Source organism: Salvia miltiorrhiza, chromosome 3 (genome assembly GCF_028751815.1).
Source record: "Salvia miltiorrhiza cultivar Shanhuang (shh) chromosome 3, IMPLAD_Smil_shh, whole genome shotgun sequence".
Classification (NCBI taxonomy): domain Eukaryota; kingdom Viridiplantae; phylum Streptophyta; class Magnoliopsida; order Lamiales; family Lamiaceae; genus Salvia; species Salvia miltiorrhiza.
This window is the reverse complement of record NC_080389.1, coordinates 3,126,705-3,194,263: the sequence shown is the minus strand read 5'-3', so window position 1 is coordinate 3,194,263 and position 67,559 is coordinate 3,126,705. Positions and strand designations below refer to the sequence as shown.

At 36.2% G+C, this 67,559-nt stretch overlaps 5 protein-coding genes, 2 long non-coding RNA genes and 1 pseudogene across 7 annotated transcripts; 4 read left to right on the top strand and 4 right to left on the bottom strand.

Moving 5' to 3' along the window:
* Positions 1 to 7,465: 7,465 nt before the first annotated feature.
* LOC131017122 (uncharacterized) lies at positions 7,466 to 8,720 on the bottom strand. Its single transcript, XR_009099439.1, has 2 exons — positions 8,022 to 8,720; positions 7,466 to 7,662 (listed from the first exon to the last, which is right to left on the bottom strand). It is a non-coding gene; the product is annotated as an uncharacterized LOC131017122 (long non-coding RNA).
* An 11,850-nt stretch (positions 8,721 to 20,570) lies between these two features.
* LOC131015809 (putative late blight resistance protein homolog R1C-3) lies at positions 20,571 to 22,895 on the top strand. Its single transcript, XM_057944231.1, has one exon. The coding sequence runs from the start codon at positions 20,571 to 20,573 to the stop codon at positions 22,893 to 22,895; it is 2,325 nt and encodes a 774-aa protein (XP_057800214.1).
* An 8,337-nt stretch (positions 22,896 to 31,232) lies between these two features.
* LOC131015808 (putative late blight resistance protein homolog R1C-3) lies at positions 31,233 to 33,821 on the top strand. The gene has a single exon (XM_057944230.1). It carries the CDS (start codon positions 31,233 to 31,235, stop codon positions 33,819 to 33,821), a length of 2,589 nt encoding a protein of 862 aa, XP_057800213.1.
* A 2,755-nt stretch (positions 33,822 to 36,576) lies between these two features.
* On the top strand, positions 36,577 to 38,601 carry LOC131015807 (putative late blight resistance protein homolog R1C-3). Its single transcript, XM_057944229.1, has one exon. The coding sequence runs from the start codon at positions 36,577 to 36,579 to the stop codon at positions 38,599 to 38,601; it is 2,025 nt and encodes a 674-aa protein (XP_057800212.1).
* A 16,081-nt stretch (positions 38,602 to 54,682) lies between these two features.
* LOC131015806 (uncharacterized) lies at positions 54,683 to 58,328 on the bottom strand (the record flags this gene model as incomplete). Its single annotated transcript, XM_057944228.1, is given in 9 exon segments — positions 54,683 to 55,150; positions 55,830 to 55,898; positions 55,994 to 56,053; positions 56,122 to 56,220; positions 56,337 to 56,432; positions 56,674 to 56,781; positions 56,853 to 56,903; positions 57,920 to 58,067; positions 58,069 to 58,328. Coding segments are annotated over 8 exon segments (888 nt in total), but the record flags the coding sequence as incomplete, so codon positions are not given.
* A 2,446-nt stretch (positions 58,329 to 60,774) lies between these two features.
* LOC131016826 (putative late blight resistance protein homolog R1B-16) lies at positions 60,775 to 63,815 on the top strand. Its single transcript, XM_057945585.1, has 2 exons — positions 60,775 to 61,204; positions 61,296 to 63,815. Exons 1-2 carry the CDS (start codon positions 60,923 to 60,925, stop codon positions 63,627 to 63,629), a joined length of 2,616 nt encoding a protein of 871 aa, XP_057801568.1. The 5' UTR covers positions 60,775 to 60,922; the 3' UTR covers positions 63,630 to 63,815.
* A 1,668-nt stretch (positions 63,816 to 65,483) lies between these two features.
* On the bottom strand, positions 65,484 to 66,613 carry LOC131017104 (uncharacterized). The gene is made up of 3 exons (XR_009099421.1): positions 66,587 to 66,613; positions 66,423 to 66,491; positions 65,484 to 65,717 (listed from the first exon to the last, which is right to left on the bottom strand). It is a non-coding gene; the product is annotated as an uncharacterized LOC131017104 (long non-coding RNA).
* The window catches only part of LOC131015805 (uncharacterized), a 7,866-nt pseudogene continuing 6,919 nt past the window's right edge, over positions 66,613 to 67,559 (bottom strand).

The window sequence follows — 67,559 nt, the reverse complement described above, 5'->3', positions numbered from 1 at the left end:
TGATGATGTATGCATGTATGAATTTGGAAATCTTGGTTTTGAGCAGAGAATGAAGAAACAATTTAGATGCTGAAATAAAATTTCATAGTATCTGCACAAAAGAAATCAAAATTACCACTTGAGCGAAAATGAACAGACGAGAAGTTGGTGTAAGAAAACAAATGAGGAAAACGAATTGGGGATGATGAATTGAGGATGATGGATTGAGGTATAAATAGGAGAAGTTACGTCGGCAGCAATGAGAAGTAAATACTTGTTCGATGCTGTAGAATTCAAAGTTTTGAATGTGAAAGAAATCAAATTTCCTGCTGTAGAATTCAAAGTTTGATGCTGTGGAGGAATCAAAAATCAAAATTTGCTGCAGATGATAACAGATGGTGGCTGAGGAAATTTACACTTGCTTTCTAAGTTTCAGAATAAAATATAGCTGAAGATAAAATCAAAGTTTGCTGATCAAAGTTTGCTGCTGGAAATCAAAGTTTGCTGCTCAAAGTTTGCTGGAGTTTTGATCAAATCTGACGGAAAGGTACTACAGTGATATATGGCTGAAGCTGAGTAAATGTGGATATGTAGCTGAAGTCATTTTCATAAAAATTTATTTACACATTAATAATATATATATGGGCTTGTAATATATGATAGATAAATGGGCTTGTGTTGTTTCACAAAATAAATAAATGAGAATGAAAGAAAAACGTAGTAATTTGCTGTGATGAATTAAAACATGAAATCTCACAGAAACAATAAAATTACCAGCTGAAGTTTTGTGAAGGGAATATCAGAAATGAGAAGTCTGTTAACTTGAATGAAATTTGTGCTCTGGAAAATTTTGATGAAATGAAACCTAGCAAGTTATTTGGGTGAATTTTAAATGTGATAGCAGTGAGTGATACGTGGCTGAATAAAATTAGGTGACTGAAGGTGATTAAATCCGAATATGTGGCTAAGGAAAAACTGAACCACGTAACATCTCATTTAAATTAAAGAAAGACATATGGACTTATAATAATAATTGGGCTTTAAAGGTGATAAATGGGCTTTCAAATAATAAAATTTTAACCTAATTATCATAGAAAAAGAATAAAAACTATGGCCCAACATATTTATTAAAAATATTTGATAACATAAATTTGTATCTTTTTATAAATATAATCTATAGTTCAAAGTCATTTATCTAATTAGGGTGGTTAGATATCTGATAAGAATAAAAATAGGAATGGCTGGCTTGGAGACTTCTTTAAACAAATGTAAATAAATAGAGTAGAAATTGTTAATTTGCAGATACGAAAATAAGGTATCCAAATCCTTGAAATCATTAATAAACTATAAATGTTGAAACTTGAATAATTGTTTTAGGATCATTGCAAAGAATTTGGCACATTAATAACAATAAGCCCAACACTAACAAAATTTATGAAAATATTTTATTCTTAATCCAAAATTAATATAATGTCCATGATAAATATATTTAAGTAAATAAATTTATTTAGGCCCAAATTTATATAAAAATATTTTTGGAATATAAAACTTTATTTCTATAGGTATAACCTAGAATTTAGAGTCATACATCTAGCTAGGGGCGCGATTAGATAATTCTCCACAAACTCGACTCATAGATTTATATTTTTAATATCTCGAAAATATAAAAATTTTCAAATAAAATTTGCAAAGGTAGTAAACGGTTTTGGGCTGTGACAAACCTACCCACTTAAAAGAATTTCGTCCTCGAAATTTGACAATTCATAGTTGCAATAATCTTCAACATAATAACTTGAATACTGAACTTGAACATTTTCTCATAATAACTTCAATCATTGCAGCAAATTCACTATACTTTCAACGTAAATAATTTATACTCATCTTCTTGAAAAATATTTGAAATATCTTTTCTCATAGCTGCAATAATCTTCAACATAATAACTTGAATACTGAACTTGAATTTTCTCATAACAACTTCAATTATTGCAGCAAATTTCATAATACTTTCAACGTAAACAATTTATACTCATCCCCATAAAAATATTTTGAAATACTTTTAAAATACATTTACCTTGAAGTCGGAGCACGTAGAGGTCGAATGGATTTCTCACACATGACTTTTAAAAATTTTAAGTAATTTTTTTTTATACGTAAAATATTTTGCAGAGTCTACAGGAAAGTAGACCTGCTCTGATACCATGCTGTAACACCCTAATCTAATTAAGGAGTTAAATATAAAATTTAAATAAATATTTAATGCGGAAGTCTTTTAAAATAATTTAAAACTCACTTTTAAAATAAATATTTTCGAAAATAATTTTAAGAAAAAGAAATCTTTAAATAAAATTGGTTTTTAAAGCACTTTTAAAAGATTTATAAGATATCAAAATTTTCAATAATGTATTCAAATCTTGATTTTGAAATCAAAATTTTAACAACTTTATTTTCAAAGCACGACATGAAGATGTCAGAAAAATAATTAAATTAATAAAACTTGTACTAAGGAAAAACTCTAAATATAAAATAATATCTTTTTAGCAGCGGAAAATATAACAAAATAAAATCTTTATATAATTAAAAAATTATGTATGTATCCACGTATATATTTTTGTAAAGATATAAATTCTTAAATAAATATTTGAAATGAATTTAAATATAAATTAAACAAGTCATGACATTAAAATAACATAACAACATTTATTTAAACAAATCCCAAATAGTATAGAATTTCAGAGTTTACATAACCAAAAGATATCACATGAAATAACATAATATGTTTTAAGAAACATTTATTTTTAAATAGATTCGACGCGCCCATTCGACTTGTGACACCCAAATTCATTTTAATTTTAAATGAAAACACACGTGGAAAATAATGACTATAAATAAATATTTAATGTGAAAATAGGGAAATAAATATCTTATGTTAAAATACTTTACTAAACATAACGTTTTTTAAGTATAACTAAATTCAAAACATTTTACTCGCCATTCGACCTTCCACGCGCTTCCGGCCTTTAAAACCTGAAAATGTTAAATATGGGATGAGCATACAGGGTACACTCAGTGTGGAAACATGCAATAATTGTCCATGTTAATAAAATGGTAACACATATTGTCATAACGTAACATAAATTTCCATACGCACTGTGGCAACTCCAAGGACTTTAATGTCCCGGACCCTATATGTGGGCCCCTGGCGACAATATAATGGTTGCAACCCTGTAACATGAAATCGCATTGTGGCATACCAAGGACGGTGAAGTCCTGGACCAATTATGCTGGCCCCTAGCGATAAATATTTTTACAACACATACGGTAAACACATAATATTAAAATGGACAAATATTAACCACGTGCATGTACTGAAATAAATCCCACACCTGAAACTTGAACTTTTGAGTTTTGAAAATTAACTGCAAGAATTTAAAGTTCACGTCCTAGTCGCGCCGCACCTAGTCAGATAAATTCAAATAATTAACATAAGGGCCTAATTAAACTTTAGAAAATAATTTAGATTATTGGATCATATAAAAATAATTGATCTAATAAATTTAAGTAGTATAATATATTTTCTTATAAAAATATTTGGGTTGATATTTATTTTAAAAACAAATATAACCTATTTAAAATAAAATCCTGCAGCCCATTAAGAAATTAAAGGTTGAGTCCAAACATTTTTAATAAAACTTAAACCCATTAATAATTAAACTAACTAAAGCCCAAACCCATCTAACAAATCCCTAACTTAAATTCACACACCACAACACCCTCACAAACACACACCACTCACGCCACCCTCTCCTCTCTCTCTCTCGCTCACTCTTCCCCTTCCCGATTCTCCCTCTCCTGCGGCCTCCTGTCGCCGCGCCACCGGACGGCACGCCGCCGCCGGGAGCCGCCGGCTCTGCCTCCCCTTCCCATCTCCTCAACCTCTCTTCCTCTCCTCTTCTCTCCTTCGGTCTCCCCCTTCCGCCGCCAGCCGCTGCCTCATCTTCCCCTTCTCCGGCGACCCTTCGTCGCCTGCCAGCACCACCACCCCGTCCTTACCTCCTTCTCGCCGACCGCAGCAACAGCCACCATCGCCGCCCTCGCGTCGACAGCAGCGCAGCCCAGTCATCTCCTCCCTCTGTCGCGACCGGAAAATCACGGCAGCAGCCAACACGATACCGCTGCCGCCGCCCCTGCACACGCAGCGGCGTCGTTGCTCCGGCGAGAAAATCCCTCACCTCATTTCATTTTAATTCCCCCCATTTTCTCTATTTATTTCCTTTTTCCATGTAATATATAAGATCTATTCTATTTGATTTCTTATTAAATATAAATGATAGATTTGATGATGTATGCATGTATGAATTTGGAAATCTTGGTTTTGAGCAGAGAATGAAGAAACAATTTAGATGCTGAAATAAAATTTCATAGTATCTGCACAAAAGAAATCAAAATTACCACTTGAGCGAAAATGAACAGACGAGAAGTTGGTGTAAGAAAACAAATGAGGAAAACGAATTGGGGATGATGAATTGAGGATGATGGATTGAGGTATAAATAGGAGAAGTTACGTCGGCAGCAATGAGAAGTAAATACTTGTTCGATGCTGTAGAATTCAAAGTTTTGAATGTGAAAGAAATCAAATTTCCTGCTGTAGAATTCAAAGTTTGATGCTGTGGAGGAATCAAAAATCAAAATTTGCTGCAGATGATAACAGATGGTGGCTGAGGAAATTTACACTTGCTTTCTAAGTTTCAGAATAAAATATAGCTGAAGATAAAATCAAAGTTTGCTGATCAAAGTTTGCTGCTGGAAATCAAAGTTTGCTGCTCAAAGTTTGCTGGAGTTTTGATCAAATCTGACGGAAAGGTACTACAGTGATATATGGCTGAAGCTGAGTAAATGTGGATATGTAGCTGAAGTCATTTTCATAAAAATTTATTTACACATTAATAATATATATATGGGCTTGTAATATATGATAGATAAATGGGCTTGTGTTGTTTCACAAAATAAATAAATGAGAATGAAAGAAAAACGTAGTAATTTGCTGTGATGAATTAAAACATGAAATCTCACAGAAACAATAAAATTACCAGCTGAAGTTTTGTGAAGGAAATATCAGAAATGAGAAGTCTGTTAACTTGAATGAAATTTGTGCTCTGGAAAATTTTGATGAAATGAAACCTAGCAAGTTATTTGGGTGAATTTTAAATGTGATAGCAGTGAGTGATACGTGGCTGAATAAAATTAGGTGACTGAAGGTGATTAAATCCGAATATGTGGCTAAGGAAAAACTGAACCACGTAACATCTCATTTAAATTAAAGAAAGACATATGGACTTATAATAATAATTGGGCTTTAAAGGTGATAAATGGGCTTTCAAATAATAAAATTTTAACCTAATTATCATAGAAAAAGAATAAAAACTATGGCCCAACATATTTATTAAAAATATTTGATAACATAAATTTGTATCTTTTTATAAATATAATCTATAGTTCAAAGTCATTTATCTAATTAGGGTGGTTAGATATCTGATAAGAATAAAAATAGGAATGGCTGGCTTGGAGACTTCTTTAAACAAATGTAAATAAATAGAGTAGAAATTGTTAATTTGCAGATACGAAAATAAGGTATCCAAATCCTTGAAATCATTAATAAACTATAAATGTTGAAACTTGAATAATTGTTTTAGGATCATTGCAAAAGAATTTGGCACATTAATAACAATAAGCCCAACACTAACAAAATTTATGAAAATATTTTATTCTTAATCCAAAATTAATATAATGTCCATGATAAATATATTTAAGTAAATAAATTTATTTAGGCCCAAATTTATATAAAAATATTTTTGGAATATAAAACTTTATTTCTATAGGTATAACCTAGAATTTAGAGTCATACATCTAGCTAGGGGCGCGATTAGATAATTCTCCACAAACTCGACTCATAGATTTATATTTTTAATATCTCGAAAATATAAAAATTTTCAAATAAAATTTGCAAAGGTAGTAAACGGTTTTGGGCTGTGACAAACCTACCCACTTAAAAGAATTTCGTCCTCGAAATTTGACAATTCATAGTTGCAATAATCTTCAACATAATAACTTGAATACTGAACTTGAACATTTTCTCATAATAACTTCAATCATTGCAGCAAATTCACTATACTTTCAACGTAAATAATTTATACTCATCTTCTTGAAAAATATTTGAAATATCTTTTCTCATAGCTGCAATAATCTTCAACATAATAACTTGAATACTGAACTTGAATTTTCTCATAACAACTTCAATTATTGCAGCAAATTTCATAATACTTTCAACGTAAACAATTTATACTCATCCCCATAAAAATATTTTGAAATACTTTTAAAATACATTTACCTTGAAGTCGGAGCACGTAGAGGTCGAATGGATTTCTCACACATGACTTTTAAAAATTTTAAGTAATTTTTTTTTATACGTAAAATATTTTGCAGAGTCTACAGGAAAGTAGACCTGCTCTGATACCATGCTGTAACACCCTAATCTAATTAAGGAGTTAAATATAAAATTTAAATAAATATTTAATGCGGAAGTCTTTTAAAATAATTTAAAACTCACTTTTAAAATAAATATTTTCGAAAATAATTTTAAGAAAAAGAAATCTTTAAATAAAATTGGTTTTTAAAGCACTTTTAAAAGATTTATAAGATATCAAAATTTTCAATAATGTATTCAAATCTTGATTTTGAAATCAAAATTTTAACAACTTTATTTTCAAAGCACGACATGAAGATGTCAGAAAAATAATTAACTACTCCCTCCGTCCACGAATTAAAGCCCTACTTGCACTTAAATTTTTGTCCACCAATTAAAGCCCTATTGTGCTTTATGTACCTTTTTACTCTTCTTCTTTTCCTATATTTACTACCATTTGCCACTAATGGACTCACCTTACAACAACTTTATTATTTTTATATTCTATATTTATTACACTTTATCACTAGTGGACCCACCACACAACACCTTTAACACTTTAGTCAACTACTTTATCACTTTAGTCAACTACCCTTATATTTCATTCACAAAACATTTTTCAGCTTTCTTAATCTCCGTGCCTACCCTCAAATAGGGCTTTAATTCGTGGACGGAGGGAGTAATTAATAAAACTTGTACTAAGGAAAAACTCTAAATATAAAATAATATCTTTTTAGCAGCGGAAAATATAACAAAATAAAATCTTTATATAATTAAAAAATTATGTATGTATCCACGTATATATTTTTGTAAAGATATAAATTCTTAAATAAATATTTGAAATGAATTTAAATATAAATTAAACAAGTCATGACATTAAAATAACATAACAACATTTATTTAAACAAATCCCAAATAGTATAGAATTTCAGAGTTTACATAACCAAAAGATATCACATGAAATAACATAATATGTTTTAAGAAACATTTATTTTTAAATAGATTCGACGCGCCCATTCGACTTGTGACACCCAAATTCATTTTAATTTTAAATGAAAACACACGTGGAAAATAATGACTATAAATAAATATTTAATGTGAAAATAGGGAAATAAATATCTTATGTTAAAATACTTTACTAAACATAACGTTTTTTAAGTATAACTAAATTCAAAACATTTTACTCGCCATTCGACCTTCCACGCGCTTCCGGCCTTTAAAACCTGAAAATGTTAAATATGGGATGAGCATACAGGGTACACTCAGTGTGGAAACATGCAATAATTGTCCATGTTAATAAAATGGTAACACATATTGTCATAACGTAACATAAATTTCCATACGCACTGTGGCAACTCCAAGGACTTTAATGTCCCGGACCCTATATGTGGGCCCCTGGCGACAATATAATGGTTGCAACCCTGTAACATGAAATCGCATTGTGGCATACCAAGGACGGTGAAGTCCTGGACCAATTATGCTGGCCCCTAGCGATAAATATTTTTACAACACATACGGTAAACACATAATATTAAAATGGACAAATATTAACCACGTGCATGTACTGAAATAAATCCCACACCTGAAACTTGAACTTTTGAGTTTTGAAAATTAACTGCAAGAATTTAAAGTTCACGTCCTAGTCGCGCCGCACCTAGTCAGATAAATTCAAATAATTAACATAAGGGCCTAATTAAACTTTAGAAAATAATTTAGATTATTGGATCATATAAAAATAATTGATCTAATAAATTTAAGTAGTATAATATATTTTCTTATAAAAATATTTGGGTTGATATTTATTTTAAAAACAAATATAACCTATTTAAAATAAAATCCTGCAGCCCATTAAGAAATTAAAGGTTGAGTCCAAACATTTTTAATAAAACTTAAACCCATTAATAATTAAACTAACTAAAGCCCAAACCCATCTAACAAATCCCTAACTTAAATTCACACACCACAACACCCTCACAAACACACACCACTCACGCCACCCTCTCCTCTCTCTCTCTCGCTCACTCTTCCCCTTCCCGATTCTCCCTCTCCTGCGGCCTCCTGTCGCCGCGCCACCGGACGGCACGCCGCCGCCGGGAGCCGCCGGCTCTGCCTCCCCTTCCCATCTCCTCAACCTCTCTTCCTCTCCTCTTCTCTCCTTCGGTCTCCCCCTTCCGCCGCCAGCCGCTGCCTCATCTTCCCCTTCTCCGGCGACCCTTCGTCGCCTGCCAGCACCACCACCCCGTCCTTACCTCCTTCTCGCCGACCGCAGCAACAGCCACCATCGCCGCCCTCGCGTCGACAGCAGCAGCGCAGCCCAGTCATCTCCTCCCTCTGTCGCGACCGGAAAATCACGGCAGCAGCCAACACGATACCGCTGCCGCCGCCCCTGCACACGCAGCGGCGTCGTTGCTCCGGCGAGAAAATCCCTCACCTCATTTCATTTTAATTCCCCCCATTTTCTCTATTTATTTCCTTTTTCCATGTAATATATAAGATCTATTCTATTTGATTTCTTATTAAATATAAATGATAGATTTGATGATGTATGCATGTATGAATTTGGAAATCTTGGTTTTGAGCAGAGAATGAAGAAACAATTTAGATGCTGAAATAAAATTTCATAGTATCTGCACAAAAGAAATCAAAATTACCACTTGAGCGAAAATGAACAGACGAGAAGTTGGTGTAAGAAAACAAATGAGGAAAACGAATTGGGGATGATGAATTGAGGATGATGGATTGAGGTATAAATAGGAGAAGTTACGTCGGCAGCAATGAGAAGTAAATACTTGTTCGATGCTGTAGAATTCAAAGTTTTGAATGTGAAAGAAATCAAATTTCCTGCTGTAGAATTCAAAGTTTGATGCTGTGGAGGAATCAAAAATCAAAATTTGCTGCAGATGATAACAGATGGTGGCTGAGGAAATTTACACTTGCTTTCTAAGTTTCAGAATAAAATATAGCTGAAGATAAAATCAAAGTTTGCTGATCAAAGTTTGCTGCTGGAAATCAAAGTTTGCTGCTCAAAGTTTGCTGGAGTTTTGATCAAATCTGACGGAAAGGTACTACAGTGATATATGGCTGAAGCTGAGTAAATGTGGATATGTAGCTGAAGTCATTTTCATAAAAATTTATTTACACATTAATAATATATATATGGGCTTGTAATATATGATAGATAAATGGGCTTGTGTTGTTTCACAAAATAAATAAATGAGAATGAAAGAAAAACGTAGTAATTTGCTGTGATGAATTAAAACATGAAATCTCACAGAAACAATAAAATTACCAGCTGAAGTTTTGTGAAGGAAATATCAGAAATGAGAAGTCTGTTAACTTGAATGAAATTTGTGCTCTGGAAAATTTTGATGAAATGAAACCTAGCAAGTTATTTGGGTGAATTTTAAATGTGATAGCAGTGAGTGATACGTGGCTGAATAAAATTAGGTGACTGAAGGTGATTAAATCCGAATATGTGGCTAAGGAAAAACTGAACCACGTAACATCTCATTTAAATTAAAGAAAGACATATGGACTTATAATAATAATTGGGCTTTAAAGGTGATAAATGGGCTTTCAAATAATAAAATTTTAACCTAATTATCATAGAAAAAGAATAAAAACTATGGCCCAACATATTTATTAAAAATATTTGATAACATAAATTTGTATCTTTTTATAAATATAATCTATAGTTCAAAGTCATTTATCTAATTAGGGTGGTTAGATATCTGATAAGAATAAAAATAGGAATGGCTGGCTTGGAGACTTCTTTAAACAAATGTAAATAAATAGAGTAGAAATTGTTAATTTGCAGATACGAAAATAAGGTATCCAAATCCTTGAAATCATTAATAAACTATAAATGTTGAAACTTGAATAATTGTTTTAGGATCATTGCAAAAGAATTTGGCACATTAATAACAATAAGCCCAACACTAACAAAATTTATGAAAATATTTTATTCTTAATCCAAAATTAATATAATGTCCATGATAAATATATTTAAGTAAATAAATTTATTTAGGCCCAAATTTATATAAAAATATTTTTGGAATATAAAACTTTATTTCTATAGGTATAACCTAGAATTTAGAGTCATACATCTAGCTAGGGGCGCGATTAGATAATTCTCCACAAACTCGACTCATAGATTTATATTTTTAATATCTCGAAAATATAAAAATTTTCAAATAAAATTTGCAAAGGTAGTAAACGGTTTTGGGCTGTGACACATTAACCCATTAAAAAAAATCTATCTTCGACTTTATATTAATCATGAAAAGAATAGTTTTTCAAAAAAAATTATACTCCCTCCGTCCATGAAAGAAAAGTTAGTTGCTTATTAGGTGAGTAAGGAAAAAAGGTGAGTATCTGTCACGCGATATGCTACCAAAAAGATTTCTGGGCATCTTAAAATATGAAACTAATAAATAAGTCTACTTCTACAAAAAGAAAAAATTATATACTTTTGATTAATATTTAAATTTTCGAGCATTTCTTTCTCCAAAATATAATTTGGAAATAAATAATAAATTGATGAGAACCAGAAAAAAAAGTGTTTGTTTGTTAGCTAAATCTACAGTTTATCGGTTAGAGCATCCGCATTGGGGTTACATGATAGCCTACATGATTTTTTTAGTTTTGATTTTTATGTTTTTCACTTAAATTTAGGTCATAGTAATTTGGGTTGTGTGGATCCATGAAGGGTGTAGAGAGAGGAAGAAAGGAAGAAGTGAGGAAGATGAAGGAAAAAAATGAGGAAGAAGAAGAAGAAAAAGAGAACAAAAAGAAGAGAAGAAAAGAAAAAAGTAAAAAAAAAAAAAAAAAAAAACGGTCAAAAATCCCGCAAATCGAGGCCATGATATTCAAAATTCAAAAATTTTTTTAAAGGCGCGTGTAAAACACGCGCCTATCATCAACGGTCGATCGGGCTACACGATAGAACGTGTAGCCCTCGTGTAAGTGAGGGCTGCATCGGCTTACACGATAGCAGCCTTACACGAGTAAGCCGCAATCGTGTAACCGATGCGGATGCTCTTAGCCATTAGATTAATGCTCCCTAACTTACTTTTCAGCTACTAGCAGTAAGAACGTGCGATGCACGTTAAACACGTGTGTTTTTGTACTATGTAAATATAATTGATAGATATTATTATATAATTTTGAATATTTGTATTTTTTTTATTAATTTTATTTTTACTATGTAAATAAAATTCATAGATATTTTTATATAGTTTTGAATATTTGTATGAATTCATTTGACTATAATTGTAATTTAAAAAAGGAATCAATGCAACTATTAATGAATAAATTTAAATGCAATAAAGTAGTATTCATAATATACCTCTAAATAAAAACGGAAAAAATTCTACGATAAACATCCTAACTTATCTAAATACGGAGCAAGACGAATTTTAGATCTTCTCTTGTTTGATTTTGATGATTGGGGATGTCTTCTTCTTATTTTTGATTTGCAACCGAATGTTGTTCAACAGCAAATCGTCGTCGCTTGTAATCTCAATGTAGTCATCAAACTTTTTGTTGGCTACTCTTCTTTTTTTCTTTGGCGATTATGTGGGCTGCAACTCCATTATAGTTTTTTTCTTTCTAGACGGGTTTATCTTTTTTGATTTCTCGGGTGAATGTTTCTTTTCTTCCTCTTGAGTGGGCTCTTCTTCAATATCTCTAACATTGATGCTTTACATCGGTTGCGTCTTTTGCATTGTATTTGCTACAATATTGAGATTTTCCCGTTGATCGAATTTTATAGACTTGAGCATCACCATGAAGCGTATTTCTGTGTACACTTGTGTGCTTAATCCTCTATAGTATGTGGAGGTTGTTTTACCCTGTGAAAATGTTTAATTGTTATAATTATGTAATATCAAATTTTGTAATATGAATTATTTAAATTATAGTAAGTGTTTAAGTAAGAAATCTTAATTTACCTCTTTGATTAAAGAAACATCGATATTCATCCACAGAGCATCCTACATATACCTCTGCCGCTTGATCGAACAGTGTAACACGAGCATTGCAGTCGCCTTGTATAACATTTATTGTGATTCTGTATCTAGAAATATATGAAATGATAAAAATTATTATATGTTTGTTATTGTGTCATTAACTAATTTTAATTGGTAGTAGGTTTAAATTTGATAACTACCTGGGCGACGTCTCAAGAACTTCTTCATTGCATTTTTTGCATATTGCACTCTCATCAATTTTGGAGAAAGATGTGTTGCAATTTTTACAAGAATCATACCATATTGTTGCTTTATTTTCAACTTTGTCAATAATTCCCGTAAAGCAATACGAAACACCCAAATATATGTCAAAAAATAATATAGTCGATTATGTACTTTTGAAATGCATCATTAATTTTTTTATATATCGTACCTCCAATAATAAATGTTGATTGTCTCTGAGATCTTTAAGACACTACTTTAACATACAAATGACACTTGAAAATCTTCAAGTGTCATTTGTAGTGTCATTCGGAAATGTTCAAGTGTAATTTCCCGAATGAAGTAGTGTCATTCTGAAAATCATTTTCAGTTGCACGGTGCAACCGATTGCACATGAGTATTTGTGAATTTACATTTTCACAGCAAAAACTCTCAATTTTATCATCCAAATCTCACCATAAATGAACCAAATAGCATCAAACCTAAATTCCCGCGACCAGTTACCCCAATTCCAAATGCTCATTCACAAACATCGACAGGCTTCTCACTTATCGCCGTAAGTACTTCCTTCCACCATCATCTCCCCTTAAGCACCAATTGCTCCAAGAGTTTCATTGCTCTCCGGTTGGCGGCCACGGTGGAATTAAGAAAACCTTAGTTGGCCTCTCTGCCCTTTTTTATTGACCGCACATGCGCCGCCACGTGGAGGCCTTTGCCCGTGCTTGTACCACCTGCCAGCGGATTAAAACCCTTACCTCTGCTCCCGCTGGTCTTCTCCAACCGCTGCCCATCCCTGCGTTGGTTTGGAATGAGCTCACTATGGATTTCATTACCAATTTGTCAGTCTCTCATGGGTTTTCAGTGATATTAGTTGTCGTAGATCGCCTCACGAAAGCTGCCCACTTTGGTCCCCTTCATGCCGGGTTTACAGCTAGTAAAGTGGCTCGCCTTTTCACCGATATGGTGGTTAAGTTTCATGGTTTTCCCTCATCAATTATTTCGGATCGTGACCCCATCTTCATGAGCCGTTTTTGGTCCGAACCCTTTAAACTTAGCGGCACTTCGCTCAAGCATAGCTCGGCATATCATCCACAAACGGACGGCCAATCCGAGGTTGTCAATCGTTGTTTGGAACAATATCTCCGTGCTATGACGTCTGACCACCGCATGCAGCAGCACGCTAACAAGCATCATCGCGATACTTCCTTCAGTGTAGGTGATCTTGTCTGGGTGAAACTCCAGCCTTATCGCTAGGTTTCCGTCTCTCGTCGCCCTATTCCTAAGCTTGCCAAATGTTACTTTGGTCCTTATACAATTCTTGAGAAAATTGTCTGGACTTGCCATCGGGGAGCCGTATCCACCCAGTTTTCCATGTCTCGTTGCTCAAGCCATTTGTTGGTACTGCTTCTACTCCAATTACTCCACTCCCAGTTGCTTCGGATGGTCTGCCGCATTTGGTTCCTACTGTTGTTGTCGCAACCCGCACCATTTTCCTCAACGGTCGTCCTGACCCTCAAGTCTTAGTGCAATGGGACGGATGCTGCCACGTGGGAGCCTCTTGATTCATTTCGCCATACTTTTCCAGATTTTCACCTTGAGGACAAGGTGCTTTTCGAGGGTGGGGGAGTTGATACGAGCCCGTGCATTAAACCTCAACCCGAAGAAGCCTAACCTATTACTGTGCATGAGGAGGAAGAGCCAAGCCTAGCCCAAAGTCGTCCGCGTAGAGAAATCCCAAGGCCCGCACGATATACTACTTAAATGGACTGTTATTTCCTTGTATAGCTAATTTGTTGGGCCATGCTAAAGCCCATAAGATTAGGTTTAATTTCCTTCCTTCCATGATAAGTTTCATCCTGCTCCCTCATATATAGGGACGAGGATTGTTTTTGGGAGACATCAGAAAAATTGTATCTTCTTTTGGCCTGTTCTTGCGTGATCGTAAGAATTTGAAGGAGTTTCACGTTCTTTTGTTTTAATGGTGGTCTTCAAGTGTCCGTAGAAGGGCCCTATGCGCTTCCATCCACCCCGTTTCTAAGGTTTGAAGAAGAAACATACGAGTTGGAGTGATTATGGATTTAATGTTGTGATTTTGTAGGCAGGAGATGCTAGTGAGATTAGAATGATTGCAGAAATACTATCGGAGTGTGAAATACTGCAGCATTAAAACAAAACAAGAAAATAAACATTTCAAAATATCAATTAGATTCAAACAAAACAAATGGAATATTACAACTAGGGCTGTCAAACCTTGCGGGCCGGCCCGGCCCGGCCCAACCCAGCGGGCCTAGGCAATTTTTGGGCCGGGTCGGGCCGGCCCAAAATTTCAGCGGGCCTCGAACAATAAAGCACAGCCCGGCCCTATACTGGCCGCCGGGCGGGTCGGGCCAAAACGAGCCAAAAATTGATAAATTAATATATATATATATATATATATATATATATATAGAGTGGATTTTTAAAATGGCCACTTTCATATTGTAAAGATAAAAAATGTCCACTAAAATAAAAAACTTAAAAAATGTCCACTGTTACCAAAATACCCTTCACATTAAAATTTAAAAAAATGTCCACTTTACATCACCCCTTTAAAAAATCCCGCAATTCACAACCAGTGTGAATTCACAACCAAAAACTTTTGGTTGTGAATTCACATTGGTTGTGAATTGTGAATTCACAACCAATCGAATTCACAACCAGAATTTTTTGTTTGTGAATTCACAATCAGCCAAATTCACAATCAAAATTTAATTCACAACCAAATTTTTTTGGTTGTGAATTCACAACCAGTCGTATTCACAACTAAAATTTAATTCACAATCAGAATTTTTTGGTTGTGAATTCACAACCAGTCAAATTCACAACTAAAATTTAATTCACAACCACAATTTATTTTGGTTGTGAATTCAAGTAGTTGTGAATTTGAGTTTTTAAAGTTTGAATTCACAACTAAAACTATAATTTATTTTTGTTGTGAATTCGAGTTTTAGTTGTGAATTCATAGATCTCGTTGTGAATTCAAGAATATTAAGTTGTGAATTCATCGAGTTGGTTGTGAATTCAAGAAAATTAGGTTGTGAATTCATAAATATGGTTGTGAATTCAAGAACATTAATAAATTATCCAAAATCTCTTCCTCTTTAATCAATCAAATCTCTCCAATAAAAATCACAAATTCAGTGGCGCATAAAAATACATTTCCGCAGAAGTTACAAGCTCATCAATTTCTTCAAAGAATCACAATGGACAATCATATGCACACAACAAACACAAAACCAATTATTCACAATAAAATCGAAAAAACTATGCCAGCTTCACATCACAAAATCCAAATAACAAGTCGACCTGCCGGATTTACTGAAGTCAATGGAGCGCCACCAGCTGTTGGAGGCGCGGAGACGGACGGTGAAGGAGAGGTAATCGACGAAGGAGGAGCTGGCGGCGAGAAAAAGGCCGTAGGAGAAGGTGAAGGCGATGAGGACGCAGGAGCCGCCGCCGCCATTTCAAGCACTCCAGATCTCCAGATCTCCGGCGATCGATAACTCCACCAGAGCGGAAGCGCGGCAGCGGCGGCGTTTTCAGGCGCAGCAGCGTCGGCCTTGGGGCGGCAACATCGCCTGAGTTTTCAGAACTGCGGCGGTGACGGCCGAATTGAATCGGCATGAGAAGAGTTAGGGCTTTCTTTACTCCAGGCACCGGAATATCAAGAACAACAACGGGAGATGCTGACAGGGAAGAAGACGGCCGGAGAAGCTCGGCAGTAACCATTCCAGATTTGGGGAAAAATTAAGGCTTTCTTACCCCATACCTTCATCTGACTTGAGAGGGACAAATTGAGGGAGGAAGATCGACGGACAAAGGAGAGGTGAACACACTCACAGGCGGCGGCCTCTTCGAGAAATCTCGAGAGCAGCAATGGCGATTTCCAGATTAGGCGGAGGAGAGGTTTTCACGGATGAAGATCTCGTAGGCAGTGGCGCGAAGGTCGGCATCGGAGAGTGTGGCGGCGGGGTGAAGCAGCAGGTGGCGGAGGAAGGGAGATTGGCGGGGGGTGAAGCAGGAGATGGCGGAGGCGACGAGGCCGAGGCGGCGGCGCTTCGCCGGCGATCTAAGCTCGAATGGAGGGAGGGAGAGAGAGAGAGAGGGAGAAGGGAGTGTATCGTGAGGAGAAGAGAGAGAAAGAGAATGGAGAGAGAGAGTATATATATTTAAAGAGGGTATTTTTGTCTTTTCAATCAAAAAATGGACAGTTTTTATTATTTTTATCTTAGTGGACAATTTTTATCTTTACAATATGAAAGTGGATAGTTTTATATATTAACTCATATATATATATATATATATATATATATATAGTTCCAAAAATTAATAAATTAAATCAAATTTAAAGAAAAAAATTGAAGACAAATTCGATAAAATAAAAAGGGCCTTAAACAATCTACATATAAATTACGTAATTGACTAAAATTAAATGTAAACAAATATGACTAAAACTAAATGTAAACAATATGAATACAAGTAAAAGACAAAAACTAATTGCAAAAACAACAAAAACTGAAAACGATTTATTCACAAATGAATTAATACAGTAATCAAATCAATTGGAATCAAATAACAACCACAAAAAATAATAAAAAAATAAATAAATCTTTCAAGTAAAAATAATTTAATATTGATTGTTAATTTAAATCCTAAGTTAGACTTCGACTCGTCATTGTCGTCAATTGAAGAAATGGACTTAGATTGGGTTGGGTCCATTGGGATTGGCCGATTGGGATTTGGGAGGAGATATAAATTTTTGAAATTTTCACCTTCTATACTGACGGGCCGATTTGGGCCCGAAAGCCCGGCGGGCTTTTTGGCCCGCGGACCGCGTGACCCAGCGGGCCGCATGGGCCAGGCCAGGGAGGCCCGGATTTTTTTGGGCCTTGGAAATCCTAGCCCAGCCCGGCCAAAACTATGGGCGGGCCAGGCGGGCCCATCGGGCCGGGCCATTCTCGGCCCATTTTGACAGCCCTAATTACAACTCTCCCAACTTGCAATTTTTTTCTTTCTTTCAAAATTTAATATTTTATTCCAACTTGACGACTTGCATGTTGTTTTCTACTTATAATTCTTGTACAAATCTACCCACTGTCTTCAACCTATTCGGAAATTTCTAAGGTGAATATACCAACCAGCTTGAGCATCATTAATCATAGTTTATTCATCGATGCATGAATTAGAACATGGAAATCAACATCACTCACCTACTCATATATTATTTTTTAAAGACTTAAATCAGCGCATAGTTAAATGACTTCAAGAACACATATCATGTGCATATCAAATTAATTTTCCAGTTGAAGTATAGTTATGAGGGGAAAAAAATGCAATATTTAGTTAATTAATTATTAACTAAATTGAAAATTAAAAACAAAAATTAATTTTAAAATCCTAACAAATCATGATTAAAGACGGATCCTTCTGTTTTTAAGGGAGTAAAGATGATTCCTTCTGTTTTTAAGGAAATTGTGGCATAAATTTCGTGAACGGGGGAGTATATATTTATAAGAATATATTAATTCATTAGTTATTACACTAAATCTATGCGATATATATCTATAACTATTTGATAAGGCTTATAAATAAATATATATCTATTCAATAAGTTATATTTATCAGAAGTAATGAACTAATAGATTTTTCTAAAAAAATTGTTATAAGAGATTATATATATAATCTATATATATAAATATAATTTGGTTTTCCATTTTGTTTGGTTTTTACAGAACCAAATCAAACTGAATCGAAAAACCAAATTCTTTTGAAAATAAAATCGAATCAAACCAAAAAAAATCGAACCATATTTTAATATTTCGACTTGGATTGATTTGATTATTCAATTCCGATTATTTTGCTCATCCCTAATTATCATTACACTTTATACAAAGTTAAAAAATACATTTTCAAATTCAAGATTTTATTGAGTAATTGATGTGAATCATTTTATTTTATTTTTAAAATATACTCCCTCCGTCCCAATAATCTTGTCCCACTTTCCTTTTTGGGTTGTCCCAATAATCTTGTCCCATTTCCTTTTTAGGAAAGTTTTAAGAACTAATTAATTTCTAATTAAACACTATCCTAATTAATTCCCCCTCTAAACCCTAATTTATCTCTCTCTCTCTCCCTCCACACTCTCTCGCCTCCCCATCTTCTCTACCCTTCGCCCCCCCCCCACCTTCGCCGCCCTCCCCCCACCTTCCCCCTCTGTCTCCCCCTTCCCCCTCTGTTCCGCCGGCACTGGCGCCGGCGCCGGCGCCGCCTCCCCCTTCCGCCTCCGCCCTCCCGCCTCCGCCCTTCCGCCTCCGCCCTCTTCGCCACACAGAGGCGAGGCGACGCCTCCGCCTCTCGCCTCACCGCCTCCGCCCTCCCGCCTCTTCGCCTCACCGCCTCCGCCTCTTCCCCCTCTGTAAATCCGTCGAGCACAGATCTAAGCCCTAAACTCTCTCTTCTCTTGCCTCGCCATCAGCTTCTCTTCTCCGTCTCCACCTCTCTCTCCACCTCCGAGCCCTAAATCCCCAAATCCAAACGCCACCCCTTCGATTCCGGTCAATGAAGATGATGAACCAGCCGCCATCGACGAAGCAGCAGCGACGGGCTGCCGTCTCCACCTCTCTCTCCGCCTCCGAACCCTAAATCCCCAAATCCAAATTTGTTAGAAGAAATTTAGCTTTTATGTTTAGATATTTGTTGAAGAAATTTGGTTTTTCTGTTCTTGGCTTTTCCAGATTTTGTTCTTTGTCAATGAAGATGATGAAAAATTTGTTCTTGGTTTTGTGTTCTTGGTTCACTGTTAGACGAAAATTTGTTCTTGGTTTTTTGTTATTGTGTTCTTGGTTCACTGTTCTGGATGGAGAGAGGCGGCGATGAGGCTGGGGGCTGTGCCGACGCCGGCCAGGGAAGGAGGCGGCGCAGGTGTGGTGGCTCCGCCTACTGTGCCGTCGCCGGGGAGATGAGGAAGAAACCAGAATAATTTTAAGCTATATTTAATTTCTTCTTAAACATGTGGGACCTTACAATTTACAACACTAACTCAACACTCCTTAATCTCCGTGCCCAAAAGAAAGGGGACAAGATTACCGGGACGGAGGGAGTACTATTTTTAATAATAAATATTTTGATTTTATGTCATATTTATATTTATTTATTTAAATATATTCTTTAATTTCAATTTTCGTTGTGCCTCGCACAAATGAGCCTACTACTTAAGACTAAAGATGAATCCTTCTGTTTTTGAAGGATAGAATTCCAAACAAATAAAAATACTGCGAAGCAATTACCTAATAAACCAATCAAAATAATAATAAAATAAATACAATAATAAAAAGAATAAGTAGGCTCAACCCACATATCTTTTTTTTATTTAGGGGTCAACCCACATATCTTATCTTAGCTGTTTGGCAATAATGTTTCTGATATAACCATTTTACACATTGTTTTTGCTGAAGCTAAACTAAGATTCCATCTAATTCGTTCTCAGAAAAATATACATACACTGCTTTTCCTTGGATCATGGCAGCATATGCAGCCTTGGTTTCTCTTATGCATACCATCGATACAATCGAGCATCACCATTCCCCTCCAATTTCTATCCACAAACAACAAGTTGAATCTCTCACTCAAATTCTTACCTTTTTGCAGGAATTTCTTGAAGGTTATAAGTCCCCTGTTGCTGACGGAGATGAAGCTGATCCGCTGGAGATGAGTATTGTAGATGCAGCTCATGCCGTTGAAGATGTTATCGAATCATATATTGTGAACGTGATTGAACTGGTTAGATCTAGTCCCAATGAAGTCAGTTTCATCAACTTGTATCAAGATCTACAACAAGTGATTGAAGAAATGAATGCTGTGACTCCTTTTCTGACTACACCGATGTAGCAGATCTGTTGGAGATGTCTTTTGCGGCTGAAGAAGTGAATTCTAGAGAGGAAGTCAGTTGCATAGACTTCTATGAAGATCTACAGCAAGTGATTGAAGAAATGAATGTGATCAAGAAGGAAGCCATGGAGACTTCAGTTGAAGCTCAGCCTCAGAGAAAGGTCTCCTTGACTCTTGCTGGCTCCTCGACGTCCTCTTCCAATGTGAAGGAAATCATGATGGTGGGCTTTGATGACGTGCAACTTCAACTCTTGGATAAGCTCACTGGAGGCAACCGTAACCGCCAAATCATCCCAATCACAGGGATGGGCGGGATTGGTAAGACCACTCTTGCCCGACATATATTTGAGCATGCCCTTGTTAAGGAGTATTTTGATATTCGTGCATGGACTACAATTTCTCAAACTTATAATGTTAGAGAAACACTTAGTCAAGTTCTTCACCAAGTGAGTGGAGATTTGAGGAGTGATCTGAGTGAGGAAGATTTAGGAGTGAAATTACGAAAGTATTTACTTTCTAGGAGCAAGTATCTCATAATATTGGATGATATGTGGAGTGTAGAGGTGTGGGACAAGATGAGGTTTTTCTTTCCCGATTACAATGATGGGAGTCGAGTAATTGTAACGACTAGGCTCTCAAATTTGGCTACTGAGTTGACAAACTCTAACAGCATTGGTATGAGATTTTTAGATGATGTTTTCAGCTGGAGTTTGTTCTCCAAAACTGTATTTGGGGATGAGGATTTTCCTCTTCATCTGGAGGAAATCGGAAAGAAAATTGTTGGGAAGTGTAAGGGACTTCCTTTGTCGATTGTTGTGATTGGGGGTCTTTTGGCAAAGTCCGAACTTACATTGGAGTATTGGGAGCACATAGAGGAAAACTTAAGCTCAATAGTGAATTCGGAAAATGATGAATATTGGTTGAGAGTATTGAAACTGAGCTATGACCATTTGCCTGCCTATCTGAAGCCTTGTTTTTTGTACATGGGAGTGTTTGAGGAAGATGAGGAAATTAGGGTTGTAGAACTCATGAGGCTATGGGTTTCTGAAGGCTTTCTCAAACCAATAATCAATAAAAGCTCGAAAACAATTGCCAAGGAGTATTTGAAGGAGCTAGTCGATAGAAACCTCATTCTAGTTCATAAGTTGGGGGCAGTTGGGAATATAAAGTACTGCAAAATGCATGATTTAGTGAGAGATCTATCATTTCAAGAAGCTGAAAAGCAGAGGTTTTATTATGTCTTAGGGCAACATTATCCTCGAGGGGCAAATAGGCAACGCCGCATTGTTATTCCCAGAAGAACTTCACATGAGACAGTCCGGGATGCCATGGAAACTATGTCGACACGTGCTCGTTCTTTCATATGTCATGCTGATACGGTTCCAGAATTGCTAGATTTCAGATTTTTGAGGACACTGAGTACAAATAAGTATTCCGGAGGGTATTCAGAAGAAAATGTGTTTCAATTGGTGAACTTGAGGTACCTTTCGGGTGAATTTCGTGAGGGGTTCCAAATCCCTTCTTCAATTAGTCTGCTGTGGAATCTACATACACTAATTGTTTTTTGTTGGGGTGTTGAACCTACAACTGCACCAGTAGAAATTTGGAAAATGCATCAGCTTAAGCATGTCGAGTTCGGATATCCAGGATATGGAATGTATCTCCCAGATCCTCGGAGCGGGCATAGTGATGTTATGATGGAGAATCTAGAGACGCTCAAAGGAGTGATTGATTTCAACTTGAATGAAGAAATGGTTAAGAGAATTCCCAATATCAAGAAACTGTCTATAAGATACGAGGATAAAGTAATGGAGAGAGTGAAGTGCCTCAGCTATCTTCAATGTCTGAGTAAGCTGGAAAGCTTGACGTGCTCTATTGAAGATGGAAGTGATGGTGAGTATCTGCAGAGTATTAGCTTCCCCCACTCACTCAAGAAGCTGTATCTTCGATGCATAAACTGCCATTGGGAGGAAATTCTGGAAAAGATAGCGTCATTACCACTTCTTGAGAAGCTCCAACTGTTCCGTGGGCGGTTTGCAACACGCAGTTGGGAAATAGTTGAAGGCCAATTCCCCAGCCACAAATACTTGAGTATGTATGGGTGTGGGGATATGGAATGTTGGACGTTAGAGGGCTCCTGCTTGCCACGCCTTGAGCAACTTCATCTCACATTGATGACGGAATTGGAGGAGTTCCCTTCCGAAATAGGAGAAATAGCAACACTCAAATCAATTCAATTGGAGTATTGCAGTGAATCAGCGGTTGTGTCTTTGAAAAAGATAGTAGAGGAACAAGAGGAATTACAAGGGGACCCACCCTTTCATGTTATAGTTAATTGATCCCAACTTTCGTGTAGTTTGATGTGATGAGGAATTCAATTGCATGTGGGAATATACTAATTTCAGTGATTAATTTTCCTTATAACTTTATATTTTGCTTGTTTTTAATTATTTTTAATTTTTAGCAACATAAATCATATGTTTAATTAGTATCTATAATCTATACCTACTATAAAAGTGTCTGCTGGTTTTACCAAATTTAGTTTGCCTATTATGTCCTTATTTTTTAATCTATTTTAAGGCCAATAATGTAATAGTATCATATTATTAAAATTATTCTATTCACAAACATACAATAATCTCATTCCAATCACACTTTTAAATAAGTTTAAACTATTTAAAATTACTCAATGTATAAAAGTTGCACGTCTCTCGATTTCAGCAATCACCTCTGTTTAGTGCTCGCTGACTTGATCTTCATCCATAAGCTTTAGGGATATTTCTAACTTTGTCTCATTTTAACACCCATTTTTTGATTTTTATGGACAACTTTTTTTTTTGTATGAGTGACCTAGTTGATTGAATGACAACCAAGTATCTTGGGAAAAAGAAACTAACTATGAAATACCAACATTCTTCATAAAACAATAGACATATACACGTGATAAAACACACAATGTTATCACTCTTCAAAACATATAAATTGTGGGAAATTTGAAAATTTTAAGTTGTTTGAATGAAATATTAGAGATTGGCAGATTTCTTTTTGTTGGTTTTGAGGATAATGGCAGCCAAAAACTACCGCCATAATGAAATGAAAATTTTCAGTTTATTTTTTTAATTTTTTTTATACGAAGTCTGAACTGCTAGCTCAAATGTGAACTTACCATATATAAGTAGAGCATGAATTTGAAATCCTTGACACCAACAAAAATACTCACAACTAAGCGAAGAATCTACAAACATCTACAAACGCAAACAATTCCAGTTGGGGCTTGAGGGTTGGGCTTCTATTTGGGCCGTTTCCTTTTAAATTTAGCTGGCCCAATTTCCTTTTGTTTTTATTTGATTGGGCTGACGTATACAATAGCATTTGGGCCGTTTTTTATTTTTATTCGGCTGGACCCGATTTTGTTTTCTATTTAATTCATTGGGCTGGGTGTGTTGGGATTGAGCTCCCTTATTTAATTAGTTGGCAGATTTACTTTTAAAAGAAAATGGGCTGCGATTTTAATTGAATTTGGCCCAATTTATTCATTCAAGTTTTGGACTATTGTTACCCCTTTCTAGTCCATATAAAAAATCTAAGCGTTTTTTGTGTAAATGAATTCTGTAAGATCCATTTCATCACCCATAATTTTAAATTCCCATTTCTTTGAATAAATCAGAAATTGTGAGGTTGAGGAGATGAGTGTTGGGAGCAGCTTAGGAGGAGGCTTGAAGAAAGTGCTGGCTGAAGTGGCCACCAGAGGAGTCACTAAGGCTAGAGCTACGATTTTCGCTCATATTTGTGAGTCTTATTTGGCCCAACCCCTTGGAAGCCCAAACCCACACACCAAAGCCCATCCTGGCAGGCCCATATCCTAGCCTACTTAAGCCTCTTTGCCCTAATTGCTAAGCGAGGGAAAAAGAGTGCAGAGAAGAGGCAGCTTGAATTTGAAATTGGGAGAAGCTATTTTTCTCTTAGTGAGATAAAGGAGAGGCGCAGTTGAGTGTGAGAGAGAAGACGACTGTTGTCGCTGTTCTTGTGTGATCGAGTGAACCGTGTTCTCTCTCTCTCCATTCACCTTCCTCGCGTGGATCGAACAAGAAGCTTCGTGTCTTGCTTGTTCTCCCCCTGTTTCGTGTCTTCCCGACGCAGCTACTGTGTGGAGCCGCCGGAGAGGGTCAAGGGTGTCGTGGGTGCGTGGAGCTACCGGAGTTAGTTGTGGTGCACGTTGCTGTGCGCTTAGAGAAGGAAACGGGACTGAGCCGAAGCTTGGCCCCCTGCTGCTCGTGTTTCTACAGCTGGAGCTGGAACGTCGCCGCGGCGCAGCTGTTCCCAGGGAAGTCACTGCTGCTGTCACGCTCTTGCTGTTGCTGCTGCTCTCTCCCTCCAAAGCTTGAAGAGCTCGTTGGCTTTGTGCTAACGAGTACGTGGACGACGACGTGCCGCGATAATACCCAACAGTGGTATCAGAGCCACGGTTGGTACGTCGTCGCGTCCCTGACCTGCTGCATCGGAACGCAGCGATTCAAATCGCTTTTGGTAAGTCGAGGTTCTGATCTTAGGACCTCGCTCAGGTAAAGTGGCGAAACCTCCCCCGTTGTCTTATATTTAGAAAACTGCCGAGTGGTGCAGTTTAGGCTTGGGTTTGCTGCTGTTTCCCAATGTGCGTTTTGATTTGGGAGTAATTTGATTTAAGCTGTGTGCTTTTATCTTATTAATCTGAAAATTGTTGTTTGCCTCGTGAATCTGCTCTGTTTTGTGTTTTTCCGCTGCATTTGTGATTCTGTGAAGGCATCTTAGTGTTTGGTCTCGGTGTTTAGCTTTGTTGTGTCTTGCTGTGATAGCTTGGTATGGCGTCTTTCTTTGGTATGGCTCCTTTTGATGGAAAATCCGATTTTAGTATCTGGAAGCAGAAGATGAAGTGCATTTTAATTCAGCAACATGTGTTTAAGGCTGTTGATCATTCATATGCTGATAATGAGACTGAAGAAAAGAAATCTGATATGAATGAACTTGCATTGTCCTCTATCATACTCAACTTATCTGACTGTGTGCTTAGAAAAGTAGGAGTATGTGATTCTGCTAAAGATTTGTGGTGTAAATTGGAAGAGCTTTACACTGAAAAGTCGCTACCATCCAAATTGTTTTTACTCGAAAGATTTTTTCAGTTTGAACTTGATTTGTCTAAGGATGTAGACGAAAATTTGGATGTGTTTTCAAAACTTGTGCAAGATATTAAACTGACTGGCGATGAACACATTGATGATTATGCCCCTATTGTGCTGTTGAATGCTATTCCTGAGTCTTACAGTGATGTCAAGTCTGCTATTAAGTATGGTAGAGATAACGTGACTTATGATACTGTTGTGAATGCTTTGAAAAGCAAGGAACTTGATTTGAAGCATAATGTTGGGAGGGAATCCGAGATGAAGGTTATGCATGTGAGAGAGAGAAATCAATTTAGGCCTCAAAAGCATGCTAGTAACCAAGATAATGATGACACTAAGAAGAAGAAGAAAAAGTCTTATAAGACAAGGAGTAAGAAGTGTTATAACTGTGGTAAACCAGGTCATTTTGCTAAGGACTGCCCTAGTTCTAGTTCTAGTTGTAGTTCTAGTTCAGATGGTGAGTCAGAGTCTGATGGTGATTTGCAAAATGAGCATGCTAATTTGGCTTCTTGTAGTGATAACATGGGTGATTTATTTTCGGTGGTTGGAGCATGTGATAACAACCTGTTGAAATCTATGCATTCTGATTGTCTGTGTGAAAGTGAATGGCGTGTAGATTCTGGTTGCTCTTTTCATATGTCACCGTTTAAGAATCTGTTTTCAAACTTTCAGACCGTTAGTAATGGCTGTGTGTCTATGGCTAATGGTGCAAAATGTCATGTTGTTGGCATTGGTGATGTGCGTCTTAAGTTTGAGTCTGGATATGTTTTCACTTTGAAGCATGTTAGGTATGTGCCTGATTTATGTTTTAACCTCCTGTTTTGTTCCGCCTTAGAGAGTGACGGGTTAGAAGGTAGGTGGGGAAAGGGTCTAATGGAGATTGTGAGAGGATCCTTGATTGTTTTCACAGCTGAAAAACGTGATAACATGTATGTCTGCCTTGCTGATCCTGTTACTGTTGTGTCTAACTGTGTGGATGACACCCAAGTTGAAAGAGACTTGGATTGGCGTGTGTTTTAGTCTGTCTTATAATACTGCTCACTTTGAGGTGGAGTTGTTCACCCCTCTTAGTTTATGTGACCTGAACATTTGTGTTTCTGTGTGTTTGAGCATTGTGTTGCTCGTTTAGTTTGCTTGTGATGTCTTCGTGACCTTACTGGTTAGATCTTTGTGATTGTTCAACTGTGTGTTGAGTCTATCCTTTGTGATCTGCGTGGTCTTTTAGGATTGTTAGATCTTAGTGATCTATGTGTTCTATGTGTGTTCCACTGGTTGCTATATCTTGTGTGATTTGCAGGTGTTTGGACACGGTTAGTTTATACGGTGATCTGTGTGATCGGAGCTTACTTTGTGTTTGCTCACTTGTTTCCCTTGTATTGTCTGTGTGATTTTACAGGGATCTCGGCAATGATGAATCCCATTGTCCTTCTCGTTTGTGCACCACGATTGGGCCAAAGGTGGAGATTGTGAGTCTTATTTGGCCCAACCCCTTGGAAGCCCAAACCCACACACCAAAGCCCATCCTGGCAGGCCCATATCCTAGCCTACTTAAGCCTCTTTGCCCTAATTGCTAAGCGAGGGAAAAAGAGTGCAGAGAAGAGGCAGCTTGAATTTGAAATTGGGAGAAGCTATTTTTCTCTTAGTGAGATAAAGGAGAGGCGCAGTTGAGTGTGAGAGAGAAGACGACTGTTGTCGCTGTTCTTGTGTGATCGAGTGAACCGTGTTCTCTCTCTCTCCATTCACCTTCCTCGCGTGGATCGAACAAGAAGCTTCGTGTCTTGCTTGTTCTCCCCCTGTTTCGTGTCTTCCCGACGCAGCTACTGTGTGGAGCCGCCGGAGAGGGTCAAGGGTGTCGTGGGTGCGTGGAGCTACCGGAGTTAGTTGTGGTGCACGTTGCTGTGCGCTTAGAGAAGGAAACGGGACTGAGCCGAAGCTTGGCCCCCTGCTGCTCGTGTTTCTACAACTGGAGCTGGAACGTCGCCGCGGCGCAGCTGCTCCCAGGGAAGTCACTGCTGCTGTCACGCTCTTGCTGTTGCTGCTGCTCTCTCCCTCCAAAGCTTGAAGAGCTCGTTGGCTTTGTGCTAACGAGTACGTGGACGACGACGTGCCGCGATAATACCCAACAATATTCTTAACCCAAAGTTGCCGCTTGGTATCCTTATGATATCAAGAGGTATGCTCAGGAACAAGTGTAAGAATATTCCACCCGTTTTCTTAATTTTGATTGCATTGATGATAGAGGAGGTGAGGGTTGAAAATCATAATATATGTTTTTGACTGGCATTTGGATTAAGCCTCTTTATTGGACTGATTGTGGAATGTTGGCCCAATGCTCTTTATTTCCTTTCAGGCCCAGACCCCTTAAGCCCATTAACCCCTAAAATCCAAAGCCCAAATACCTCCCCTCATATATCCCAACCCCTTCAGCCAAACCCTAATTCCTTTCCCTTCTCCGCCGCTCCATCTCTGTTCTCTCCTCAAACCCTAAGCCCTCTCGACCTCTGACCTTCCTCCCCCTCGAACTCCACCATCATTAATGGCTTCTCTCACCTTCCCAAAGTTCCCTTACACCTTCCCTATCCATCCGTGTCTTGGTTATAAAGCAATCTATTGGGGGAAGTTCAAAAAGTACATTCACAGCCTTGAAGGCTCTGCTATTCCTTCAGTTTTCTGGTCTGATCTCCGGTGTTGTGGGCGTAAAGAGAGTGCTTCCTCTAGTTCATAGCATTGTCGCCGGATTCATGACAAAGGTCTCCTGATTGGTGATAACGCTGTGACTTCTGAGTCGCCGGAATCCTGTCCACCGGATTCCTGATTGCTGGTGACTGGGCTTGACTGACTTGAGCTCCGATCTGTCTTCCTTTCCACCTTTGTGCTATGGTCTTTGAGCTGAGTGTGTTGCCACCGTGGGAATAATCTGAGCCACCTGTGTCCCGAGGATACCTTTTTCCCACCTCTGTCTTTCTTTTCTTCTTCCTATTGTTTCCTGTTCTTTTTCCCTTTTACTTGCACTTCCTCTGATTTTGCAGGTTCAGGTGTAAGAAGAAGGAAGAGGAAGAAGCATATATTCAAGAGTTCTGTTGTTGCTTGAGCAACGTGTGAAGGCGGCAGGACGGTCGGGAACCAAGTGGTGTAACCTCGGCTAGGCGAAGATACCCTACACTGATATAAGGAGACTAAACCATATATTTTTTCCAAGGTAATTTAGAAGTAGAGAGGTGTCCAATGGAAAAAATAATTATACTATCAGTTGTGAAATCGAAGTCAGGGGTGTAAATGAGTTGAGTCGAGTCGAGTATTGAAAAGCTCGAGCTCGAACTCGGTTTATATGTGTCGAGCTCGAGCTCGACTCGTTCGAGTTTGAGATTTTTGAGCTCGAGCTCGACTCAATTGCATAATCGGTGAGCTCGAGCTCGACTCGGTTCGGCTCGATTATTGAATCTTAGTCAAGCTCGAGCTCGTTTAAGTTCGGTGAGCTTGAGCTTGTTCAAGCTCGTCTCATACATGCTTCAACAAATTGTATATATTATGAGCTATATTAGTAATTATGCTATAGTGTAGGGATAAAATGATAATTTTTTTGAAAGCTCGATTAGGCTCGTGAGCCTAACGAGTCGAGTATGATGAAACTCGAACTCGGGCTCGATACTTAGTCGAGTAGCTCGAGCTCGAGCTCGACTCGACTTATACCGAGTCGATTTCGAGTAATTTTCGAGTCGATCCCGAGTAGCTCGCGAGCTAGCTCGACTCACTTACACCCCTAATCTAAGTTCAGTAAATGTACAAAGTGATAGGATTTTCACCATTCACACAGTTTTTAATTGTTTAACAAGTTCTCAACCACATATTCAAACTCTATGGGCCTGCTATCATTTAGCACCAATGGCATGCATGATATATGAGAAATACTATATGTTTACTATACCAAACATTAAAAAAGTTGCTATGATAGTGTTCTTGTGGATAGATTACTTGGCAAATAGGAATAGTTGTCTTAAAATATGATAAGGAAACTTAAATAGTCCATCTTGTTTTTGTAGAATGCTCAATCTGTTTGTAGACTCCATCTAAAATAGAATAAGATCTTCATTTGTTTGTATCCAAAATACTGCAATTCTAACTTGCTTGATCGTGGCAGGCGACTGAATAGGCTTGAAATGTTGAAGCGTCGCCTAAAGGGGCCACCAAGAAAGGGCAAGGAAAGCGCGCTAAAAAGAGTGGCCGATGAGGATCATCTCCAAAAACCAATTTATATGAAACTAGTTTATAACCCGTCGAAATTCGACGGGAAATCACTTTACATCATAATTATTATTTTACATTATTTATAATCATAGTATATGAAATGTTATTTATATAAATTGTTCTTTAAATAATTTTGTTTGATCAAAATAAATTGGGGATACAGTTCCAACTATAATAATTTTTTGTTGAGAGTTAAAATAGATTGTCTTTTTGTATAAGTTTTTATTTGATGAAATTTCATGAAAAGTTGATGTGAGATTGGCAACCTATGCCTTTTTGGAGTGCATCATTTTCTTGAGGTGTTTTTCATGTCAAGTAATTTGCATATGTTTAACCCTACAACATATCTTGATTGTGTCATTGAGCTGTCAATAATATTCAATAGCTTTGATAGGGATAATAATAACCTTTATTTCTTCGGTTGGATCCAAAAAGCAAAAATAACCTTTATTTCTCTATATATGTTCATGGGATGGGCTTGGGCCTAGTGGAGAATAAGAAAACAAGCTGGATTTCATTGAAAAAAAAAGTTGAGAATGAAGCTCTATATCATAATTTTATACTAGTATACATTTCCCAAACTATATGAGATAATCAAATGAGATTGAGTGAGTGTTAGCTTCCTAAGTTTCATGCTATGAGTAAGCAGGACAACAAAAATGGTAATTTAGGTTAAGGTGGTGTAAAATTTCATATTAATAATTTTTATTGAACTTGATTCAGAATGGTTGGAATACGTTTACACCATAGTGTTCTTATTTAAATTTACATGTAATTTAATGTTTCTCAGCTGTATGAGGATTGGACATTGCCCGCCTTTTTTTTCTTTTTTTTTTTAAGTAGTGCACCGCGAGAAGACAAATCATATTTCAAAAGGTTTTATTTTGAATCTTATTATTATGCACATTTAAGTATAGCATAATGCATGCTACACTAAATGATCACCTACCTAAAAAAAATTCAATTGTAGCTTGCTACTCTTTAGCTCCATTATTTCATAATTAGCATAGTCATTATTTCATAATTAGCATAATTAGCACAATGTGATAGGAGACTAGTAAACTGTAGGGTCAACCGACAAGTCTTCTCTTATCTTAGCTGTTTGGCATTAATGTGATTCTGAAAGGTGGATGAAAAGCTGCACACATAATGTTTCTGATAATAATTGAGAAGAGGAGATATACCCATTTTACACATTGTTTTTGCTGAACCTAAACTCAGATTCTATCAAATTCTGTCTCAGAAAAATATACATACACTGTTTTTCCTTCAATCATGGCAGCCTATGCAGCCTTGGTTTCTCTTATGCAAATCATTGATACAATCGAGCATCACCATTCCCCTCCAGTTTCTATCGACAAACAACAAGTTGAATCTCTCACTCAAATTCTTACCATTTTGCAGGAATTTCTTGAAAGTTATAAGTCCCCTGTTGCCGACGGAGATGAAGCTGATCCGCTGGAGATGCGTATCGCAGATGCAGCTCATGCTGTTGAAGATGTTATCGAATCACATATTGTGAACGTGATTAAACTGGGTAGATCTAGTCCCAATGAAGTCAGTTTCATCAACTTCTATCAAGATCTACGACAAGTGATTGAAGAAATGAATGTGATCAAGAAGGAAGCCATGGAGACTTCACCTGAAGCTCAGCTGCAGAGAAAAGTCTCCTCGACTCGAGCTGGCTCATTGACGTCTTCTTCTACAGTGAAGGAAAGCATGATGGTGGGCTTTGATGACGTGCTACTTCAACTCTTGGATCGGCTCACTGAAGGGAACCGTAACCGCCAAATCATCCCAATCACAGGGATGGGCGGGATTGGTAAGACCACTCTTGCCCGACATATATTTGAGCATGCCCTTGTTAAGGAGTATTTTGATATTCGTGCATGGATTACAATTTCTCAAACTTATAATGTTAGAGAAACACTTAGACAAGTTCTTCACCAAGTGAGTGGAGATTTGAGGAGTGATCTGAGTGAGGAAGATTTAGGAGTGAAATTACGCAAGTATTTACTGTCTAGGAGCAAGTATCTCATAATATTGGATGATATGTGGAGTGTAGAGGTGTGGGAAAAGATGATGGTTTTCTTTCCTGATAAGAATGATGGGAGTCGAATAGTCGTAACAACTAGGCTCTCAAACTTGGCTGCCGAGTTGACAAACTCTAACAGCATTGGTATGAGATTTTTAGATGATGTTTGTAGCTGGAGTTTGTTCTCCAAAACTGTATTTGGGGATGAGGTTTTTCCTCTTGAACTCGAGGAAATCGGAAAGAAAATCGTGGGGAAGTGTAAGGGACTTCCTTTGTCGATTGCTGTGATTGGGGGTCTTTTGGCAAAATCCGAACTTACACTTGAATATTGGGAGCACATAGAGAAAAACTTAAGCTCAATAGTTAATTCGGAAAATGATGAATATTGTTTGAGAGTTTTGAAACTGAGCTATGACCATTTGCCTGCCTATCTGAAGCCTTGTTTTTTGTACATGGGGATGTTTGGGGAAGATGAGGTAATTAGGGTTGCAGAACTCATGAGGTTATGGGTTTCTGAAGGCTTTCTCAAACCAATAATCAATAAAAGCTCGAAAACAATTGCCAAGGAGTATTTGAAGGAGCTAGTCGATAGAAACCTCATTCTAGTTGATGGGTTAGGGGCAGTTGGGAATATAAAGTACTGCAAAATGCATGATTTAGTGAGAGATCTATCATTTCAAGAAGCTGAAAAGCAGAGGTTTTATTATGTCTTAGGGCAACATTATCCTCGAGGGATAAATAGCCAACGCCGGATTGTTATTCCCAGAAGCACTTCAGCTATGACATTCCGGGATGCCATGGAAACTATGTCGTCGCGTGCTCGTTCTTTCATATGTCATGGTGATTCGGTTCTAGAATTGCTAGATTTCAGATTTTTGAGGACACTGAGTACATATAAGTATTCCGAAGGGTATTTAGAAGAAAATGTGTTTCAAATGGTGAACTTGAGGTACCTTTCGGCTAGATTTCGTTCGGGGTTCCAAATCCCTTCTTCAATTAGTCTGCTCTGGAATCTACACACACTAATTGTTTCTTTTTGGGATGGAGTTAAGACTGCACCAGTAGAAATTTGGAAAATGCATCAGCTTAAGCATGTCGAGTTCGCACGTGACGGAATGTATCTCCCAGATCCTCCGAGCGGGGATAGTGATGTTATGATGGAGAATCTAGAGACGCTCAAAGGACTGATTGATTTCAACTTGAATGAAGAAATGGTTAAGAGAATTCCCAATATCAAGAAACTGTGGATAATATACAAGGATAAAGTAATGGAGAGAGTGAAGTGCCTCAGCTATCTTCAATGTCTGAGTAAGCTGGAAAGCTTGACGTGCCTTATTTATGATGGAAGTGATGATGAGTATCTGCAGAGTATTAGCTTCCCGCGCTCACTCAAGAAGCTGTGTTTTTTATGCGGAAAGTTCTTCTATTTGGAGGAAATTCTGGAAAAGATAACTTCATTACCACTTCTTGAGAAGCTCCAACTGTTCGGTGGGCAGTTTGCAACAGGCAGATGGGAAATAGTTGAAGGTCAATTCCCCAGCCTCAAATACTTGAGTTTGAATTTCTGTATGAATATGGAATGTTGGACGTTAGAGGGCTCCTGCTTGCCACGCCTTGAGCAACTTCATCTCGAGGAGATGAAGTCGTTGGAGGAGTTCCCTTCAGAAATTGGAGAAATACCAACACTCAAATCAATTCAATTGGTGGGGTGCAGTGAATCAATGGTTGTGTCTTTGAAAAAGATAGTAGAGGAACAAGAGGAATTACAAGGGGACCCACCCTTTCATGTTATAGTTAAATTATCCCAACCTTCGTGTAGTTTGATGTGATGAGGAATTCAATTGCATGTGGGAATATACTAATTTGAGTGATTAATTTTCCTTATAACTTTATATTTAGCTTGTTTTTAATTATTTTTAATTTTTAGCAACATAAATCATATGTTTAATTAGTATCTATAATCTATACCTACTATAAAAGTGTCTGGTTTTACCAAATTTAGTTTGCCTATTATGTCCTTATTTTTTAATCTATTTTAAGGCCAATAATGTAATAGTATCATATTATTCTAATCACAAACATACAATAATCCATTCCAATCACACTTTTAAATAAGTTTAAACTATTTAAAATTACTCAATGTATAAAAGTTGCACGTCCCTCGATTTCAGCAATCACCTCTGTTTAGAGATATTTCTAACATTGTCTCATTTTAACACCCATTTTGTGATTTTTATGGACAACTTTTTTTCTAGTATGAGTGACCTAGTTGATTGAATGACAACCAAGTATCTTGGGAAAAAGAAACTAACTAAGAAATATCAACATTCTTCATAAAACAATAGACATATACACGTGATAAAGCACACAATGTTATCACTCTGCAGAACATATAAATTGTGGGAAATTTGAAAATTTTAAGTTGTTTGAATGAAATTTTAGAGATTGGCAGATTTCTTTTTGGTGGTTTTGAGGATAATGGCAGCCAAAAACTAGCGCCATAATGAAATGAAAACTTTCAGTTTAATTTTTTTATTTATTTTTAATTCCTTTAAATTTCAGTGTGTGCGGATTCCTTTAAATTTCATATAATTGCCATGTTGTATTTTCGAAAATACAATAATTAAATAAAAAGTAAAGTTATAAATAAAAAGTAAAGTGAAAGGGATCATTTTCCTTGGTAAAATTAAGAACAATAAAAAATTCCTTAAACACAATACTAAACACGTTTACATTTGAAAAAAAAAAAAAAAAGGTTGTAGAAAACCTGGTGGCACCGTGCCACCAATGGTACACAAGAGACAAGACTGCCTCTTGTCTTTTCTCGCTAGAATCCAAATATGGCATCAAGTTTTTCATTTATCTAAGTTGAAATAATTCAGTTGAATTGTTATTTATTTTTATTGACGCCATTGTTCCTCTCTATAAAAGAGAAATGTCTATATATCATTCATACTCCACTTTGATTTATTTTCTGCACGCAATGAATGGATAAGAAGACTCTAAAAGTTTATAATTTGAAGGAAAAATACATATTTAAAAGAGCTGGTACAAAACTACACCAAGTGAAGCTGTGGAATGGAATCTAAATCTTACAAATTAAGTGCCCATATACATGTTATTTCCTATCCTCAACACAATTCATGAGAGACAGAGAAAGAGCATAAGCCTAAAACCATAATATCAACTAAAATATGCAACTGCATCAAGAAAAATGATTTTGGTATGAATCGTTCACTATGCAAAACTAAAAGCATTTTATTGATTATGCTCCTCAATTTCAACAATTTTGATTCCACATTTCATAAACAAAAGCAAAGTGGTTCTCCTTTCAGCATCTTTTTGCCACCGGCACTGCGTCGTTTGTTTTCCATATTATATAACCTCGATTCAGAAAATAACAGCTTGGGCATCCCAAATGCTCAAGAGATTAATCTATCCACAGATAATATTGTTTCTTTGTAAACCTGAGATTGAACAAGAGTAGTACTCATATGAGACAACAAAAATCTGCTAGACCTGTGTTATTCAATTATCTCGAAAAACTACTCCATCTTATTCAATTCAAGAGGCAAATTTGATGAAAATTGTGCAATTAATTAAAATTTAAGCAACTGCAAAGTCCAATGGGTTAGTTGTGCCTAAATACACAAACTTTCAACCAATTCTAGTTTTGCATATAAACTAAAAAATCTGCCTCCAAACACATGAACTTTCAATTGTTCTGATTTTTCACACGATTATCAATTGCACCCAAATTAATGTTGAGGTGGATGCCTTAAATGCCTAAATGGTTTAAACAATTGATGTGCTAGACGAGGTACTTGGATTTCTATACGCTACTTCAGCTTGTCACGATGATATTAATTTGTCACTTTAACTAGCCACGATCGCTGAAAATTGATAGCCGTGTGAAAAATTGGAACAATTAAAAGTTCGTGTATTTGGAGGCGGAATATTTAGTTCATGTGGAAAACCAGAAATCACTAAAAGTACATGTATATAGGCACAATTACCCCAAGTCCAATAATGTAGGACATGAAAGTTAACTTATCCTTCTTTCTTTGTGAACTCCATTAGGCATCACATCTTAAGTGCATTCAAATATGTTCACCACTCACATACCACCTCCCTACAAAAATAGAGAAACATATGATTCAACCACAGTTCGGCCAAACTTTTCTTAAAGATAATAATAAAATAAATAAAATATTAAATGGAATAACTAGGCGACATCAACGACTATAGTGAACTGTAGGGTCAACGGACATATCTTATCTGTCTCTTAGCTGTTTGGCAATAATTGAGGAGAGGAGATATAGCCATTTTACACATTGTTTTTGCTGAACCTAAACTCAGATTCTATCAAATTCTTTCTCAGAAAAATATACACTGTTTTTCCTTGGATCATGGCAGCCTATGCAGCCATAGTTTCTCTTATGAATACCATCAATCAGATCGAGCACCACCCTTCCCCTCCAATTTCTATCCACAAACAACAAGTTGAATCTCTCACTCAAACTTCAACTCTTGGATCGGCTGACTGGAGGGAACCGTAACCGCCAAATCATCCCAATCACAGGGATGGGCGGGATTGGTAAGACCACTCTTGCCCGACATATATTTGAGCATGCCCTTGTTAAGGAGCATTTTGATATTCGTGCATGGACTACAATTTCTCAAACTTATAATGTTAGAGAAACACTTATGCAAGTTCTTCACCAAGTGAGTGGAGATTTGGGTAGTGATCTGAGTGAGAACGAATTGGGAGAAAAATTGTACAAGTATTTATACGGTAGGAGGTATATTATAATATTGGATGATATGTGGAGTGTAGAGGTGTGGGACAAGATGAGGTTTTTCTTTCCCGATTACAATGATGGGAGTCGAGTAATCGTAACGACTAGGCTCTCAAACTTGGCTGCCGAGTTGACAAACTCTAACAGCATTGGTATGAGATTTTTAGATGATGTTAGTAGCTGGAATTTGTTCTCCAAAACTGTATTTGGGGATGAGGGCTTTCCTCTTCAACTCGAGGAAATTGGAAAGAAAATTGTGGAAAAGTGTAAGGGACTTCCTTTGTCGATTGCTGTGATTGGCGGTCTACTGGCAAAGTCCGAACTTACACTTGAATATTGGGAGCACATAGAGGAAAACTTAAGCTCAATAGTGAATTCGGAAAATGATGAATATTGCTTGAGAGTATTGAAACTGAGCTATGACCATTTGCCTGCCTATCTAAAGCCTTGTTTTTTGTACATGGGGAGGTTTGAGGAAGATAAGGCAATTAGGGTCTCAGAACTCATGAGGTTATGGGTTTCTGAAGGCTTTCTTAAACCAATAATCGATAAAAGCTTGGAAACAGTTGCCGAAGAGTATTTGAAGGAGCTAGTTGACAGAAACCTCATTCTAGTTGGTTGGTTGGGGGCAGTTGGGAATATAAAGTACTGCAAAATGCATGATTTAGTGAGAGATCTATCATTTCAAGAAGCTGAAAAGCAGAGGTTTTATTATGTGTTAGGGCAACATTGTCCTCCAGGGATAAATAGCCAACGCCGCATTGTTATTCGCAGAAGAACTTCAGATAAGACAGTCAGGGATGCCTTGGAAACTATGTCGTCACTTGCTCGTTCTTTCATATGTGATGCTGATACGGTTCCAGAATTGCTAGATTTCAGATTTTTGAGGACACTGAGTACATATAAGTATTCCGAAGGGTATTTAGATGAAAATGTGTTTCAAATGGTGAACTTGAGGTACCTTTGGGCTAGATTTCGTTATAGGTTCCAAATCCCTTCTTCAATTAGTCTGCTGTGGAATCTACACACTCTAATTGTTACTTATAAGGGTGAACTTACGACTGCACCAGTGGAAATTTGGAAAATGCATCAGCTTAAGCATGTCGAGTTCGTAGGTTATCTCCCAGATCCTCCGAGCGGGGATAGTGATGTTATGATGGAGAATCTAGAGACGCTCAAAGGAGTGATTGATTTCAACTTGAATGAAGAAATGGTTAAGAGAATTCCCAATATCAAGAAACTGTCTATAAGCTACGAGAATAAAGTAATGGAGAGAGTGAAGTGCCTCAGCTATCTTCAATGTCTGAGTAAGCTGGAAAGCTTGACGTGCATTATTGATGATGGACGTGAAGAGTATCTGCAGAGTATTAGCTTCCCGCACTCACTCAAGAAGCTGTATCTTCGATGTGGAAAGTTCCATTTGGAGGAAATTCTGGAAAAGATAGCTTCATTACCACTTCTTGAGAAGCTCCAACTGTACAAAGGGCAGTTTGCAAGACGTAGTTGGGAAATAGTTGAAGGCCAATTCCCCAGCCTCAAATACTTGAAATTGTCGGAGTGTGGGGATATGGAATGTTGGACGTTAGAGGGCTCCTGCTTGCCACGCCTTGAGCAACTTCATCTCGGGTACATGGAGTCGTTGGAGGAGTTCCCTTCAGAAATTGGAGAAATAGCAACACTCAAATCAATTGAATTGCAGAAGTGCAGTGAATCAATGGCTGTGTCTTTGAAAAAGATAGTAGAGGAACAAGAGGAATTACAAGGGGACCCACCCTTTCATGTTATAGTTAATGAGTGTAGTTTGATGTGATGAGGAATTCAATTGCATGTGGGAATATACTAATTTCAGTGATTAATTTTCCTTACAACTTTATATTTAGCTTGTTTTTAATTATTTTTAATTTTTAGCAACATTAATTATATGTTTAATTTTTAGCAACTTCATCTCTCGTGTAGTCAAAGGGTAGTTTTTAATTATTTTTAATTTTGAGTAGTGCTATTTATACATATTATGTATATACATAATAGGATATTTTAGTAATTTTCTTTAATTAATGATTAATGCTTAATTAATGCTAATTATCTAATATAGTATTTTACCTATTTAACCTCATCCGATCATTTAGGTAAATTAGTAAAAGTCAAAGTTCTATCTTTCCATAATAATTAAACATTTTTTTCCATAAATATATTGTACTAATTTATTAAATAACTCACTAAGTTTGATTATGTTTTACTAATTAATTTCAATTTATTTTTTTCTTTTGATTAAAAAGTTTCGATTAAAAAAAATGGAATGCAAAAGTTGGAATAAAGAATAATAAAAGGATTGCATGACTCATTAATTTTAGTTATTTTGATTATTTCAATTTTTTTAGTTACATTTATTTGATTAAAAAATTTAAAAATAAATAAATAAAAGAAAGATAAAAGTTGGAAAAAACCATAACAAATGACTAAATTTAAAAGTTAAGGGGAAAAAAATAAAGTAATGACAATGTTGGAAAATAAATTAAACTAATTCAATCGTATATGATTAATATGTTTTTTTCTTTTTCCGCGAGCTTCTGTATTGATTTTGGTCCTAAAGTCAAAATGAGTTAGATATTTTTTATTTTAAATAATAAATCACACGATTTTATTATAGATGTTTCCAACAATTTAATTAGTAATTTTGATTTTTTTTTCACCTACAAATAATAGTTTTTTCATATAAATTATAGTATAACATTATGTAAGACATGTTATGTCTGAATTATTAAATTAAAAAAATTACTTGATTTCATTATCATCTATATTTAACTACTTTTAATTCAAGGTTTTTAATATTATATAAAAAAATTCCATAAATTTAATAATAATAATAATAATAATAATAATAATAATAATAATAATAATAATAATAATAATAATAATAATAATAATAATTACATTATTCTAATCATAGAGATACAAAATACAAAACTATAGTTGAAAAGAAAAATATAACTATAAAAAATTAAATTATAAACATTAGGGACGTTGTAACTTATCCTTATAGTGATATTTTTTTTAAAAAAATATATGATAATTGGGTCCTAAAAAATCTTATATATTAGTACAATTTATATTTGGGTATAGCAACGCTGGAAATATACATGTTTTTTTTTTTTTTATAGCTTATCATTTTTTTTTCAGTTTATAATATAAAATTAATGTGATAAGAGGGTCAGGTGTCAGGCATTGGGAAGTCACTTATCGAATATCGAATATCAGACACCGGAGACCAGAATTCATTAGTTGGACAATGTGGTTAATGTCGTGACATTATTATCACAATTATAGTGATTTTTCTTTCGACCATTTATTATTATTTTTTTAATTTTACTAATATATTCAAATACTTTACAATATAACATATCTGTACTACATTAAAATGCTAAGATTTCTAGTTGGTTTCAAAATTGAGTGATAATTTTGTGAGTCGAGTATGAGTCCCACTATTGTTATGAGTTAAAGTTTGTGGACCCTACTGCTATAAATGAAAGTGAAAATGATATTGTAGATGACAAAATGACAAAAGTAGAAATGATATCGTGGACGGAGGTAGTATATTTTATGTAAATATTTGATTAAAATGTAAATGTTATATTTATTTAAAGATTGAAATATAATAAATTCTATCTCCTTTCTCATCTTTCTTTGCATAAATCTTATTTTCAATTATTTTTATTTTTATTTTATTTTTAAACTTATTTTTTGTACATCTTCATAATATCAATTTTTATAATTGTAAATTATTCTTTATTTCTTTACTTTTTTAATATTCAGCTCAAATATATTAATTTAAAATTAATTTTTTAGTATATTATAAATATGATAAATGAGTTGGTATACAGTAATATAAAAACGTTTCTCGTCTGTCGCACGGGGTGCCAATGCTAGTTCTTATGAAATAATTGAACAATGTGGTGGATTTGGGACATTATTCTCACAATTATAGCGATTTGTTTTAATATTAATATTTTATTTCAAATTCAGTAATATTTTATACATTTTTTTACACTATATCATAGTTTAAAAAAATAATCGAACAATATGGTCATTGTGCGACACTATTCTCGCTGTTATATGAATTTCTATTGTTTTCTTATCTTTATTTCCAACTAATATCTTAAAAAAATATTGCAGTGTACTATTGCTTTTTGAAATAATTGAAGAATATTGTTAATATGTGCACCATTAGCAATATTATATCTATTTTTATTCTTTACTTTCAACTAATGTAATATCTTGTATTTTTTTGCACTACATTATATTCTTTAAAGTATTTTTTTCAGGGACGGAGGGAGTATTTATTTATTTATATTTTTTTATTACATGTATATTAAATGTATTTATACAGTTAATACTTTATATTAAAAAAAATACAAATTATCAAATTACTTAAGACTACATAAGATTAAAATATATTCCTTAAAAATTAAAGCAAAAAAATCTAAGTAATGCACCTTTTGATAAAGAGAGAGAGATATATATATAATTAATGAAACAAGCTATTTACCTGAGGGAAAAAAAAAACTATTCGAAAAACATATTATACACTTAATTACAGTTTATTTCACTTAATTACTTATTATAATTATATATGATTTTTTTTAATCTTAATTTTTACATAAAAATCATATAAAAAAAGATATCTATTACAAAAAAATGTAATGTATATATTATTTTATTTTATTTATATATATCCTGCGTGCATATGGAAAATAGATTTCTTCACTTGTGTGATTACTTAGATTGAGATGTTATGTCAAAAAAAAAATTGGAAGGTTTTAGATAATGTAAATATAGTATAAATATTAGATTTAGATTAAATATATACTTACCATAAATGATGAATGAGGATAGAAAAGGAATACTAAAAGAGTAGAAATTTATAGGGGTATTATGTATATACATATTATGTAGACATAGATTAATTGTTTTATTTTTAGCAACATAAATCATATGTTTAATTAATTAGTATCTATAATCTATACCTACTATAAAAGTGTCTGGTTTTACCAAATTTAGTTTGCCTATTTATGTCCTTATTTTTTAATCTATTTTAAGGCCAATAATCTCCCTCCGTCCCGGCCAAGACGCTACATTTGCTTTTCGACACGGGATTTAAGGAGTTGTAGATTAATGTTTTAAGTGTGTAATAATAAAGTGTAATACCCCGTTTCCTCGAGCTAAGTTTTGAATAATTTTGAACTTAGATTTAAGATGATTCACGCCGGATTGAGAAAAAGAATTTATTTAATTCCAACAAAAATGATTTACGAAAGTATTTGTAAATTTTTAAGTTATTTAAATTTTTAAATTTTTGTGCATTGCATATTAATTTAAATATGAGTATGTGTATATGTGAAATATTTTACATATAATTAATATTTATTTTTACAAGATTTAAATTAAAGTCTATGTTGGACTTTAATTATTTTATGTGTTGGGCTTTGATTTTTATATTGGACCCCTTAAGTTAAGTATTTGATTAACCAAATGAGAGCTCATTCACTTATAGATCCAACCCACACCTCCAAGCCCATTTAGTCCAATCTATTCCTTAATCCTCTAGATATTTTATTAATGGTGATTAGGGGATTGTGGAGAGGGCTAAGCCACGTAGCTTGCACTGTTTATTTCTTCCATAAAAAGAAACCCACCCTCACTTGATTTTCACCTTCAAAACAGCAAGCTCTTTTCATCAACGAGCTTCAATCGGTATATGTTCTCTCTCATTTTCGTTCTTTCAATTTGGTTCTAATATGTAAGAATTTTTTTTACAAATCTATGTCCTCTACCAATTTCCTGTGCAGAAACCATACAAGCAATCCATACTTAGAGGTTATACCTCTAACCACCTTACTCTTTGAGACTCGGTCTTGTTGTTTCAAGAATCAGTAGCTACTTATCTCTTTCTCATATGTTAAAATGCTGGAAATTGCATTCATACTTTCAATCCATAGCAAACCAACAATTGTATGAGTTTGAACTTCAAAAGCTGTAAAGATGCAAACTTTATATATATATGCATATATCTTTGTATATCTACAATACATATGTGTGTAAAAGCAATTACAAAATGCCTTTTCTGTTGAATCGAAAATAGAAGGGTGAAGAAGCTTATGATGTTGAGTATGTGTGCTTGCTGTGTGTGAGTTGAAATCAAGGGGGAGGGCAGGCGACGGTCGGCGGTGGTTCCGCGCCACTGTTGACCGGAGTGCGCAGAGAGAGAGAGGGTGAGAAGGGCGGCGGTGGTTAGCTCCCGCTGCTGCAACCGCCGGATCTGTGAACAGGGGAGGGTTGAGAGAGAGACGAGGGAGATGGAGGGCGCGGCGGCAGTCCGTTTCTTCTGCTGCTGTCGGCCGATTCGAGTGAGGAGGGTGGGAGTTCGGCGGCGGCTGGTCTGGTGCAGTCGTCGGAGGGAGTTCTGAATTCGAGAGAGTGAAGGGAGAGCCGAGGGTGGCGCGGCTTGTCGCCGCTGCTTCCCCGGCGAGTCTCCGCGGCGGCGGAATTTCCGAGAGAGAAGGGGGCGAATTTTCTGGTGTCGAAGAGAGAGAGAGAGCAGATTTCAATTGCGTGTGTGTGTGTCGTGTGTTTGAATAAGGGAGGAGGGTTAAGGTTTGGGCCAATTCTTTGGGCCTTTCTTTTTTTTCAGATGGGCTGATTTTATTTCATTTAATTACCTGGGTCCATTTTATTTATTTAGTGAAGTGGGCTGAAGTTTTTAATTTGTTGGGCTGGGTTATTTTAAATAATCAGGCCCGATTCTTCTTATGTATTTGGGCTGCCCTATTTTAATTAATTAAACTTACTTAGTTTGATTAATTTATTTAAAGAATAATTTGCATAATGATATGATATTATTATTATGTACATATTTTAAGTAAACACTTTTTATATGCTTGAGTATGAAATGAGTTATGCATTGCATCATGATTTAATTGGTTATTTATATTTCCAATTACAAGAGAAAGTCGAGTAAGAATATTGTTGGTGTTCTTAACTCAAGAGAATTGTTTTCATTTATTTATTCATTAAATTTTGAAAACCCGGCTAAGTGAATCATAGAATGTTAAGCAATTTACCGTGACTTGAGTTTAGATTAAAGAGACCTATTAAGAATAGATTTCTTGTAGGCTTTGAACGTCAGGAGGATTAGCACTGCTATTCCGATTCAGAGATAAGGTTAAACGACAGGCTTTGCCTAAACAGGTGGGCTTATTTTTTTCAAATGTATGATTTAGCTATTGAGCTTAAATGTTCGTGAAATATAAACTGTTTATCCAATAAAATGTTTATGCGCACTCTGCTCTGTTTAAGGCTCGCCACAACGAATCAATTGAGGTTCTCTTATAGCCTAACACGTTATTTGAGAATTGTGTACACCGTTAGCTGACTCGGTGGGTTGATCTCCATCGGGCACTAACTAAGAGGCGTTATATGGGTGCTTGCTGGATGTGTTCCGAAGCATGTAATGTAAGGGCCTGCCTGGGTAGCATCCCGAGGTCAAAAGTAAACTTGTTTGGGTTACGCCCTCAGTTCAAGTAAATGGGAGAAATGGATCCGTCGGTGGCTAAAAGGTCCGGGATCATAGCGAGTAACATAAATGAGTGTGACATCTGCGCAAACTAAGTATATATATATGTATCTATATAAATGAAATGTTTTAACATGCTTAGAAGTTCTTTCACTTTAAAACCTTCTAAGTCATGTCAAGTATGATTGGATAAACTGTTCTTCAGATTATGAAATGTTTTAAAGTTGCAGCCCACTAAGTACATTAGTACTTAGCCCAAAAATACTTTCAAATGTTTTTCAGGTTAACGGTAGGTGATGACGGGGCAGAGCTGAGGCTAGAGTTCAACTCCTTATTTTGACTTCCGCTGTAGAACTAGCCAGTATCTATCTTTTGTTGAGCCTAAACTATTGACTCTCAAGTATTTAAATCAGTGAATGTTGGTTATCTGAAGCATGACACTAAACTTGTGATCCTGGAGTTATTATGTTTGTTGAGGAATTTGTATCACTTGAATACCTGTCTTTCTTCATCCAAAGGGGCTAAGCCCGATTGTTATCCCTTTTATTCGAATTTCACAAGGATTTTCCCTTGTTCATTTTAAATTATAAGTCGTACCCCAGTTATAGTTATTGCATCAAGGATTGGGGTGTGACAGAATGGTATCAGAGCATAAGTTTTCTTTCATGTCTTTGATAACCAAAAGCTTCTAATGTTGAGTCTAGATTAGTACCTCTAGACGTCTAAGAAAGTTGTTGAACCTCAGCTCGCCGTCACACTGCCGCAAGTAAGGTACGTTTTAAAAGTTTCAAAGTTATTAAATATTCTGAGAGTTTTCAAGAAGTGCGCGCTTTCAATGAATGATGCTATGTGAATTGCTTATCGCTTTCCATATGCTATAAGTTATGAATTGTTAATCGCTTTCATATTGTTATTTTGAGTCTTCGACTCATATAACCAAGTTAATATCGTGTTAGAGACTACCCGAGCCCTTAACGATAGTTTCGTGTTTGGGACTACCCGAGCCCTTAACGAATCAATGATAAACGGTCGAGTTAGATTCCTTGAATCTTTCCGGCAAAAGCAAAGTTTTTAAGGAATGGGACATTTATTGTCCACGTGTTTTAAAAGTTTCAAAAGAAGCAAATGAATGAACGAATGAGAAAGTTTATGTTATCGTTTTAGGTTCACTGCCTATACGATCAGAATGTTGGGTCCTCTTACAAACTGTTTGAGTACCACCCAAGAATACCTTGGGAATGTTAGTCGTGATAGCTCCGCTTGATCGATTTAAGTAAGGACTGGTAAGATAGAGACGTTAAACATAGATATGTTATAACGTAGAAGCAATGAGATGAGATTAAGGATTCACTTAAGTACTCCACCAAAATAGATCAGTTTCCACATAAAGTATACCTTTCACAGGGTTATACTATAGAAGCGATATACCTTGTGTATATGTATGTATGTATGTATGTATGTATGTATGTATGTGGAATGAGTCTCACTGTTGTGTTGTTTTCGTCCGTAAATCAGAATGGAAGATGCGCCAAGAGGATGCGGTAGGGGACGAGGACGTGGTCGCGGACGCGGCAGGGGATTCATCCCTGAACAGCCTGTTCCACAAGTAGCACCAAATCGTACTGCTGAAGAAAAGTTTCGTAAGAAAAAGCCTCCAACGTTTGATGGTCTGGGCGATCCTACGGACGCCGAGAAATGGGTCAGGGCAGTGGAGCGAATCTTCAGTTATATCCGTTGCAATGACGAAGACAAAGTGACTTGCGCGACTTACCAACTGGTAGACGAAGCCGACTTCTGGTGGGAATCGGTGAGGCACACAATGACTGAAGAACAGTGGAAAAATTTCACATAGGAAGATTTTAAGACTGAGTTGTATGAGAAGTACATACCAGGCTGCTATAGACAGAAGAAACAGAACGAGTTCTGGAATTTGAAGCAAACAGTGACTGAGTATGATAGGGCCTTTAACCAGCTATCAAGATATGCTCCACTCTTAGTGGACACTGATGAGAAGCGCGCAGAGAAATTCAGGAACGGACTGCGCCACGAGATATCGATCTCCCTAGCAAGTCAGAGAGGTCTCACTTACGCACAAACACTGAGCAGGGCTCTCACCATTGAGTCATTGCTACCAAGGGAGAAAGGAAAGACTCCGGGACAGTCTGGATTTGTACCACCTCAAGATGGTGGTAAAGGAAAAAGAAAATTGAACGAGAGAACGGGTGGAAACCCTGGAACTGGAAATGGAAATGGGAAGAAACCATGGGCTGCAAACCAAAATCAGAATCAGCCTCAGAACCAACAGCATCAGGCAATTATTAAAACGCTTTGCCCGAAGTGTCAAAAACTCCATCTGGGAGAATGCCTGAGAGGAGTGAACGTCTGTTTTACCTGCGGAGAAACTGGGCACTATGCTCCGGCATGCCCAAGAAAGAGAGGAGGAACACCTCAACAGCAACAGAACCAGGGACGTGGAGGACATCGGGGGCCGCCCCAAAATGCTAGGGCCTATGCCCTTAACCAAAACCAAGCAGCAGGAAACCAAGGAAATCTGGCAGGTATGATTAACGTTTTCTACGTGCCGATAATAGCTTTGTTTGATACTGGGGTGTCCCACTCTTTCATTTCACATGCTGCTTGTAAGAGATTAGAACTGACTCCACAATTGGCCGAGACAACTTTAGATGTTAGCACCCCTGGTGGTGGAAGATTGGCTGCTAAGGACATTATCTCGAACTTAGAACTGAACATAGGTGCTGAAACGTTTAAGGCAGATTTGTATGTCATTTCTCCGATGGATTTTGACATAATCCTAGGGATGGACTGGCTTACTCAAGTCGGTGCCACGATACTATGTAGCGAGAGAAAGATCTCTTTCCAATTCGTTGGAAAGGAGAAGGCAAGTTTTCATGGCATAAGAATGGGAGGAAGAGTACCAGTGATTTCAGCGATGAAGGCCACCAAAATGATGAGGAAGAAAGAATGTCGGGCTTTCCTAGTCAGTTTGACAGGAGAACGTGAAGCAGAGAAAACGATCGAAGAGGTTCCAGTGGTGCGAGATTTCAAAGATGTTTTTCCCGAAGAATTACCCGGTTGTTACCGAACAGACAACTAGAATTCACGATTGATCTAGAACCTGGAGCAGCACCAGTGTCGAAGGCACCATATAGAATAGCTCCGCCAGAGTTACAAGAATTGAAAGTGCAACTACAAGAATTGTTGGACCTAGGTTTCATACGACCCAGCGTATCACCGTGGGGAGCACCAGTCCTTTTCGTCAAAAAGAAAGATGGTTCACTAAGGATGTGTATCGATTATAGGGAATTGAACAAGCTCACGATAAAGAATAGATATCCTCTTCCGAGGATAGACGACCTGTTCGATCAGTTGAGAGGAGCCGGTGTATTTTCCAAGATTGATCTAAGATCTGGTTACCATCAACTCAAGATGAAAAGAGAAGACATCCCAAAGACAGCGTTTCGAACGCGTTATGGACATTACGAGTTCACCGTGATGCCTTTCGGATTAACGAATGCCCCAGCAATTTTCATGGATTTGATGAACCGAGTATTCCATCAATATCTCGATAGTTTTGTCTTGGTGTTTATTGACGACATCCTCATATACTCTAAGACTGAAGAACAACACGAAGAGCACTTGCGCATCGTACTTGAAACCCTATTTAATGAGAGACTGTTTGCCAAATTCAGCAAATGCGAATTTTGGTTGAGAGAAGTGATGTTTCTCGGTCACATCGTGTCGACTGAAGGAATCAAAGTAGACCCCGCCAAGGTCGAAGCAGTTAAGGAATGGAAGGCGCCATCAAATGTCAATGAGATCAGAAGTTTCCTCGGTCTAGCAGGTTACTACAGAAGATTCATCGAAGGATTCTCGAAATTGGCTAGGCCAATGACTCAGCTTTTGAGAAAAGGGACTAAATACGTTTGGTCTTAAGCGTGCGAACAAAGTTTTAAGGAGCTCAAGACTAGACTGACTACTGCACCAGTGTTAGCAATACCAGAAGAGAATGAATGATTCGTGGTGTACACTGATGCCTCGAAACTAAGATTGGGTTGCGTGTTGATGCAAAATCAGAAAGTGATAGCATACGCGTCTCGTCAATTGAAGCCCCATGAGCTGAACTACCCGACTCATGATTTAGAACTAGCAGCCGTCGTGCACGCGCTGAAGATTTAGAGACACTACCTCTATGGAGTTAAGTGTGAGATCTTTACAGATCATAAGAGTTTAAAGTACTTCTTCGAGCAAAAGGATTTGAACATGAGACAACGAAGATGGCTCGAATTAGTAAAGGATTACGATTGCACCATCAGTTACCATCCAGGAAAAGCGAATGTAGTAGCTGACGCCCTGAGTCGAAAGATGAAGGCTAAGCTAGGGTATTTCATCACCCAGCAGAAGGAACTGATTCGTGACTTCGCCTCCCTCAGTTTGGAGATTGTTCATCCTCTGAACACAGTATCGGGTTGTGTAGCTGCCTTGATAGCTAAACCTGATTTGAGAGAAAGAATTGTGCAAGCACAAAGAGAAGATTGGTTCTTGGAGAAGATGCGTCTCGCTGCAAGAACAAATGAAACGAAAGGATTCACTGAAGTACAGGATAACGCACTTATGGTTGGTGAAAGATTGTGTGTGCCGCATAAGGAAGAGTTAAAGAACGAGATTATGAGCGAGGCTCATGATACTCCTTACACTGCACATCCAGGCAGCACAAAGATGTACCAGGATTTAAAGAAAATTTTCTGGTGGAAAGGAATGAAAAGAGATGTAGCCTTGTTTGTGGAGCGATGTCTCGCTTGTCAACAAGTGAAGGCCGTGCATCAGAGGCCGTATGGAATGCTGCAACCACTACCTATCCCCGAGTGGAAATGGGAGCACATCAACATGGACTTCGTAGTGAGCCTACCGAAGTCAGCACGTGGAAACACTGCAATTTGGGTCATAGTGGACCGATTATCAAAGTCAGCGCATTTTCTGCCAATTCAAATGACATTTGGATTGGAGAAACTTGCAAAGTTATATGTCAAAGAGATAGTACACCTTCACGGTGTACCTGTATCTATCACATCAGATCGTGACACCAGATTCACATCGCGTTTCTGGAAAAATTTACAAGAAGCAATGGGCACTCAGCTGAACTTCAGCACAGCGTATCACCCTCAGACTGACGGGCAGTCAGAAAGAACGATTCAGATTCTAGAAGATATGTTGCGAACAATTGTCACAGACAAAGGTGGAAGTTGGGAGGATTTGTTACCTCTCGTGGAATTTGCTTATAACAACAGTTATCAAGCAACAATTGGAATGGCTCCATATGAGGCTTTGTATGGCCGAAAATGTCGATCACCACTTTACTGGGATGAAGTGGGTGAAAGAAAGCTGTTAGGTCCTGAACTGGTCCAACAGATGGTTGAGAAAGTCAACCACATCAAGCAAAGAATCAAAGAAGCTCAAGATAGACAAAAGTCTTACGCCGATAAACGCCGATCGGAGTTAGAATTCAATGTTGGGGATCGAGTTTTTCTCAAAGTCTCTCCCTCAAAGAGAGTTATACGTTTCGGAAAGAGGGGCAAGTTACGACCCCGTTATATAGGACCTTTTGAGATCCTAGATAAGATAGGCCCTGTAGCCTATAGGTTGGCATTGCCGCCCAGTATTGGAGACGTGCACAATGTGTTTCATGTCTCTCAGTTAAGAAAGTATGTGTTTGATCCAAAGCATGTGATTAAGCACGATGAAGTGGTCCTAGCCCATGACTTAAGTTATAAAGATAAACCAGTCCAGATACTTGATCGCAAGGTTCAAGTTTTACGTAACAAGAACATCGTTCTCGTTAAAGTGAAGTGGAACCATCACGGGATGGAAGAGGCCACATGGGAACTTGAAGATTCAATGAAAGTCAAGTATCCCCAGCTAGATTATCAAGGTATGTAATTTCGGGGACGAAATTTTCTTTAAGGAGGGAGGGATGTAATACCCCGTTTTCTCGAGCTAAGTTTAGAATAATTTTGAACTTAGATTTAAGATGATTCACGCCGGATTGAGAAAAAGAATTTATTTAATTCCAACAAAAATGATTTACGAAAGTATTTGTAAATTTTTAAGTTATTTAAATTTTTGTGCATTGCATATTAATTTAAATATGAGTATGTGTATATGTGAAATATTTTACATATAATTAATATTTATTTTTACAAGATTTAAATTAAAGTCTATGTTGGACTTTAATTATTTTATGTGTTGGGCTTTGATTTTTATATTGGACCCCTTAAGTTAAGTATTTGATTAACCAAATGAGAGCTCATTCACTTATAGATCCAACCCACACCTCCAAGCCCATTTAGCCCAATCTATTCCTTAATCCTCTAGATATTTTATTAATGGTGATTAGGGGATTGTGGAGAGGGCTAAGCCACGTAGCTTGCACTGTTTATTTCTTCCATAAAAAGAAACCCACCCTCACTTGATTTTCACCTTCAAAACAGCAAGCTCTTTTCATCAACGAGCTTCAATCGGTATATGTTCTCTCTCATTTTCGTTCTTTCAATTTGGTTCTAATATGTAAGAATTTTTTTTACAAATCTATGTCCTCTACCAATTTCCTGTGCAGAAACCATACAAGCAATCCATACTTAGAGGTTATACCTCTAACCACCTTACTCTTTGAGACTCGGTCTTGTTGTTTCAAGAATCAGTAGCTACTTATCTCTTTCTCATATGTTAAAATGCTGGAAATTGCATTCATACTTTCAATCCATAGCAAACCAACAATTGTATGAGTTTGAACTTCAAAAGCTGTAAAGATGCAAACTTTATATATATATATGCATATATCTTTGTATATCTACAATACATATGTGTGTAAAAGCAATTACAAAATGCCTTTTCTGTTGAATCGAAAATAGAAGGGTGAAGAAGCTTATGATGTTGAGTATGTGTGCTTGCTGTGTGTGAGTTGAAATCAAGGGGGAGGGCAGGCGACGGTCGGCGGTGGTTCCGCGCCACTGTTGACCGGAGTGCGCAGAGAGAGAGAGGGTGAGAAGGGCGGCGGTGGTTAGCTCCCGCTGCTGCAACCGCCGGATCTGTGAACAGGGGAGGGTTGAGAGAGAGACGAGGGAGATGGATGGCGCGGCGGCAGTCCGTTTCTTCTGCTGCTGTCGGCCGATTCGAGTGAGGAGGGTGGGAGTTCGGCGGCGGCTGGTCTGGTGCAGTCGTCGGAGGGAGTTCTGAATTCGAGAGAGTGAAGGGAGAGCCGAGGGTGGCGCGGCTTGTCGCCGCTGCTTCCCCGGCGAGTCTCCGCGGCGGCGGAATTTCCGAGAGAGAAGGGGGCGAATTTTCTGGTGTCGAAGAGAGAGAGAGAGCAGATTTCAATTGCGTGTGTGTGTGTCGTGTGTTTGAATAAGGGAGGAGGGTTAAGGTTTGGGCCAATTCTTTGGGCCTTTCTTTTTTTCATTTAATTACCTGGGTCCATTTTATTTATTTAGTGAAGTGGGCTGAAGTTTTTAATTTGTTGGGCTGGGTTATTTTAAATAATCAGGCCCGATTCTTCTTATGTATTTGGGCTGCCCTATTTTAATTAATTAAACTTACTTAGTTTGATTAATTTATTTAAAGAATAATTTGCATAATGATATGATATTATTATTATGTACATATTTTAAGTAAACACTTTTTATATGCTTGAGTATGAAATGAGTTATGCATTGCATCATGATTTAATTGGTTATTTATATTTCCAATTACAAGAGAAAGTCGAGTAAGAATATTGTTGGTGTTCTTAACTCAAGAGAATTGTTTTCATTTATTTATTCATTAAATTTTGAAAACCCGGCTAAGTGAATCATAGAATGTTAAGCAATTTACCGTGACTTGAGTTTAGATTAAAGAGACCTATTAAGAATAGATTTCTTGTAGGCTTTGAACGTCAGGAGGATTAGCACTGCTATTCCGATTCAGAGATAAGGTTAAACGACAGGCTTTGCCTAAACAGGTGGGCTTATTTTTTTCAAATGTATGATTTAGCTATTGAGCTTAAATGTTCGTGAAATATAAACTGTTTATCTAATAAAATGTTTATGCGCACTCTGCTCTGTTTAAGGCTCGCCACAACGAATCAATTGAGGTTCTCTTATAGCCTAACACGTTATTTGAGAATTGTGTACACCGTTAGCTGACTCGGTGGGTTGATCTCCATCGGGCACTAACTAAGAGGCGTTATAAGGGTGCTTGCTGGATGTGTTCCGAAGCATGTAATGTAAGGGCCTGCCTGGGTAGCATCCCGAGGTCAAAAGTAAACTTGTTTGGGTTACGCCCTCAGTTCAAGTAAATGGGAGAAATGGATCCGTCGGTGGCTAAAAGGTCCGGGATCATAGCGAGTAACAGAAATGAGTGTGACATCTGCGCGCAAACTAAGTATATATATATGTATCTATATAAATGAAATGTTTTAACATGCTTAGAAGTTCTTTCACTTTAAAACCTTCTAAGTCATGTCAAGTATGATTGGATAAACTGTTCTTCAGATTATGAAATGTTTTAAAGTTGCAGCCCACTAAGTACATTAGTACTTAGCCCAAAAATACTTTCAAATGTTTTTCAGGTTAACGGCAGGTGATGACGGGGCAGAGCTGAGGCTAGAGTTCAACTCCTTATTTTGACTTCCGCTGTAGAACTAGCCAGTATCTATCTTTTGTTGAGCCTAAACTATTGACTCTCAAGTATTTAAATCGGTGAATGTTGGTTATTTGAAGCATGACACTAAACTTGTGATCCTGAAGTTATTATGTTTGTTGAGGGATTTGTATCACTTGAATACCTGTCTTTCTTCATCCAAAGGGGCTAAGCCCGATTGTTATCCCTTTTATTCGGATTTCACAAGGATTTTCCCTTGTTCATTTTAAATGATAAGTCGTACCCCAGTTATAGTTATTGCTTCAAGGATTGGGGTGTGACATAAAGTGATAAAGTAGGAGAGAAAGTAATAAATTGTAGATTAATGTTTTAAGTGTGTAATAATAAAGTGATAAAGTAGGAGAGAGAAAGTAATAAAGTGATAAAGTAAGAAAGAGAAGGTAATAAAGTGATAAAGTATGAGACAGAAGATAATAAAGAAATACTTAATTAGTGTTAATTAAGTGTTTAAAATTCCTTATTTTTGCCAAATATAGAAATGTAGCATCTTCGTTGGGACGGCCCGAAAAGGAATATGTAGCATCTTGGGCGGGACGGAGGGAGTAGTATCATATTATTAATATTATTCTAATCACAAACATACAATAATCTCATTCCAATCACACTTTTAAATAAGTTTAAACTATTTAAAATTACTCAATGTATAAAAGTTGCACGTCCCTCAATTTCAGCAATCACCTCTGTTTAGTGGTCGCTGACTTGATCTTCATCCATAAGCTTTTGGGATATTTCTAACTTTGTCTCATTTTAACACCCATTTTGTGATTTTTATGGACAACTTTTTTTCAAATATGAGTGACCTAGTTGATTGAATGACAACCAAGTATCTTGGGAAAAAGAAACTAACTATGAAACATCAACATTCTTCATAAAACAATAGACATATACACGTGATAAAGCACACAATGTTATCACTCTTCAAAACATATAAATTGTGGGAAATTTGAACATCCAACTCACCTAAAGGCTAAAAACAAGAGCAAGCAGAGCAAAGCAGTGCAATTGATTATTTATCTTGTGCAAATGTAGTTTGTGTATAGTATTTTATTTGTGAAAATGGTATCCTTCTTATCAAAAGCAATAAAGCAGTAATATTTTCAAGAACACGACCGAAGAAAGTGAAGTTACCAACAGACAAAAGATTAGTGTGTTCTTTATTTAAATACATAACTAAATAGACAAGATTAATGTGTGGTTTTCATTGTTAATGCTTTTCACTATCATATTTGTCACTTACAAATGCATTCCACATATGCATTGTCTTTTCACAAATACTTGTGTACCATCGGTGGCACGATGCCACCATGTCATACCCACGCCAAATCATGATTCATTTAGCAAATTCGGGTTTAAACCCGGACCCGTTTTCATTTAAAAAAAAAAAAGTTGTAGAAAACCTGGTGGCACCGTGCCACCGATGGTACACAAGAGACAAGACTGCCTCTTGTCTTTTTTCGCTAGAATCCAAATATGGCATCAAGTTTTTCATTTATCTAAGTTGAAATAATTCAGTTGAAATGTTATTTATTGTTCCTCTCTATAAAAGAGAAATGTCTATATATCATTCATACTCCACTTTGATTTATTTTCTGCACGCAATGAATGGATAAGAAGACTCTAAAAGTTAATAATTTGAAGGAAAAATACATATTTAAAAGAGCTGGTACAAAACTACACCAAGTGAAGTTGTGGAATGGAATCTAAATCTTACAAATTAAGTGCCCATATCAACGTTATTTCCTATCCTCAACACAATTCATGAGAGACAGAGAAAGAGCATAAGCCTAAAACCATAATCAACTAAAATATGCAACTCCATCAAGAAAAATGATTTTGGTATGAATAGTTCACTATGCAAAACTAAAAGCATTTTATTGATTATGCTGCTCAATTTCAGCAATTTTGATTCCACATTTCAAAAAGAAAAGCAAAGTGGTTCTCCTTTCAGCATCTTTTTGCCACCAGCACTGCGTTGTTTGTTTTCCCTATTATATAACCTCGATTCAGAAAATAACAGCTTGGTCATCCCAAATGCTCAAGAGATTAATCTATCCACAGATTATATTGTTTCTTTGTAAACCTGAGATTGAACAAGAGTAGTACTCATATGAGACAACAAAAATATGCTAAACCTGTGTTATTCAATTATCTCAAAAAACTACTCCATGTTATTCAAATCAAGAGGCAAATTTGATGAAAATTGTGCAATTAATTAAAATTTAAGCAACTGCAAAGTCCAATGGGTTAGTTGCGCCTAAATACACAAACTTTCAACCAATTCTAGTTTTGCACATAAACTAAAAAATCTGCCTCCAAACACATGAATTTTCAATTGTTCTGATTTTTCACACGATTATCAATTGCACCCAAATTAATGTTGAGGTGGATGCCTTAAATGCCTACATGGTTTAAACAATTGATGTGCTAGACGAGGTACTTGGATTTCTATACGCTACTTCAGCTTGTCACGATTATATTAATTTGTCACTTTAACTAGCCACGATCGCCGAAATTTGATAGTCGTGTGAAAAATCGGAACAATTAAAAGTTCGTGTATTTGGAGGCGGAATTTTTAGTTCATGTCGAAAACCAAAATTCGCTAAATGTTCATGTATATAGGCGCAATTACCCCAAGTCCAATGAAGTAGGACATGAAAGTTAACTTATCCTCACATCTTAAGTGCATTCAAATATGTTCACCACTCACATACCACCTCCCCACAAAATAGAGAAACTCAAGGAAAAGATCAAGACCATACCTATCACAGTAGATATGATTCAACCACAGTTCGGCCAAACTTTTCTTGAACATCTTTGGGAGTTTCAATCTGTGAGCAAAAGAAAGAGGAATAGAAAAGGATAAACAATGGTGAAATATAATATCAATGTAGATAATGTATATAATATAATTCCTCCCATTTACCGCATTTAATGCCTTGAAGAGAGCCTTCACAGTGTTGTGGGGATTCCTTGAACCAACAACCTACAAGAGTATTTCCATCAGGACAAAGTTGGAAACGAAAGAACATATTTCTCGAGCCAGTTTCATACCTTTGATTTCACATTCCTGTAACCAGCTAAGTTAAGAATCAACTCCACAGTTTTGCCTGCCTTCATCCCTGATTGTGTAGGAGCTGGCCAAAGATACACCTACAAGCACTAAAAAATTTCAGGCCAAAATCCCTAAAGAAGAAAAACAGCTTTCTATCAAATATCAATTTCAACCATCAACAAAGATATACATACAACTAGAAATTTGACGATACCTTAGTCTTTTTATACGATGTCTGAATTGCATGTGCAATTGTATGATCCTCATGCCGCTCTACATAGTGCAGATTCTGAAAGCACTTCTTATATGCCTGTGGCAATAGGCCATTAACATATTAAACTACAAATAACAGATGCCGCGATGTGTTTCTATAAATATTGAAACGTTTTCTTATTTGAACAAACAATCCAGTGGCATAATACCTTTTAGAGTTGACTGCACATTCTCAGACAATAGTATATAAGCATGTCTAGTTTTCAAGCCAAATTTACACACGTGCAGCATAAAGAAGCATGACAGTATGGATTTGAATGCATGTATAGTTCTGATACCTTTTGAAGAGCAAGCGGAACTGCAGGAGCCTTTGCTTTAGCAAAACCAATAACACCATTGTAGTTCCCACAAGCTAACATTGCAGTGTATTTGATAACTTGTCCACCCTATCTCGTTTATCAGTCATAATTGTTAAAAAAAAATGGCTACTGAATCGTAAATGAGGAGGCTATATTACCTTTGTAACTTTACACGTCCTATTCACATCGACCAGCCTAACATCAAAACCCTGCACACAATGGAGACACCCAATTTAACATATTGATCTGATGGTACATAAATGACTACCAGAAACAATAGTTCCCATGATTCATTAATAGAAAAGAAAAATGGTAAATATTAGATCAAATGTGAAGAATATCATCATATGATTATGTGCAGGTCGTAAATAGCCAAGGCATTTATTATCCTGCAGGTCTTTTTTGTGGTTAAAGTAGAAAATAAATCTATCATGACAATAAGAGCATCTCCAATGCATTGGTGCTTAGAGGGGGTCTTAAATCCTCATTTCCACAAAATTCACATATTTACACTTTTATTTTTAAATTCCAAATTTCATTAAAATTAAAATTCAACATTACAATAAAAATAAAAATTACATAATTTAAATTTTATTTTAAAAATTAAAATTTTATTAAAATTAAATATTCAATATTGCATCAATTAAAATAAAATATAAAATTTTAAAATTAAAAAAATTACAATAACTAAACATCTTGTGAAAAAATAAAAATAATTAAAAACCAAAATAAGAAAACAAACAATAAAAATGGTTATTTACTCAACCCACCCACCGCCCCACTATCTCTTTCTTCCCCAAATTTTCGAGTCTCTCAAGTTTAGTTTCTCTGCATATTTATTCCCCAAATTTTCGAGCATCTCAAATTTTCGAGCATCAGATTTAAGCAAATTTCGATTTTTTTTTTTAAATGGGGCGCGTCCGGAGGACACACCAACCATTTCTCCTCTTCGCCCCGGGCCAAGCATCGGCTTCGATGCAACATATCTTAGAATTAGAAAACATGACTTGAAACAAATGGTAAACGATAAGAATAGGGACCCCATTTACATGATCAGGCAATAGGTACTTGAATTCAGGATTAAAAAAGCAGCTGGTGATAAGTAGATCATAAAATCCAACAGGCAACAGCTTTGAAAGGGTGTGACCTTTGACAACTGGAATCAATACATAGGGAATCACAGAGGAAAGCTGAGAAAGAAAGATTGATAGATGCATGTATTTACCTTCCTATAAAGAGGCTGTCTCTTCTGTTGGATCAATGCGTTCCTCTCTTCCGCAAGATCTCTAATTTCCTCCTCCAATAGTTTCCCCTTCCTTCCAAAAGTATAATCCAACACTGCCAGTTTCTCCTCAAGTTTCTTATCTATTTCATTTATCCTCCTCACCATCATCCTCACGCTCGATGATCCCATAATTGGCTGGATCATTTGGATCAAAGGCATCCCTCGCCTCTGCCATTCTCACTGCCCTATTCAACTTCACCTGAAGAAGAAATTTCTCCTTTCCTTCACCTACTTTCAACTTATTCATCAACTCCCCTATCACCCGATACTCCGCCTTCAACGCGAAATGTTTCTCCTCAAATTCATCAATTATTTTCATCCATTTGAATGCATCATCAAAGGTCTCTGTTCAACTCTATAAAGTCAGACAAATGTCTAAGCACAAAAAAGCAAGTACTAAAAAAAAGAACACAATGGAAATACAAAACACGCATTCACATTCTAGTATTCCATATTGCACTAAAAAATAGTTCTTATTAAAAATGTCATCCAGAAAAATGGGGAACAGCTCGTGATAGTCACTACACTAATAGCTGGGGTATTAAAACTGCGCAACCAAACTCGTCTTAAATAGGAACTGCACACTCTCATCCCCGGAATCTCAAAAAGAACTTCATCATTATGTGAGCTGCTCGAACTAAAAATCAAAATAAGTATAGCATGAATTTGATTTCCTTGATACCAACAAACACACTCACAACTAAGCGAAGAATCACTCAGCATGCAAAATACCACAAAACAATCATACATCCACATTCCAGTTGAGGGTTGGGCTTCTATTTGGGCCGTTTCCTTTTAAATTTAGCTGGCCCAATTTCCTTTTATTTTTATTTGATTGGGCTGACGTATACAATAGCATTTGGGCCGGTTTTTATTTTTATTCGGCTGGACCCGATTTTGTTTTCTATTTAATTCATTGGGCTGGGCGTGTTGGGATTGAGCTCCCTTATTTAAAATTAAATTTTTTTAAAGATGTCAAATATTTTTCGTGACGAATGGAAAATCTAGTTTGAATTAATTGGTAGTGGAAATTAATGCTTAAAATTTTACAATTAAATTATACTCCCTTCGTCCTTTAAATATTTAAAAAGAATAAAAAAACAAAAAAAAATACAAGAAGTTAAAGAAAAAGAAAATAAAGATGATATAATTAATAAATAAACTTTTAATTTTATTACAATCACAAGTTTGCTATTCAATTTTGAATTTGATTTCCAATTGAAAGTTGAATCTTTAAGATAGATTTTTTAGAAATATGTTGCATTTTTTGTCATGCTTAAATAACTGCTCTCGTCCTGGTACAACATTGAGCTTGTTTTTTCGACCATTTTTGTTGCTGAATTCCCTTGTGTTTCAATATGTTTAGGCGGATCCTGACATGTACTTCAGGATTTAAAAAAAAAAAAAAAGAAAAAAACGTCAATTAGATTCAAACAAAACAAAATATGACAACTTTCCCAACTTGCAATTTTTGTTTTTTTTTTTCAAAATTCCATATTTTATATACCAACTTGACGACTTGCATGTTGTTTTGTAAATTAATCTTGTACAAATCTACCCACTGTCTTCAACCTATTCGGAAATTTCAAAGGTGAATACCAACCAAGTTGAGCATCATTAAGCATAGTTTATTCTTGGATGCATGAATTAGAACATCACTCACCTACTCTACTCATATATTCTTATTTTTAAAGACTTGAATCGGCGCATAGTTAAATGACGTCAAGGACACATTGTTTGTGATAATTGAGGAGATATAGCCATTTTACACATTGTTTTTGCTGAACCTAAACTCAGATTCCATCAAATTCTTTCTAAGAAAAATATACATACACTGTTTTTCCTTGGATCATGGCGGCATATGCATGCAGCCTTGGTTTCTCTTATGAATACCATCAATCAGATCGAGCACCACACTCTTTTACATGTAACTAGCATTTGCATCCCGTGCACTGCACGGGAAAATATTTTTTATTTTTTATATTTATATAAAAAATAATATTAATTTAATTATCATACTCATAAATATAATAAAATTTATTTTTAACTAAATATATTAGAATTGAATATTAAAAAATAAAAAAGAATTTACAATTATAAAATTTGATATTATTAAAAGCCAAAAAAAAATACTAATAGAAAAGAATTTAAAATACATTTTTTTTTCAAAAAGATGAGAGAGGAGAGAGAAATTTATAAAATTCTAATATTTAAACAAATTTAATTTGTACATTTTAAATCATATATTTACATAAAATATATCAAATTAAAGCTCTTGTCATGATCTTTAATTTGATATCAATATCAAATATTTTATAATTAGTAGAATTTCACAATAAATTTGAGTTTGAACTTTTGACTTTAATTTTTTTAGTATTCACAAAATTGCCACCTAAATCAATTTGAAATCAATTTCAAATTGGAAACTCCCTTTTTAATATAGTATAGATTTAATGTTTCTTAGCTGTATGAGGATTGGACATTGCCCGCCTTTTTTTTTTTTTTTTTAAGTAGTGCACTGCGAGAAGACAAATCATATTCCAAAAGGTTTTATTTTGAATCTTATTAGTATGCACATTTAAGCATAGCATACTGCATGCTACACTAAATGATCACCTACCTAAAAAAAAATTCAATTGTAGCTTTCTACTCTTTTGCTCCATTATTTCATAATTAGCATAGTCATTATTTCATAATTAGTATAATTAGCACAGTGTGATAGGAGACTAGTAAACTGTAGGGTCAACCGACAAGTCTTCTCTTATCTTAGCTGTTTGGCATTAATGTGATTCTGAAAGGTGGATGAAAAGCTGCACACATAATGTTTCTGATAATAATTGAGAAGAGGAGATATACCCATTTTACACATTGTTTTTGCTCAACCTAAACTCAGATTCTATCAAATTCTTTCTCAGAAAAATATACACTGTTTTTCCTTGGATCATGGCAGCCTATGCAGCCATAGTTTCTCTTATGAATACCATCAATCAGATCGAGCACCACCCTTCCCCTCCAATTTCTATCCACAAACAACAACTTGAATCTCTCACTCAAATTCTTACCTTTTTGCAGGAATTTCTTGAAAGTTATAAGTCCCCTGTTGCCGACGGAGATGAAGCTGATCCGCTGGAGATGCGTATCGCAGATGCAGCTCATGCTGTTGAAGATGTTATCGAATCACATATTGTGAACGTGATTAAACTGGGTAGATCTAGTCCCAATGAAGTCAGTTGCATCGACTTCTATGAAGATCTACAGCAAGTGATTGAAGAAATATGAATCTCTAACTCAAATTATTAATTACCTATTCTTGCAGGAATTTCTCCAAGGCTATGTTGTAGATGCAGCTCATGCGGCTGAAGAAGTGAATTCTAGAGAGGAAGTCAGTTGCATCGACTTCTATCAAGATCTACAGAAAGTGATTGAAGAAATGAATGTGATCAAGAAGGAAGCCATGGAGACTTCAGCTGAAGCTCAGCAGAGGAAGGTCTCCTCGACTCATGCTGGCTCCTTGACGTCCTCTTCCAATGTGAAGGAAAGCAAGATGGTGGGCTTTGATGACGTGCAACTTCAACTCTTGGATTGGCTCACTGGAGGGAACCGTAACCGCCAAATCATCCCAATCACAGGGATGGGCGGGATTGGTAAAACCACTCTTGCCCGACATATATTTGAGCATGCCCTTGTTAAGGAGTATTTTGATATTCGTGCGTGGACTACAATTTCTCAAACTTATAATGTTAGAGAAACACTTAGAGAAATTCTTTACCAAGTGAGCGGAGATTCGAGGGATGACTTTAGTGATGAGAACGAATTGGGAGAAAAATTGCACAAGTATTTATGGGGTAGGAGGTATATTATAATATTGGATGATATGTGGAGTGTAGAAGTGTGGTACAAGATGAGGTTTTTCTTTCCCGATTACAATGATGGGAGTCGAGTAATTGTAACGACTAGGCTCTCAAACTTGGCTGCCGAGTTGACAAACTCTAACAACATTGGTATGAGATTTTTAGATGATGTTAGTAGCTGGAATTTGTTCTCCAAAACTGTATTTGGGGATGAGGGCTTTCCTCTTCAACTCGAGGAAATTGGAAAGAAAATTGTGGAAAAGTGTAAGGGACTTCCTTTGTCGATTGCTGTGATTGGCGGTCTACTGGCAAAGTCCGAACTTACACTTGAATATTGGGAGCACATAGAGGAAAACTTAAGCTCAATAGTGAATTCGGAAAATGATGAATATTGCTTGAGAGTATTGAAACTGAGCTATTACCATTTGCCTGCCTATCTGAAGCCTTGTTTTTTGTACATGGGAGTGTTTGAGGAAGATGAGGAAATTAGGGTTGCAGAACTCATGAGGTTATGGGTTTCTGAAGGCTTTCTCAAACCAATAATCAATAAAAGCTCGAAAACAATTGCCAAGGAGTATTTGAAGGAGCTAGTGGATAGAAACCTCATTCTAGTTCATAAGTTGGGGGCAGTTGGGAATATAAAGCACTGCAAAATGCATGATTTAGTGAGAGATCTATCATTTCAAGAAGCTGAAAAGCAGAGGTTTTATTATGTCTTAGGGCAACATTGTCCTCGAGGGATAAATAGCCAACGCCGCATTGTTATTCCCAGAAGCACTTCAGCTATGACAGTCAAGGATGCCATGGAAACTATGTCGTCACGTGCTCGTTCTTTCATATGTCATGGCAATACGGTTCCAGAATTGCTAGATTTCAGATTTTTGAGGACACTGAGTGCATATGAGTATTCCAGAGGGTATTTAGAAGAAAATGTGTTTCAATTGGTGAACTTGAGGTACCTTTGGGCTAGATTTCGTGAGGGGTTCCAAATCCCTTCTTCAATTAGTCTGCTCTGGAATCTACACACACTAATTGTTTCTTGTTGGGCACCAGTAGAAATTTGGAAAATGCATCAGCTTAAGCATGTCGAGTTCAAATATCCAGGATTAATGTATCTCCCAGATCCTCCGAGCGGGGATAGTGATGTTATGATGGAGAATCTAGAGACGCTTAAAGGAGTGATTGATTTCAACTTGAATGAAGAAATGGTTAAGAGAATTCCCAATATCAAGAAACTGTCTATAAGATACGAGGATAAAGTAATGGAGAGAGTGAAGTGCCTCAGCTATCTTCAATGTCTGAGTAAGCTGGAAAGCTTGACGTGCAATATTGAATGTGATGAGTATCTGCAGAGTATTAGCTTCCCGCACTCACTCAAGAAGCTGTCACTTCAATGCGGAAAGTTGTTCCATTTGGAGGAAATTCTGGAAAAGATAGGTTCATTACCACTTCTTGAGAAGCTCCAACTGTTTGGTGGGCAGTTTGCAACAGGCAGATGGGAAATAGTTGAAGGCCAATTCCCCAGCCTCAAATACTTGATATTGGAACAGTGTAGGGATATGGAATGTTGGAGGTTAGAGGGCTCCTGCTTGCCACGCCTTGAGCAACTTGAGCTCTGGTACATGGAGTCGTTGGAGGAGTTCCCTTCAGAAATTGGAGAAATACCAACACTCAAATCAATTAGATTGTTGAATTGCAGTGAATCAGCGGTTGTGTCTTTGAAAAAGATAGTAGAGGAGCAAGAGGAATTACAAGGGGACCCACCCTTTCATGTTCTAGTTGAGTCATTCAACGTGTAGTTTGATGTGATGAGGAATTCAATTGCATGTAGGAATATACTAATTTGAGTGATTAATTTTCCTTATAACTTTATATTTAGCTTGTTTTTAATTATTTTTAATTTTTAGCAACATAAATCATATGTTTAATTAGTATCTATAATCTATACCTACTATAAAAGTGTTTGGTTTTACCAAATTTAGTTTGCCTATTATGTCCTTATTTTTTAATCTATTTTAAGGGCAATAATGTAATAGTATCATATTATTCTGATCACAAACATACAATAATCTCATTCCAATCACACTTTTAAATAAGTTTAAACTATTTAAAATTACTCAATGTATAAAAGTTGCACGTCCCTCAATTTCAGCAATCACCTTTGTTTAGTGTTCGCTGACTTGATCTTCATCCATAAGCTTTAGGGATATTTCTAACTTTGTCTCATTTTAACACCCATTTTGTGATTTTTATGGACAACTTTTTTCTTGTATGAGTGACCTAGTTGATTGAATGACAACCAAGTATCTTGGGAAAAAGAAACTAACTATGAAATACCAACGTTCTTCATAAAACAATAGACATATACACGTGATAAAGCACACAATGTTATCACTCATCAAAACATATAAATTGTGGGAAATTTGAAAATTTTAAGTTGTTTGAATGAAATGAAAATTTTCAGTTTATTCTTTTTTATTTTTTTAATTCCTTTAAATTTCAGTATGTGCGGATTCCTTTAAATTTCATATAATTGCCATGTTGTATTTTCGAAAATACAATAATTAAATAATCTAAAAATATAAATAAAAAGTAAAGTGAAAGGAAAAATATTTCATTTTTCTTGGTAAAATTAAGAACAATAAAAAAATTCCTTAAACACAATACTAAACACGTGTGACACACACATCTTTATCTTAATTTTATTCTCCTTAATCTCTGTGCCGAAAATGCATAGGCTATAAATAATGTGACGCAGGAACTACAATATCTGATTATCATATTGTAACATCCAACTCACCTAAAGGCTAAAAACAAGAGCAAGCAAAGCAAAGCAGTGCAATCGATTATTTATCTTGTGCAAATATATATACTTTGTGTATAGTATTTTATTTGTGAAAAAGGTATCCTTCTTATCAAAAGCAATGAAGTAGTAGTATTTTCAAGAACACGACCGAAGAAAGTGAAGTTACCAACAGACAAAAGATTAGTTTGTTCTTTATTTAAATACATAACTAAATCGACATGATTAATGTGTGGTTTTCATTGTTAATGCCTTTCACTATCTTATTTGTCACTAACAACTGCATTCAACATATGCATTGTCTTTTCACAAATACTTGTGTACCACCGGTGGCACCGTGCCACCGGGTCGTACCCACGCCAAATCATGATTCATTTAGCAAATTCCGGTTTAAACCGTGCCACCAATGGTACACAAGAGACAAGACTGTCTCTTGTCTTTTCTCCCTAGAATCCAAATATGGCATCAAGTTTTTCATTTATCTAAGTTGAAATAATTTAGTTGAAATGTTATTTATTTTTATTGACGCCGTTGTTCATCTCTACAAAAGAGAAATGTCTCTATATCATTCATACTCCACTTTGATTTATTTTCTGCACGCAATGAATGGATAAGAAGACTCTAACAGTTTATAATTTGAAGGAAAAATACATATCTAAAAGAGCTGGTACAAAACTACACCAAGTGAAGCTGTGGAATGGAATCTAAATCTTACAAATTAAGTGCCCAAATCAATGTTATTTCCTATCCTCAACACAATTCATGAGAGACAGAGAAAGAGCATAAGCCTAAAACCATAATCAACTAAAATATGCAAGTGCATCAAGAAAAATGATTTTGGTATGAATAGTTCACTATGCAAAACTAAAAGCATTTTATTGATTATGCTCCTCAATTTCAGCAATTTTGATTCCACATTTCAAAAAGAAAAGCAAAGTGGTTCTCCTTTCAGCATCTTTTTGCCACCGGCACTGCGTCGTTTGTTTTCCCTATTATATAACCTCGATTCAGAAAGTAAAAGCTTGGTCATCCCAAATGCTCAAGAGATTAATCTATCCACAGATAATATTGTTTCTTTGTAAACCTGAGATTGAACAAGAGTAGTACTCATATGAGACAACAAAAATCTGCTAGACCTGTGTTATTCAATTATCTCAAAAAACTAGTCCATGTTATTCAATTCAAGAGGCAAATTTGATGAAAATTGTGCAATTAATTAAAATTTAAGCAACTGCAAAGTCCAATGGGTTAGTTGCGCCTAAATATACAAACTTTCAACCAATTCTAGTTTTGCACATAAACTAAAAAATCTGCCTCCAAACACATGAACTTTCAATTGTTCTGATTTTTCACACGATTATCAACTGCACCCAAATTAATGTTCAGGTGGATGCCTTAAATGCCTACATGGTTTAAACAATTGATGTGCTACATGAGGTACTTGGATTTCTACGCTACTTCAGCTTGTCACGATGGTATTAATTTGTCACTTTAACTAGCCACGATCGCCGAAAATTGATAGCCGTGTGAAAAATCGAAACAATTAAAAGTTCGTGTATTTGGAGGCGGAATATTTAGTTCATGTGGAAAACCAAAATTCACTAAAAGTTCATGTATATAGGCACAATTACCCCAAGTCCAATAAAGTAGGACATGAAAGTTAACTTATCCTTCTTTCTTTGTGAACTCCATTAGGCATCACATCTTAAGTGCATTCAAATATGTTCACCACTCACATACCACCTCCCTACAAAAATAGAGAAACTCAAGGAAAAAATCAAGATCATACCTATCACAGTAGATATGATTCAACCACAGTTCGGCCAAACTTTTCCTGAACATCTTTGGGAGTTTCAATCTGCGAGCAAAAGAAAGAGGAATAGAAAAGGATAAACAATGGTGAAATATAATATCAATGTAGATAATGTATATAATATAATTCCTCCCATTTACCGCATTTAATGCCTTGAAGAGAGCCTTCACAGTGTTGAGGGGATTCCTTGAACCAACAACCTACAAAGTTGGAAACGAAAGAGCATATTTCTCGAGCCAGTTTCATACCTTTGATTTCACATTCCTGTAGGCTGTAACCAGCTAAGTTAAGAATCAACTCCATAGTTTTGCCTGCCTTCATCCCTGATTGTGTGGGAGATGGCCAAAGATACACCTACAAGCACTTAAAATTTTCAGGCCAAAATCCCTAAAGAAGAAAAACAGCTTTCTATCAATTTCAACCATCAACAAAGATATACAACTAAAAATTTGACGATACCTTAGTCTTTTTATACGATGTCTGAATTGCATGTGCAATTGTATGATCCTCATGCCGCTCTACATAGTGCAGATTCTGAAAGCACTTCTCATATGCCTGTGGCAATAGGCCATTAACATATTAAACTATAAATAACAGATGCCGCGATGAGTTTCTATAAATATTGAAACGTTTTCTTATTTGAACAGACAATCCAGTGGCATAATACCTTTTAGAGTTGACTGCACATTCTCAGACAATAGTATATAAGCATGTCAAGTTTTCAAGCCAAATTTACACACGTGCAGCATAAAGAAGCATGACAGTATGAATTTGAATGCATGTATAGTTCTGATACCTTTTGAAGAGCAAGTGGAACTGCAGGAGCCTTTGCTTTAGCAAAACCAATAACACCATTGTAGTTCCCACAAGCTAACATTGCAGTGTATTTGATAACTTGTCCACCCTGTCTTGTTTATCAGTCATAATTGTGAAAAAAGTTGGCTACTGAATCGTAAATGAGTAGGCTATATTACCTTTGTAACTTTACACGTCCTATTCACATCGACCAGCCTAACATCAAATCCCTGCACACAATGGAGACACCCAATTTAACATATTGATCTGATGGTACATAAATGACTACCAGAAACAATAGTTCCCATGATTCATGAA

What these genes read in the sequence shown, in the direction of transcription:
- LOC131015809 (XM_057944231.1), top strand. Translation starts at nt 20,571, where the DNA reads ATGTCTTTTGCGGCTGAAGAAGTGAATTCTAGAGAGGAAGTCAGTTGC.
- LOC131015808 (XM_057944230.1), top strand. Translation starts at nt 31,233, where the DNA reads ATGGCAGCCTATGCAGCCTTGGTTTCTCTTATGCAAATCATTGATACA.
- LOC131015807 (XM_057944229.1), top strand. Translation starts at nt 36,577, where the DNA reads ATGGGCGGGATTGGTAAGACCACTCTTGCCCGACATATATTTGAGCAT.
- LOC131016826 (XM_057945585.1), top strand. Translation starts at nt 60,923, where the DNA reads ATGGCAGCCTATGCAGCCATAGTTTCTCTTATGAATACCATCAATCAG. An exon ending in GTAGATCTAGTCCCAATGAA is followed by an intron (nt 61,205 to 61,295) that starts GTCAGTTGCATC and finishes CTATTCTTGCAG; the next exon opens with GAATTTCTCCAAGGCTATGT.